Genomic DNA, 72,089 nt, shown 5'->3' on the forward strand with positions numbered 1-72,089 from the left:
CAACAGGAAAGAATGTTTGTTTCCCCCAATTTGTGGGCATGGTCGAATGCATAATTTTTTAACATTTGGATTCTCCCTGACTGTCTAGCTTTTATTTTTGTAATTTTTATTTCTTAAAGATGATCTCATAAAAAAATATATATAGGTCCATTATCTTTTCTACATAATTTATATAGGGTTTTAGCCGTTGAAGTTTACACTGAAAAAGTTTGCCAAGAGTTTGCAAAGCTGTCATCAAGGCAAAGGGTGGCTACTTTGAAGAATCTCAAATATAAAATATATTTTGATTTGTTTAACACTTTTTTGGTTACTACATGATTCCATATGTGTTATTTCATAGTTTTGATGTCTTCACTATTATTCTGCAATGTAGAAAATAGTTTAAAAAAAAGAAAAACCCTTGAATGAGTAGGTGTGTCCAAACTTTTGACTGGTACTGTTTGGACATTGGCGGCCCGAAAAAACACTTTTCTGCCCAAAACTTTTCTGTGCAGAAAAAACCCTGGCTCATCCAACTCAACAGTCTGAGAGAACATTCATTTAGTTCCACAACAGAAAGCATAGACTATGAAAATGCTGACCAATCATCTACTTCATATTCTTGGCATCTTACCCAAACATTCATGTGGGAGGATAGTATAATACATTGACATGACTGGAATTTGATTACTCTTATACCTCCCACTGCTAGAGAGACAGAGAGACAGAGAGAGAGAGAGAGAGGAGGGGAATACATATCCATCTGCAGTGAGTCAGTATTTACATGAAAAAAAGAGAGAACACAAGTTTCTATAATGGGGAGCGGTGTGTGTGAGTGGGATAGGTGTGATTAATTAATTTATTAAATTCAGCATTTCTGGATGATTCAAGAACACACATAGCTGATTCTGTGTCAACCATGTTTTTTCATAATATGACATCCATACTTCAGTCCAGTGAATTCAAATGTAAAAATGTATCAGCATTTGAGTTTCTCATATGAGATAGGGCTGCTCTTTACAAATGCTGAGATAAATGTATCTTTGTTTTATCTATAAATTCCACAGCAGTTCATGGCTCATGGTCGATATGCACAACAACACCATATGAAATGTGAATCAGTGAAATGTGAAACAAGAATGCATAGAAAATGTCCACTACCTGAGATGAATGTAAATCTTATGATTTTGCAGTCTTCACGTGCCAATTACAGATACAAGATAATGAAAAAGCTGTGAATAATTCAAAGGTAAGGATAGGCATTGTGGGCAACACAATGCTATGGAGAGCACAGTGAATGTATTAATATTCAGACTATCAATGACTTCTGTAAGTGTAGACTGGGGTCACTTTAACAGACCTGCTACACTGGATGCATAATTTTTGCTGGGCATGAGCCACAAGTGATACTACACTTCCATTGCAGTCAATGAAACCTGCTACACTGGCCGTGTGAGTGAAGCAGAGCTGCGAGCTGTGAGTATAAAATCATGCTCTGGTTCTATTTTCAAGAAAACAATGTGTTCAGCTCATGTCCGAGACCACTGGATAAAGTGGGTTGCACCTCACACTTCCTCTGGGATTTATACGCTTCCAATGTAGCATGTAAAAACCCAGAATGCTTTCCCTCTACACCAAGTGTAGCAGTTCTGTAAGTCTGTACACTGGGCATTTAGAAGAGAATTTCCACATTGTTCAGCCAAAAGAATTAGCATAATGGTTGCTTTAACCAGAATGCAGTGAATACTGACATTATTAGGCTAAATCCCCACTGTAAAGGTGCTTTGATGAACCACAGAGTCATGAAGACCCCCAGGCGAGGGTTGAGCCGACGACCCTTATTCCACTACATCTCATTTTGTGCCACAGTAATAAGGCTTGAGTACATAATTGGCTTCATTAAGATTTACTAACATCCCTTAGAGACCTACTTGAGCAGCACCGCCCCCTCAAGATTCTGAGCCTGCCTGGCAGGGTTGGTCCTACAAAGCCAGAGCCCCCTGATGGGAGAGCATAATATACAAGGAAATTCTCAAAGCTGCTAATGAGAACCTTGACGACCTTTTACCTAGCCGGTGGGGATTCCGGTGGGGTACGCCCACCCAGGTAGTGGCAGTGCTGGCAACACTGGCACTAACCCATGGGGAGGGGGTCACACTTGGACAATCAGAGAGGGGGTTTATCATTGTGGCCCAGGTGGCACAAAATAATCAGGGGGGTATGGGATGGACCATGGGAATTATTTGCTAGGATAATAATTGCTTGTCAATGAATTAAATGTAATACAATGGCAATCCGGGTTATATGTTAGAATCCTACGCGTGAACTGCCAACATTATTACGCATATTAATTGATAATGATGGAAAATAGGATATGCATAATTTGTTTTAAATAGTTATATAGATATATATATAGAGAGGTGAAAGCATTGGAAATGCTTTTGGCGGTTAATCTGCTTCTGTTTTGTGGGTGGCACTGTGTGCTGTTTTCGATGGATGGTTCCTGGCCTCTCGGGGCCTTAGGGATCCGGAGGGACGTGGGTGGGATGCTGATCACTGGGATGACGGCTCAACTTGGGATGGGGAGGGGCTTTAGCGGGGGAATTAGTGGAGAACAATTGAAGGGTTACTCCGTAGCAATGCAAATATCACGGTACAGCTATATGGACACTCAATCATTACGGTATTTTTTATTGGTAAATTTACAAACATATATAATGATAAATAGACTTGAAACTTGTATCTCATTATGGTGTATGGTGAAATAAGTATAGCCAGTTATAATTGTAATGGCTTAGCTGATAATAACAAAAGAAGAACAATATTTACATGGCTCAAAGAGAAGGAATATAATATCTATTGTATACAGGAAACTCATTCAACAATTCGAGATGAAGTAGCGTGGAAAAAAGAATGGGGGGGGGGATATACTTCTCCCATGGGCAAAGAAATTCAAAAGGGGTGATGATATTAATTAATAGTAATTTCGATCCGAATGTGCAAATTGTCCAAATAGATACGCAAGGTAGATGGATTATTTTAAATATGTTATTGGACCATAAACAGATATGGCTCATTAACCTTTACGGACCAAATAATGATGATCCACAATTCTTTGACAATATATATAATAAATTATCAACCCTGCAAGCAATTCAAGACAATATTATTATGGTGGGGGATTATAATACTGTTTTAAATAGCTCAATGGACCGTAAAGGAAATCACACAACAAACAATCACCCACATGCTCTTAAGGAAATTGTGAATGTCATGGATACATTAGAACTAGTAGATATATGGAGGCTTAAATATACTGATCTAGTGAGATATACATGGCGGAGACTGAATCAAGCTAGTCGTCTTGACTTCTTTCTTATCTCATTCTCGTTGGCACCAAAAGTAAAAAAAAGTGTTTATAGGGGACAGAATGCGGTCGGACCATCATATAATAGGCATATACATTACTCTTACTGAATTTCCACGTGGGCGAGGATATTGGAAATTTAATCAAAGCCTATTGGATGATAATTTATTTATAATTAGAACAAAGGAATTTATAACTGACTTTTTCCAACATAACATAGGTACAGCGAATTCCCTTATTGTATGGGACACCTTTAAATGTGCCTTTAGAGGCCATGCAATTCAGTACTCATCTCGAAAACAAAAGCAATTTAGGTCAAAAGAGTTTATACTAAGAAAGAAAATAGAAAGTCTAACAGAACAGATAGATGGCAATAAAAACTGTATCATAGAGGCTCAGAATAAATTAGAGGAAAAACAAAAAGAAATGGAGAAACTTATTCAAGAAAGATCAAGTGTAATATATTATAAAAATAAAGCAAACTGGATGGAATATGGGGAAAAATGCACAAAATTCTTTTTTAATCTTCAACATAGGAATGCTACCAAAAAGAACTTAATGAAACTGGTTACAATTGACGGAGTCACCCATAATTCACCAAATGATATTTTGAAGGAAGAAACAAAGTACTTTAAGCATATGTTTTCTTTTCAGTCGCCTCCATCTCCTCTAACTGAAGCTAATTGTAGAGATTTTTTTTCTATTGATAATGTCAAATTAACAGCCACACAGAAAGACTAATGTGAAGGTGAAATTACAGAGGAGGAACTTCTGGATGCAATTAAAGACTTTAAGTCTGGGAAAACTCCAGGGTTGGATGGCATACCAGTCGAGGTATACCAAACCTTTTTTGATATACTAAGAGGACCGTTATTAGCATGTTTTAACCACTCCTATGTAAATGGTAGATTATCTGACACTCAAGAAGAAGATCTCATTATTACTGAAACAGGATACAAGTGGAAAATATAAAGATCCAGTCCATTTACAAAATTGGAGGCCCCTTACACTTCAGTGTTGTGATGCAAAAATCCTAGCAAAATGTATAGCGCATAGAATAAAAAAGGTATTGTCGGATATTATTCATTCTAATCAGACAGGTTTTTTACATGGAAGATACATTGGAGATAATATAAGGCAAGTATTGGAAACAATAGAACACTATGGAAAATAAGGGAAACCAGGCCTGCTATTCATAGCATACTTCGAAAAGGCATTTGATAAAGTTCGACTGGGGTTTATATATAAATGCCCGGAGCATTTCAATTTTGGAGAATCTCTTATAAAATGGGTCATAATCATGTATAGTAACCCTAGGTGTAAAATAGTAAATAATGGCTATTTCTCAGAAAGTTTTAAACTGTCAAGAGGAGTGAAAGAAGGTTGTCCACTATCGGCATATCTATTTATTGTGGCCATCGAGATGTTAGCTATTAAAATCAGATCTAATAATAATATCAGAGGATTAGAAATCCAGGGCTTAAAAACAAAGGTGTCATTGTACGCTGATGATTCATGTTTTCTTTTAAATCTACAACTAGAATCCCTCCACAGCCTCATAAAGGATCTAGATACATTTTCTAACCTCTCTGGATTACAACCAAATTATGACAAATGTACTATATTACGTATTGGATCACTAAAAAATAAAAATTTTACATTACCATGTAGTTTACCAATAAAATGGTCTGATGGTGATGTGGATATACTCGGAATACATATCCCAAAGGAAATAAATGATCTCACTTCAATAAATCTTTATAGAAAGTTAGCAAAAATAGATAAGATCTTACTACCATGGAAAGGAAAATACCTTTCAATTTGTGGAAAAATCACCCTGATTAACTCTTTAGTATTATCCCAGTTTACCTATTTGCTTATGGTCTTGCCTACGCCTAGCGAACTGTTTTTTAAGTTATATGACAAAAAAAAATTCAATTTTATTTGGAATGGCAAGCCAGACAAAATTAAAAGGGCATATTTATATAATGAATATGAATTCGGAGGACAGAAATTATTAAATATTAAAGCATTAGACCTATCACTAAAAGCTTCAGTCATACAAAAGTTATACTTAAATCCGAACTGGTTCTCAAGCAAATTAGTAAGATTGTCTCACCCAATGTTCAAGAAAGGCCTTTTTCCCTTTATTCAGATTACAACAACTCATTTGCAGTTATTTGAAAAGGAAATCATCTCCCAAATATCACTATTTCTAAAACAAGCCATAGAAAGTTGGTTGCAATTTCAATTTAATCCTCCAGAAACGACAGAACAAATAATGCAACAAATATTGTGGTTAAATTCAAATATACTAATTGACAAAAAACATTTATTTTTTGACAGAATGTTTAAAAAAGGTATAATCTTCGTAAATGATATCATCGGTAGGACTGGTGGAGTTATGTCGCACATGCAGCTAACAAAAACATATGGAAATGTCTGCTCTACCCAAAATTACAACCAAATAATTGCAGCCTTACCGCAAAAGTGGAAGAGGAAAGTGGAAGGGGGAGAAAGTAAGGAACTTGCCTGTCAGCCTTGCATTAAAGAACATAATTGGTTAAGGAAAACTGTGATAAATAAAAAAGTATATCAGTTTCACTTAAGGACCAAAGGATTGACAGCCGTCCCATATAGATTGCAAAATAGTTGGGAAGAGATTTTTGACGTACCGATCCCATGGCATAGTGTTTATGAACTGACACGCAAAACGACACCGGATTCAAAAATTAGAATCTTTCAATTTAAATTATTATATAAAATTCTTGCTACCAATAGAATGTTATATATATGGGGGATACAATCTTCCCAGCTCTGCAGATTTTGCTGTGAAGAGACAGAATCATTAGATCATTTGTTTTGGTTCTGTCCATTTGTAGCTTGTTTTTGGACACAGGTCCAGGAATGGCTAAAGGATTGCAATATTTACCTGGAGCTAACCTTGCAGATAGCATTACTGGGTGATCTGAAAAGTCATAGTCAATCGATAAATAATATAATAATACTTTTAGCAAAAATCTTTATTTTTTATTCACAATCTGTAGAAGCAATGAGAATAGAAAGGTTCAGAACTTTTGTAAAACATCACAGTACGGTTGAAATATATATGGCAAATATAAATCCTATATGGATGGTGTTAAGAGATAGATGGGAGGTATTGAATAGAGTTGAAGGATGGTACTAATAACAAATAACAACAAATAATAACAAAGATAGCTAATAATGTAAGCATACTGTGTCCATAATAAGTATATAGGTTGTATGTTGGGAGCTTTTGGGAAAGAGCACAGTTAGAAAGATATGGCATATAAAAGCAAACCGGATGGACATCATGAAAATGATCGGAGAGGTTGAGAGTAGAAGAAGTTCAGGAGCAAAAAATATATATATATATATATAATAGAATTATTGTAAAATTAACTATGTCCATAAGGTGTAGATAGTAAGTATAGACCGGAAGTAGAGGCCTGGGCATTGTTGTTCACTAATTAACTCCAAGTAGGGAAAGGATGGGTTGAAAAGTAATAAAGGGGAGTATATATATGAAAAACATGGGGGATTGGAAGTGATGTAGACAATTACATTGATAGAAGATACAATCTATCTGCAATATTAAGCTGATCCATCCCCCCCCCAAAAAATAAATAAAAATAAAATAAACATCCCTTTCCTTTCAAGCCCTATGCCTAACACATTCATGTTACTCTTGTGGTAAATAATGGTCAGGTACTGTGTGACTGATTTTGGTTGACCTTCTCAGCCGTACTCAAGCCCTGTAGGGGATACAGTAGCGTTGCGCTGCCATGCATCACTGGTGCTATTAGCCTAGCGTAATAGTTATCGATCTCCCATTGTGTTCTCTGTCTGTGGCGGTAATGGCCGCTGCCACTTAGGATGACTCATGCGGCGCCAGCACAGTGAGCTAGCACGGGGATCTCTGTAGCCGGTAACAGGCCAAACACTTATGTAACCGGTGATTGGTGGCACTCATAGAATGAGGGCCAGAACAGTGCTGATGCAACAGATTGTTTTACACAGGCTACCGTGGGTTGCGGGGTAGGGGAAAAAGTAGTAGTGTTTTAGCCTCCAGCATTAAGATGAATGGAGTTAGCCTGGAAGGGGAACAACCTAATTTCTCTTCACGTGACAATGTTTTCAGGCCCTGAATATGACCAGCTATAGCCACAGTTGTGATGCATCTAACAGCTAAAGGTGTTCTCTAGCTCTCAGGTCATGTAAGACGTTACTCAGAGAATAACATGCTCTGAGGCTGATATGTGAGGACAGAAGAAATGTGAAGAAATCATTCAGAAGTGTAACAGGAGGAATGAGGTTTGACACTTAAATACTCTGCCCCACTCTGCCTCCGGCACCCTGTCCTCCCCACACTCTGTTCTCACACTTATAGGCATCTGATGACAACTTATTCTGAGTGATTCATACAGCATAGTGTTGACACGGAGCCCAGCCGATCCTACACGACTGGTCTGCCGACGAAATCGTCTGATGAGGTAGATTTTACAACAGGCTTCCCGTTACGACGTCGACCACGAAGATTCCATCTGCTAGCCCCGGCCTGCTAGCACACGCTAGCCGTGCCCTCTTGCTCGCTAGTAATTTAGCAGCCCCCGAACTACCTCCGAACTATCCTATTGCTGTTCACCGGACCTTATGATAACTCAGCTATACAGCTGATGTCTTCTGGACTGTTCCTTTTTACGGTACTGCATCCTGTTTATGTTTAGCCTCAGCCCAAACTGTGTCGTCATTACCAGCTGTTGTCTTAGCTCTCTCAAATTACACCTGTGATTGCTTTATGCCTCTCTCCCTTGTCAATATGGTTAGCTTATTGTTGTTTCGGTTATTTCTAATTGTACTATTTCACTGTAGATCCCCCAGCCCAGCTAAACCTGCCTTAAATAGCTCCTTTGTCCCACCCCCCATACACGCGGAGACCGACTCAATTGGTACCTCCAGTGATGCTATCTTTCATTGTTACCCAACGCTTAGGTTTACCTCCACTTTACTCATATCCTTCCATATCCTTGTCTGTACATAATGCCCTGAATCTTTTCTACAACGCCCGGAAATCTGCCCCCTTTATTCTATGTACCCAACGCACTAGAAGACCAGTTCTTAAAGCCTTTAGCCGTATCCGTATTCTAGTCCTCCTCTGTTCCTCTGGTGATGTAGAGGCTAACCCAGGCCCTGCAGCCCTCAGTATCACTCCTACTCCCCAGGCGCTATCATTTGCTGACTTCTGTAATCGCAAAAGTCTTGGTTTCTTGCACGTAAATATCAGAAGTCTACTTCCTAAGTTTGAGTTATTCACTGCGTTAGCACACTTCGCCAACCCTGATGTTCTAGCAGTGTCTGAATCCTGGCTTAGGAAGGCCACCAAAAATTCTGAAATTTCCATCCCCAACTATAACATTTTCCGTCTAGATAGAACTGCCAAAGGGGGTGGAGTTGCAATCTACTGTAGAGATAGCCTGCAGAGCTCTATCATACTATCCAGGTCTGTGCCCAAACAGTTTGAGCTTCTACTTCTAAAAATCCACCTTTCCAGAAATAAGTCTCTCACTGTTGCCGCTTGCTACAGACCCCCCTCAGCCCCCAGCTGTGCCCTGGATACCATATGTGAATTGATTGCCCCCCATTTATCCTCAGAGTTCGTACTGCTTGGTGACCTAAATTGGGATATGCTTAACACCCCGGCCATCCTACAATCCAAACTAGATGCCCTCAATCTCACACAAATTATCAACGAACCTACCAGGTACAACCCTAAATCCGTAAACATGGGTACCCTCATAGATATCATCCTGACTAACTTACCCTCTAAATACACCTCCGCTGTCTTCAACCAGGATCTCAGCGATCACTGCCTTATTGCCTGCGTCCGTAACGGGTCCGCGGTCAAACGACCACCCCTCATCACTGTCAAACGCTCCCTAAAACACTTTAGCGAGCAGGCCTTCCTAATTGACCTGGCCCAGGTATCCTGGATGGATATAGATCTCATTCCGTCAGTAGAGGGTGCCTGGTTGTTCTTTAAAAGTAATTTCCTCTCAATCTTAAATAAACATGCCCCATTCAAAAAATACAGAACTAAGAACAGATATAGCCCCTGGTTCTCCTCAGAATTGACTGCCCTTGATCAGCACAAAAACATCCTGTGGCGTACTGCATTAGCATCAAATAGCCCCCGCGATATGCAACTTTTCAGGGAAGTTAGGAACCAATATACACAAGCAGTCAGGAAAGCAAAGGCTAACTTTTTCAAACAGAAATTTGCATCCTGTAGCACTAACTCCAAAAAGTTTTGGGACACTGTAAAGTCCATGGAGAATAAGAGCACTTCCTCCCAGCTGCCCACTGCACTGAGGCTAGGAAACACTATCACCACCGATAAATCTATAATAATAGAGAATTTCAACAAGCATTTTGCTACGGCTGGCCATGCTTTCCACCTGGCTACCACTACCCCGGCCACCAACTCTGCACCCTCCGCTGCAACTTGCCCATGCCCCCCCCCCGCTTCTCCTTCACACAAATTCAGACAGCTGATGTTCTGAAAGAGCTGCAAAATCTGGACCCCTACAAATCAACTGGGCTAGACAATCTGGACCCTTTCTTTCTAAAACTAGCCGCCGAAATTGTCGCAACCCCTATTACTAGCCTGTTCAACCTCTCTTTTGTAACGTCTGAGATCCCCAGAGATTGGAAAGCTGCCGCGGTCATCCCCCTCTTCAAAGGGGGTGACACTCTGGATCCAAACTGTTACAGACCTATATCCATCCTGCCCTGCCTTTCGAAAGTATTTGAAAGCCAAGTTAACAAACAGATCACAAACCATTTCGAATCCCACCGTACCTTCTCCGCTATGCAATCTGGTTTCCGAGCTGGTCATGGGTGCACTTCAGCCACGCTCAAGGTAATAAACAATATTATAACCGCGATCGATAATAGACAGTACTGTGCAGCCGTCTTCATCGACCTGGCCAAGGCTTTCGACACTGTCAACCACCGCATTATTATTGGCAGACTAAATAGCCTTGGTTTCTCAAATGACTGCCTCGCCTGGTTCACCAACTACTTCTCAGATAGAGTTCAATGTGTGAAATCGGAGGGCCTGTTGTCTGGACCTATGGCAGTCTCTATGGGGGTGCCACAGGGTTCAATTCTTGGGCCGACTCTTTTCTCCGTGTATATCAATGATGTCGCTCTTGCTGCTGGTGACTCTCAGATCCACCTCTACGCAGACGACACCATTTTGTATACATCTGGCCCTTCATTGGACACTGTGTTAACAAACCTCCAAATGAGCTTCAATGCCATACAACACTCCTTCAGTAGCCTCCAACTGCTCTTAAACACTAGTAAAACTAAATGCATGCTCTTCAATCGAACGCTGCTGGCACCCGCCCACCCGACTAGAATCACCACTCTCAACGGGTCTGACCTAGAGTATGTGGACAACTACAAATACCTAGGTGTCTGGTTAGACTGTAAACTCTCCTTCCAGACTCACATTAAGAATCTCCAATCCAAAGTTAAATCTAGAATCGGCTTCCTATTTCGCAACAAAGCCTCCTTCACTCATGCTGCCAAACATGCCCTCGTAAAACGGACTATCCTACCGATCCTTGACTTCGGCGATGTCATTTACAAAATAGCCTCCAACACTCTACTCAGCAAATTGGATGTAGTCTATCACAGTGCCATCCGTTTTGTCTCCAAAGCCCCATACACTACCCACCACTGTGACCTGTACGCTCTTGTTGGCTGGTCCTCACTACATGTTCGTCGTCAAACCCACTGGCTCCAGGCCATCTATAAATCACTGCTAGGCAAATCCCCGCCTTATCTTAGCTCATTGGTCACCATAGCAGCACCCACCCGTAGTCTGCGCTCCAGCAGGTATATCTCACTGGTCATTCCCAAAGCCAACACCTCCTTTGGCCGCCATTCCTTCCAGTTCTCTGCTGTCAATGACTTGAACGAATTGCAAAAATCTCTGAAGCTGGAGACTCTTATCTCCCTCACTAACTTTAAGCATCAGTTGTCAGAGCACCTTACCGATCACTGCACATGTACACAGCCCATCTGAAATTAGCCCACCCAACTACCTCATCCCTATATTGTTATTTATTTTGCTCTTTTGCACCCCAGTATCTCTATTTGCACATAATCTCTTGCACATCTAGCATTCCAGTGTTAATACTAATTGTAATTATTTTGCACTATAGCCTATTTATTGCCTTACCTCCATAACTTGCTACATTTGCACACACTGTATATATATTTTCTGTTGTATTTTATGACCTTATGTTTTTTTTACCCCATATGTAACTCTGTGTTGTTGTTTTTATCGCACTGCTTTGCTTTATCTTGGCCAGGTCGCAGTTGTAAATGAGAACTTGTTCTCAACTGGCTTACCTGGTTAAATAAAGGTGAAATAAAAAAAAAAAAAAAAAAAAAAAATATCACTCATTGGATAACTGTATAGGATAATTGTATATGTGTGATACTAAGGTGTATTCAAACGCCATGTAAAGAACAGACTAATTTTAATGTTGTGTATCTTGAGCAATACAACAAAGTACAGTAAGTTGGGGCACTGTACAGCGTTTTGTATTTAAATAAAGTATTTGTGTCATGGCCAACTATACAGTGCCTTCGGAAAATATTCAGACCCCGTTACTTTTTCCACATTTTGTTACGTTACAGCCTTATTCTAAAATTGATTAAATAAATAAAAACTAATCAATCTACACACAATAACCCATAACGACAAAGCGAAAACAGGTTTTTTAGAAATTTTTGAAAATGTATTAAAAATATAAAACAGAAATACCTTATTTCATAAGTATTCAGACCTTTTGCTATGAGACTCGAAACTGAGCTCAGGTGCATCATGTTTCCATTGATCATCCTTGAGATGTTTCTACAACTTGATTGGAGTCCACCTGTGGTCAATTCAATTGATTGGACATGATTTGGAAAGGCACACATATGTCTATATAAGGTCCCACAGTTGACAGTGTATGTCAGAGCAAAAACCAAGCCATGAGTTTGAAGGAATTGTCCGTAGAGCTCCGAGACAAGATTGTGTCGAGGCACAGATCTGGGGAAGGGTACTAAAACATTTCTGCAGCATTGAAGGTCCCCAAGAACACAGTGGCCTCCATCATTCTTAAATGGAAGAAGTTTGGAACCACCAAGACTCTTCCTAGAGCTGGCCGCCCGGCCAAACTGAGCAATCGGGGGAGAAGCGTCTTGGTCAGGGAGGTGACCAAGAACCCGATGGTCACTCTGACTGAGCTCTAGAGTTCCTCTGTGGAGATGGGAGAACCTTCCAGAAGGTAAACCATCTCTGTAGCACTCCACCAATCAGGTCTTTATGGTAGAGTGGCCAGACGGAAGCCACTCCTCAGTAAAAGGCACATGACTGCCCGCTTGGAGTTTGCCAAAAGGCACCTAAAGACTCTCAGACCATGAGAAACAAGATTCTCTGGTCTGATGAAACCAAAATTTAACTCTTCGGCCTGAATGCCAAGCATCACATCTGGAGGAAACCTGGCACCATCCCTACGGTGAAGCATGGTGGTGGCAGCATCATGCTGTGGGAATGTTTTTCAGCGGCAGGGACTGGGAGACTAGTCAGGATCGAGGCAAAGATGAACGGAACAAAGTACTGAGAGATCCTTGATGAAAACCTTCTCCAGAGCACTCAGGACCTCAGACTGGGGTGAAAGTTCACCTTCCAACAGGACAACGACCCTAAGCACACAGCCAAGGAAATGCAGGAGTGGCTTTGGGACAAGTCTCTGAATGTCCTTGAGTGGCCCAGCCAGAGCCCGGACTTGAACCCGATCGAACATCTCTGGAGAGACCTGAAAATAGCTGTGCAGCAACGCTCCCCATCCAACCTGACAGAGCTTGAGAGGATCTGCAGAGAAGAATGGGAGAAACTCCCCAAATACAGGTGTGCCAAGCTTGTAGCGTCATACCCAAGAAGACTCGAGGCTGTAATCGCTGCCAAAGGTGATTCAACAAAGTACTGAGTAAAAGGTCTGAATACTTATGTAAATTTTATTTTTCCGTTTTTATTTGTTATAGATTAGCAAACATTTCTAAAAACCTGTTTTTGCTTTGTCATTATAGGGTATTGAGTGTAGATTGATGAGGGGAAAAAAACAATTTAATCAATTTTAAAATAAGGCTGTAACGTAACAAAATGTGGAAAAAGTCAAGGGGTCTGAATACTTTCTGAAGGCATTGTATGTATGGTCACTTCTATCCAAGTTTCCTAACAGTCTTCCAAAATGCCTCTACCCGTATTTGAAGATTTTTCACACACACACACGCGCACGAACACACACACACACACACACACACACACACACAGTTTTGTTACTTTGAATTCATGATTAAACATATTTTAAACAAAATGCACCGATATATCTGGATGATACTAGTACATTGTGTCCAAACTCAAATGGCAAAGTGTTTACATTGATACGTTATCATACTAGCTATACATACTCACACTTTCATACTCACATTCACACATGAACCCCACCTTCAACAGGTCTGATCGCATACAAGGTCCCTGGTTTGGCCTCATCTCCCTCACGCTGGAGAGGCAATTGAGTAGTCTACTTCCTTACATTAAACTAGGCATAGTTCCGGTGCTGATGTGCTCTCCAATTCTTGCCCTCCCACTGTTTATTCTCTTCCTTTGTCTCTCTTGCACCTTATCTCTCTCTATTTTATCTGTTTCTATGTAGCCTATTTTCCTTGGTCATGCATGTCTGTGATAGAGACAGAGATAAGGCTGCACACAATCCAGGCTCTGTCGCAGCCGGCCGCGACCGGGAGACTCATGGGCGGCGCACAATTGGCCCAGCGTCGTCCAGGGTAGGGGAGGGAATGGTCGGCAGGGATGTAGCTCAGTTGATAGAGCATGGCGTTTGCAACGCCAGGGTTGTGGGTTTGATTCCCACGGGGGGCCAGTATAAAAAAATAAATATGTATTCACTAACTGTAAGTCGCTCTGGATAAGAGCGTCTGCTAAATGACTAAAATGTAAATGTAATAAGATTTTATGGGAGAGAACCCTGTTCTTAGACTGAAACCAGTACTGTAGAACATAACGTGTATATAATATGTATATTATTAATGGCAGTGTAGCCTAGGTTGCCTCTGGCTATGTCAGAGGGAATGTTTCTGTACTTGTATCAGTACATTTTAGGCTACTAACATAGACCTAACTACTATTGTAAATGTGTGTGTTTACCTTTTGTTATAATAACCTATTTTCAATACAAATGATAGGACTGACTGAAAAACTGACTTCATCCTTTATAGGCTCGGTTGTAATTAATTACATTTGAAAGCCCACAACAGCATTGCTGTTAGATAGCTCCATGTATTTAGTTAGCTGTACGAAATTAATAATACCCTAAAACTTTTATTAGCTGTATTGCTAGCTTTATTCAAAATAGCACAACATACCTGCCAGGCTACAAGTCCGCTCTCCCGCGCTGCCTCTCTTTACGCGAAAATCGTCATGCAGACTTCATGGAGATTCCGCGCACTGGATAATTAATACTGAGGTATTAATTTGTGATACCTTACTAGGCTAAAAACTGTGTTTACTCGTTCATTCGTGTCCGTCAACCACTGAAAGCATAAATGTGCCAAACTTTGTCTGCCTCTTCTTATCCATTTGGTGGAATTTCAACCAGGCTCTGTCTTCTCTGCTTCCCACCTCTCCTCATGCACTTCTCAAATCTCACTCCCTCTCAGTCTCACAACAAGAGGATCATGGTGGTGTCTCGTTTCCCGTAGCAACCAGTTGCTATAGTAATATTCCTAGGTAATTCAAAGTGTTATAGTATGTTGATGATGACAATGAAGAGTCCAGATGAACGACCAAAATAGTTAGATTAGACTGGTTATTAAATCAAACACATTCATTTTACAATTATAGACCCCTAACCTCAGAATAAACGTCTCTTATAAACATCTGTGTGCAGTTGCAGGTGGTAGCCTACTCAAAAAAAGAGAGAAAATTCAGGAAATTAAATCCACTTTTTGCACAGTGCAAGGAGGTTCCTCATCATCTTAGCTGCTGCAAGTCTCGTATTTCCCAACATCTTTGCAGAAACTAGTCGTTTCTATGAGAAGTGTCTGTGGCCACTTGTAGAAGTAGCCTAAATGACATCACACAGTGTGACCAAAACAAAGATCTACACAAATGCAAGAGGCATTTCTCACTCAATACAAAAAGTGGATTTAATATTGTTAGGCTATACTGGCTTTGATTCAGTTAGTCTCCTGGAAGGAGAAGAGGCACTGTGTAGTTCGCTGTGTTCAATGAAATAGGCTACCAGAGAGAGGACTTGAGGATCTTTTAGTTAAATTATGTCCACTAGGCCTAATTACCCTGAATGTGTCTTTCCCCAGTATGGTCTTCCATACTGGGGAAAGGTATTGCAGTGGAGGTATTGCAGTGGAGGCTCTGGTGGTTGAAAATCAACACTATCCCTCCACCCCCTCCTGCGGCAGAATCAGCACCCTTGCTTGTGGAGATTATACTAGCAATGGAATGCTTTGATAAAGGATGACGGTATAGTAAGTAGCCTATTGTAAACTGTAACACATCTGACAAATTAGAGTAACATGCCATTTTATCAATAGGGGCATCCAACTTTGTGCAATAGAGTACAGACTGTTTGGTTTAACAACGTTTCCAAAACTCCATACATAGGCTTTTTGTTTTGTTTTGAAATGTGTATGCCAGTAATAGCCTATGTTAATTTTATCACCAGCACTTTTGGAACCATACCACCAATGTAGCTATATAATCCAACCACCTTTATTCCTCAACCTACCTTGATTCCTTTTGGTCAGAGTGATAACTGTCTTGATTCCTTTTAGTCAGAGTGACGACTGTCAATGCCTGCTGGAAGTTTCTAATTTTCGCAGACTGACCATCCTTTTTAGATTGTTGGTCATGAAGATGTCCCTTTCTTAAAATGTTGTGGCTAACGGAGGGTCGGGGAAGCGAACCCAGGTCACTGGCGTGAAAGACAAGCAGCCTACGCATTGCGCCAACAGGGTAAACCAACTTAATGAGAATTGTCTTGTGGCTCACTGGCCCTTATTAGCGAGGATCACTATACTGCCGCCCCCGAACGGGAAGGCACGTCCCCATGCTTCGACCCCTTTGACCACCAATATGTATCCTACAGTTTTTTAGAGAGATAATATCTTTGTGGGAGTCCTTCCTAATTAAAACCCTAACCAGCCGTAACATACGCATTAGATTTCTATTGTCTGCCATTTTCTGTCTTTTAGCCTCTAATTCGTTTTCTCTCCTGGAGAGGATTTGTGTTGGTTTACTGGTTTTCCTCAACATCCACCCTCTTTGGATTTCTTACTGTTGCCGGCTATACAACCAGAGCTTGTGTGCTCGCCTATGGTTTCTATTTTAGTCTATTTTAGGATTAGGGTTATGTTATTAAACGTGGGATACTAGGTCTACATTATAAATATGAATTATCCAAATTATCAATCAACTGTAAAAACGTTCAGATACTGTTTAACCAGCAGGGCAGAAGTGCCAAGAGATGAGAAGAGTAGGCTATCTCAGCTGATAAAAAATAAAAACAACTATTTGAATTGTGTTTGAGTTCCATGCATGTTTGTTGAACGCTTTGACACTTTGAAAGTGAAAGTGAGAGTGGTTCAGTGAGTGGGCTCGGCCTAGAACATCAGGGAGCTGATGAACGCAGGAACGAACGTTCCTTTTCAGAACCATGGAGAGCGCACTGTGCATAGTGGCGCAGTCCCTTCTTCTACTCCTACTTAGAGCCATATGTATATTCTAAATTATTCTACTCCTACTGCTCTCTAAACCATGGTTCATAGTTCACCATTTTATAAACTCCCAAATCATCTCCAAAATTCAACTGAATTGATATCACTGTTGAGTGATTTTTAATCACTTTGGTAAACATTTTCATCCCATTGTGACATTGCCAACCATGATGTATGGAAGCATTTGACTTATTAACCCTCCCGTTGTCCTAGGGTCAAAATGACCCGCCACTGTGTTGAACCAACTTTATTTACATTTTTATATTTTGGGGATCATTTGTGAGAAGGAGGCAGTCAGACTTTAATGGTTCCCTATAAAACCCTGTAATTCTAAGAACGTGTCAGATGGTTTTGTACTCGGTCAAAATCACTGCAGTATGAAGGGCGATAATGAGTAGGCCTACATTCAGTACTTTGTTGACAGCGACGACGCTGAGATTCCTCCGGGAGCGGCCGCTTCTGTGTGCAGCTGGCCTGGTGCTTGCGACCGGTTCGGCTGTCTACTTTTATAGAAAATATTACGGCGTCGGTGAGGATGAACCGGCCACCGTGGAGAGCGTGTACCGTGTTGTCACGGTTGAGGAGGGTACATTTACAGATTGTACAATGTCTAAATAGCAATACATACTGTTTATAGTACGGACTGAAACTATATTTAGCCATCATCATGTCATCATTTGAGTCCCAAATGGCACCCTATACCCTATTCCCTATTTTTTACCAGGGCCAATAGTTATATGGTCAAAAGGCTCTGGTCAATAGTAGTTCACTAAATATGGAATATGGTGCCATTTAGGACTCAAATAATGACATGATGATGGCTAGCAAAGCCCAGAGGAGATTTGATATTTTTTACAGTGTAGCCCTAGATGCTATGGAATTCCACTATTAACAACAACAAACGAACATGCTCCTCTGAAACCAACCCTTTGCTTTAGGTTTAATTGAACATATTGGTACATTATGCAGACACATAAATACAATGTGATATCACACAATATAAAATACAAATAAAATATAAGATCAGCCTAACTACATGGACAGATGTCTGGTGTCTTGCAGTATTTCTTAAACTTAGAGAAAATAATCCTTTATTGTTTATTCATAAAGATCATGAGCCCACCCTGGACCAGGAGGACCCAGTCCTTGTTCAGGTAATAATGTAGGCCTATCAATAGTCTGAGTACCGGTCTGTTTCTACTCTCTTGCCAATTCCATCGTGGCAATATGATATTTGCATAACAATCCAATAAGGTTGTGGGCAGAAAGCTGAAACAGACTGGCACCCAGGCTATGACAATACTGCTTCTGTAGCAGGATTGGTTCAATAACAATCTGACATTCAAACTGTAATTTTACTCACTCGAAAATGTATCCTTAGTTTGTAGATGAGGAGGTTGGCAGCGGCCCTGTCTGGCTTTAATCCCTTGGTCTGGACCTCTGTGGGTTCCCAGCTCTGTAAATCCAACGATACTGATAATCTCTAGTTTTAAGACTAGTTTATGTAACTTAAACATAAACAATACGTTTTCTGAAGAACAATATGGAAATACATTTCTGTAAACATATTCCCTATTTTTTATAACTGCAGCCAACTTATTACCTTACCCATGCTGGGAGGATGCTGGTGAGAGAGCTGGCAGTGTTAAACACACAGGTAAGCATGCAGATTATTGGATAAAGCTAATCTGATCTAATAGGAATAATTACCTTCAGTATCCACTATGGTAGTGGAATATTTTGTTGTCTTTAAAGCTGTTCCCTCATTTTTCACAGATTTTCTCGATTGAGCAGCCTATTTTAATCTGTTTCTCTCGTGCTGGAAGGATGATATGGGATGAACTGTCCTCTCATTCTGAAGAGGTAGCCATTCACATGCAGGTTCTTCAGACATGCTCTTAACATTTATAATTCAGACCTGTGTGTTTCAACTATTATCATTGCAGTGGCCTCCTCTTGCGATCCTCCCTATACCAGTCTTTCACTCCTATACCAGTGTATCATTCAAACTGACTCTTAAATTGATCCTGTCTTGTTCCTTAGTATGTGGATGAGGAGGTTCGGCAGCAGCCCTGTCTGGCTTTAATCCCTTGGTCTGGACCTCTGTGGGTTTCAAGCGCTGTAAGTCCATCCATTCTGATACTCTCTGGTCTTTAGACTGGTTTATGTAACTTAAATATAAACATGACGTTTTCTAAAGAACAATATAGAAATACATGTCTGTAAACATATTTCCTATTTTTCTAATAGTCTGTAACACTGCAGCCAACTTATTACCTTACCCATGCTGGGAGGATGCTGGTGAGAGAGCTGGCAGTGTTAAACACACAGGTAACCATGCAGATTATTGGACAAAGCTAATCTGATATAATAGGCAGGATTACCTTCAGTATCCACTATGGTAGTGGGATACTTTGATGTCCTTAAACCTATTCCCTAATTTTCTTACAGATTTTCATGAATGAGCAACACATTTTCATCTCTCATGCTGGCACGATGGTATGGGATGAACTGTTTTCTCAGCCTGAAGAGGTAGCCATTCACATGCATGTACTTTAGACATATTCTTAACATTTATAACTCAGACCTGTGTGTTTCAGCTATTATCATTGCAGTGGCCTCCTCTTGCATTCCTCCCTATACCCGGCTTTCACTCCTATACCAGTGTATCATTCAAACTGACTCTTAAATTGATCCTGTCTTGTTCCTTAGTATGTGGATGAGGAGGTTCGGCAGCAGCCCTGTCTGGCTTTAATCCCTTGGTCTGGACCTCTGTGGGTTTCAAGCGCTGTACATCCATCCATTCTGATACTCTCTGGTCTTTAGAGGATATTAAACATTAACATCAAGTCACTAGGTTTCTATAAAACAATATAATGAACATGTCTGTAAACATATTCCGTCTTCTTCATCTCCAAGCCCAAACCAGTCTACTATCTCACCCGTGCTGGGAGAATTCTGGTGAGAGAGCTGGCAGTGTTAAACACACAGGTAACCATTCACATTATTAACCAAAGCTCATCTGATCTTATAGGGAGAATTTCCTTAATTTGATGGCTTTACCCTATTCCCTCTTCTTTTCACAGACTTCCAAATTGGTTACTGAGGAGCCTACCTTTCACCTCACTGAAGCGGGGAGGCTAGTGCTTGACGAACTGTCAGCACCTGCAGATAGCCATTCACAGGTAGCCATTCACATTATTAGACAGTCATAGAGTATTAGTAATAGTACACATTAACATGTCCTCTATCTCCACAATTGTGTTTTTTATTAATCACAGAGAAACCTCTGAAATTAGCGGATGTCTTTGTTTTTCAGCCAAATAGTGAAGACTCTGGTTTTCCCTATGAGAAGTTGCAGCTGGTTGGGAACTGGGGTTCGTTTCATTTCCATTACTGGAAGATCCATTATGGACGAGTGCAGGTACTTCAGACATATTCTTAACACTAATGAACACACCTGTATATTTTAACTCCCATTTGTCTCTGGGGTTTCTTTTGTATGTCTGGCCCTAATTGAAACGTAGGGGAAAGTTGTTATATCACTGCCAGTAATGATAGTCAAAACTGAAATCGCCTGCCAAATGATATAGAAATCTAGAGTTAAAATATAGAGAAAGGTCTGCAGACTGAAGGCGTTTTTTCTTTTAGCAAAATGAAGAGGACTTGCATCACCTGTGCATTGTGAGGGGAGTGGAGAAACAGCTGTGGTGGAGCAGAGTCATTCAGGAAAAAATCCTGGACCCATGGGTGAGAGATTCTCAACTGATCTTTCATCTCAAATGCACCTGATTTGTGTCAAATGATGCACACAATATAGGGCTACTTATATTTCCTGGATGAAATGTAATATTTCCCTGTGTCTCTTTTAAAGGGTCTTGTCCAGGTGGTCCTCACCAACAAGGAGCTGACTGGTATTAAGGTACAGTCAAACACTTTTTCACCCCCCAAAAATGGGAAGTGGCAAATGTCCATTTACCTGTTTAAATAAATGTTGACAGAAAATGAAATGAGACATTTGAATTTCTATCCTCATTTTTAGTTCCTTGGTAGAATGATCTATGGACTCAGGTCCTGCCTTGTCAAGAGGAGGTCTGAGTTCACCTATTATGAGGATGCCCAGGTATAACTCGTTGTTTCTCTGTGCTAGGATTTATTTCAGTGTTTGGTTGAGGGGTTTTTAATATTGTGGTTTTCAATGTTGGGCTTACAGTGTCACATGTTGTGTGTTAAACAGCAGGTGGATATCTCCACCACAGTGGAGGGGTTCCAGGAGAGGGGGGATGAGATGACGTCGTATCAGTTCTCCACCTCTGACATCATCACCACCCCTCATGAACCGTTCTCTGGCTCCTCTCACCAGTTCCCCCAGGATTCTCCCCCTCCCCCTCCCCCTTTCCCTTCCGATTCCCCTCCCAGTCCCCCTCCACCTTACCACTCCACCCAGGACCAGGACCAGACCCCCGACAGCACTCCTCATGTAAAACTCTTTCTACAGTCAATAGCACTTTTTTCTTTGTTTTACTGACATTTGTACTTGTGTGTACAGGTGTGTGTCTAAGTGTCATTGTGTTCAAAACACAATGTTTTGGTATCGACAGGTTTGTATTGTCTGTCAAGGGTCAAGTTTTTAGGTCAAGATGAAAGTATTGTTATGATGTCACTGAATGTTTTGTCTGCTTTAGTTGATGTTGCAGGTGAAATGCAGTTTAGTAGAGTTGATGTTAATGTGATGTCTGCTTTAGGAGTTTGTGGAGGAGCAAAATAATGTTGCAGATGTGCCCCAGCTGTGGTGAGTTTGCTTTAATGTGTTCATCTATAGTAAAAACATTTGCTTTGAAATAATCTGCCCAATATTGTACTTATACAGAAGTAGGACCTTAATTACCTTTTACTGCAGTGGGCTAGATCAGGGTCACACAGTGTGTTTCTTAATAGTCTTAAACAAATCTACTTTGAAGCAAAAGTATACATTTCACACATATGGATATGGTCTTAAAAAAAGAAGACACCTTTACCATGTCAGATATAGAGTTGAAACACTTTCTATACAGTACCAGTCAAAAGTTTGGACACATCTACTCATTCCAGGTAAAAAAATAAATAAAAATCTATATTGTAGAACAGGGTTCTTCAATTCCGGTCCTGGAGGGCCGAAACACTTCTGTTTTTTATTTCTACCTGGTAGTTAATTGCACTCACCTGGTGTCCTAGGTCTGAATTAGCCCCTGATTAGAAGGAGAGGATGAAAAACAGAGGTGTTTCGGCCCTCCAGGACCGGAATTGAAGAACCCTGTTGTAGAATAATAGTGAATACATCAAAACTATGAAATAACACATATGGAATCATGTAGTAACCAATAAAGTGTTAAACAAATCAAAAAATTTCATATTTGAGATTTTTTTAAGTAGCCACCCTTTGCCTTGAGGACAGCTTTCCACACTCATGGCATTCTCTCAACCAGCTTCATGAGGTAGTCACCTGGAATGCATTTCAATTAACAGGTGTGCCTACTTATAAGTTAATTTGTTGAATTTCTTTCCTTCTTAATGCGTTTGAGCCAATCAGTTGTGTTGTGACAAGGTAGGAATGGTATACAGAAGATAGCCCTATTTGGTAAAAGACCAAGTCCATATTATGGCAAGAACAGCTCAAATAAGTAAAGAGAAACGACAGTCCATCATTACTTTAAGACATGAAGGTCAGTCAATCCGGAACATTTCAAGAACTTTTAAAGTTTCTTCAAGTGCAGTCGCAAAAACCATCAAGCACTATGATGAAACTGGCTCTCATGAGGACCGTCACAGAAAAGGAAGACCCAGAGTTACTTCTGCTGCAGAGGATAAGTTCATTAGAGTTAACTGCACCTCAGATTGCAGCCCAAATAAATGCTTCACGAAGTTCAAGTAACAGACACATCTCAACATCAACTGTTCAGAGGAGACTGCGTGAATCAGGCCTTCATGGTCGAATTGCTGCAAAGAAACCACTACTAAAGGACACAAATAAGAAGAAGAGACTTGCTTGGGCCAAGAAATACGAGCAATGGACATTAGACCGGTAGAAATCTGTCCTTTGGTCTGATTAGTCCAAATTTGAGATTTTTTGGTTCCAACCGCCGTGTCTTTGTGAGACGCATAGTAGGTGAACGGATGATCTCCGCATGTATGGTTCCCACTGTGAAGCATGGAGGAGGAGGTGTGATGGTGTGGGGGTGCTTTGCTGGTGACATTGTCTTTGATTTATTTAGAATTCAAGGCACACTTAACCAGCATGGCTACCACAGCATTCTGCAGCGATACGCCATCCCATATGGTTTGCGCTTAGTGGGATTATCATTTGTTTTTCAACAGGACAATGACCCAACACACCTCCAGGCTCTGTAAGGGCTATTTGACCAAGATGGAGGGTGATGGAGTGCTGCATCAGATGACCTGGCCTCCACAATCACCCGACCTCAACCCAATTGAGATGGTTTGGGATGAGTTGGAGCGCAGAGTGAAGGAAAAGCAGCCAATAAGTGCACAGCATATGTGGGAACTCCTTCAAGACTATTGGAAAAGCATTCCATGTGAAGCTGGTTGAGAGCATGCCAAGAGTGTGCAAAGCTGTCATCAAGGCAAAGGGTGGCTACTTTGAAGAATCTAAAATCTAAAATATATTTTGATTTGTTTAACACTTTTTTGGTTAGTACATGATTCCATATGTGTTATTTCATAGTTTTGATGTATTCACTGTTATTCTACAATGTAGAAAATAGTAAAAATAAAGAAAAACCCTTGAATGAGTAGGTGTGTCCAAACGTTGACTGGTACTGTAAATCACAGAAGACTGAAATATAACAAAACCGTTTGACATAGAAAAACCAGATTTTCTGCATTTTTAAAAATCATTTTGATTAACTATGAAATTATGAAAAAGATTAATATCATTACACCCATGAGGCCACTAGAGGGCGCGTTGGTCACTTGACTGCAGGAAAGGGTCTACTTTAAACCAGTGTGCTATAGCAGTGAAATAATCCTGCAGGAACAGCAAATATGAATTATTATGTGGATTATCATTTTCATTTTTGTAGGGGTTGATACATTTTTTGGGCAAATCAGTCTGACAATTCAAAGTGAAAATTACAAACTTTAAAAGCCTTTTTAAAACACTATAAGTTTAATTTCCTGCCGTGCAGGAAAATTCTCAGCAACAAAAGAGTGATCAAATGAAGGTCCTACATTGGTATGGTCTGTCTGAATCCTGCAGTTGTAACATAGGATAACATAAGAGGATATCTTCATCTCATGGCATTGATGTATGCTTTATCTCCTTATGTTGCACATGTGTTACTAAACATTTATATTTAAAGGAGTTACTTTGGAAACCAAGGGACAACCAAATTCTCTCTGAGGCTGGCCGGTATCCGACATGCTATGGGGGTGAGAAATTGTGAATTTAGCACCTTTTGTATTTCATTTGATGAACATTTCTGGACTATTTGTAAATGTATTGTCTTGTTCTCACAGGCTCTGACATCCTCAGACAGTACCTCCCTTAATTACCTCACCCACGCTGGGAGGATGGTGTTGAGCGGATTGTCCGAGCTCAACCAGCAGGTAACCATTCACATAATTGTACAGAGTTCATCAGACCAGATATACAGTATAGTTCCCACATAGATGTCATTTCAACGTCTAGTTTTGAGTTACATTTGGTTGAGTTGTCAACTAATGTGAATTCAATGTGAATTCAACAAAAACATTGACCATGTCATTGGATTTAGGTTAAAAGTTAGGTGAAAAAAAGACTACATTCCCTTACGTTGATGACTTTTTTCAAATCCAATCAGTTTTCCACGTTGCTTTAACATCATCACATTACATTTTTTTGTTAAAATGACATAGAAACTACGTTGATACAACAAGTCTTTGCCCAGTGGGTTACCTTTAGGCAACAGTGATTCATAGGTTTTAGTTGAAAAGTTCCAATGTCTTACAAGCAAAACAATCAGAGACCCTCTGAATTACAGACCTGAATCTTTGATTTTATGATCTAAGTTTAAGGAATTGTATGATTGTTTTGTTTTGAGGATGTGAGGCAGTTTCAGCAGGCCTACGACCTCCTGGTGAACTTCATTAATGAGCCAGCAAACAGGGAGCGACTAGAGCAAGAGATGGCTCTTGTAGGAGTAGGTTTACATGCAAGTTTGAGCGTTACCTGCAGGCACAGTCTGCTCATCCAACATCTACTCAATGAGACTTTCTAAAGTGCTTGTTAATGAAGATTATGTAATTATCGTATTTGTTTGACTTCAGATCGACCGCATCAACTTCGTGGATGTATTTTATGAATTCGTTCTACTAAGCCTTCTAGAAGGAAAAACATATCTTCCTACATCTGTAAGTGGCCCTAAGAATGTAAACATCCTGTTGTTTATCTATCCTATCCACACTGTTGTATCAAGCCTGTAGACACTCACTCATGTCCCCTGTTCCTTCTCCAGAGGCCTGGTAGCTTCTTTTATCTGCTCATGGAAGTGATAATGAGGATTCACCCTCCTGGAGGAGCCTGGACAGAGGCTGCTCGGAACTTCTACCTCCTCATTAAGGTAAATTTCTCTCTCTCTCTCTCTCTCTCTCTCTCTCTCTCTCTCTCTCTCTCTCTCTCTCTCTCTCTCTCTCTCTCTCTCTCTCTCTCTCTCTCTCTCTCTCTCTCTCTCTCTCTCTCTCTCTCTCTCTCTCTATCCTGAGCTGTGTGTGATGGTTTGTTCATCATCATCTTTGTAGTTGGTCATTAAATAATAGTTGATGATGTGTCTGTTGTCGTCAGGGCCAGATGAAGGCGTGGCTGGACTCCATCTTCAACCTCGATGAGTCCATCTATGAAATCCCACAGATGCTCTCGGGGCAGGTGATGGGGAATCTAGAAATGCAGGTTGAGTTCCTCCTGTCCAGCCTGGATTAAGGGTCCCAAACTGAGCTGAGGATCACTAACACAAAATAAAGTTTTTTGCATTTAAACATTATCTGTCAATCGTAAACTAACTTTACATAATGTGTGGGGGAGAGTGGGGTAAGTTGAGCCATTTTTTACATTCAGTATCACTCCGTCAAGGGAAATATAGTATTCTTTCTAACAAAGATATCTACATATATTTCAACTTGCCATTGGCTCAACCATTGGCTCAACTTACCCCAAGGCAAACATTTTGACTTTATTAGCCCACACAGCTATAATGATGCACTTTCATGCCAGGTTTAGCACCTCATATTAAAGCTTATAGAGACCCCAACTGATGTATAGAACAATCTTTAAATTATCTACTTTGGTTTAGGTACAAGCATAATGAAACCTCTAACACAATAAATTAATTTGACTTGGTGAAAATCTGTTTTTTGGACCTTACTTGCTTACTACTTTTTCTATGTGTTTTCTTTCTTCATAATAATAATATGCCATTTAGCAGACGCTTTTATCCAAAGCGACTTACAGTCATGTGTGCATACATTTTTACGTATGGGTGGTCCCGGGGATCAAACCCACTACCCTGGCGTTACAAGCGCCATGCTCTACCAATTGAGCTACAGAGGACCCATGAAATGAAATGATGACCACACAAGAAGTAGATTATTTTAGGACTTTTATTGTAACCTTCTATAATATTAATACATTTGCCTATGTAATAGTACTGATTGTATATTCATCAGATTTGAAAGAAGCAACATTAATTATGGTAAACTAGAAGTGGCACTAAGTAACCCTCCTCCAGGTGCAATATTCGCTGTAGCCCACTAGAGGACAGCAATGATTCATTTTTCACAGTCATGGCTACGAATAGGATAACCTGTTGCATTAATGGCATGCACTGTAACCAGTGGTGGGAAAAGTACCCACTTGGCATACCTTAATAGAAAATGACACAAGTAAAAGTGAAAGTCACCCAGTAAAATCTTACTTGAGTAAAAGTCTAAAAGTATTTGGTTTTAAATATTCTTAAGTATCAATAGTAAATGTAATTGTTAAAATATACTTAATATCAAATGTACAAGTAAAAGTAGAAATCATATCAAATGTCTTATGTTAAGCAAACCAGACGGCACCATTTTCTTGTTTTTTAAATTTATGGATAGCCAGGAGCATGCTCCAACACTCACACTGTTTAGTGAGTCCACCAGAACAGAGGCAGTAGGGATGACCAGGGATGTACTTTTGGGTGTCATGGAAAATGTAAAAAGTACACTATTTTCTTTAGGAATGTAGTGAAGTAAAAGTAAAAGTTGTCAAAAATATAAATAGTAAAGTACAGATACCCCATAAAACTACTAAGTAGTACTTTCAAGTATTTTTACTTAAGTACGTTATACCACTGACTGTAACTGGAATGACAAGTTCATCAATGTCAAGAACAATGTCTGCATATCTAGTCTCAAAATGCAAGTAGGTGATGCATGCTTGCCTCATTTCCTGAGGCCATTTTCTGGTGAAAGCCTGAGGGTGCTGTCTTTCTGACGCTTCCTGTTCCTTTGCATAAAACGTTAAGGTCTGAAGTTGAACAAAACAGATGACTCATAATAAGCCATCAAGCCTGATATATGTACACTATATTTTGGCCCATAAGTCCTTTAATTGCAGATATTCCCTTTCAAATGGTGTACATCTAAGACAGTTATAGAAAACAGATAGCTTGCAAAGGGGTAGGGTGCACTATTAGAGTTTACTTGCTGTGTAGTTCTCCTGTGGAAAGTATCATGTGGTTCATGGCCAATTATTGCCTCATTCTTCTCCCATTGCACAACATCCACTAAGTGCTACTGCTGAAATACTACAACCTTGTTTATAAGATGTTGTTTACACATACTCTTCCACTGATATCCCCCCAACCACATCGTGTGATCTTAACACACATAAAATAGCACATTTCTGGTTCTGACCTTATCTCCTAAAATGGTCCATCTGCAGCATTTCCAGAAAGCTCAGAGGAATATTCATGTTGTGGAATTATCACTGATTGATTGCAAACTTGAAGCAATATATAAAGTGCATCCAATCGTCGCATGCATTGCAAAGGACTGTACAGCAGGACTTTAATTCAGACATATATTAGAAATTAAATGCCATTAGCTGGCCTTACTCTTTGTAACAAGCAGTGTAAAGTACTTAGGTAAAAATACTTTAAAGTACTACTTAAGTAGTTTTTTTGGGTATCTGTACTTTACTTTACTATTTATATTTTTGACAACTTTTACTTCACTACATTCCTAAAGAAACTATTGTACTTTTTACTCCATACATTTTCCCTGACAACCAACAGTACTCGTTACATTTTGAATGCTTAGCAGGACAGCAAAATTGTCAAATTCAAGCACTTATCAAGAGAACACGTGGTCATCCCTACTGCCTCTGGCCAGGCGGACTCACTAAGCACAAATGCATCTTTTGTAAATAATGTATGAGTGTTGGAGTGTGCCCCTGGCTATCTGTATATTTTAAAAACAAGAAAATGGTGCTTTGTTTAATATAAGGAATTTGAAATGATTTATACTTTTACTTTTACTTTTGATAATTAAGTATATTTTAGCAATTACATTCACTTTTGATACTTAAGTATATTTAAAACCAAATACTTTTAGACTTTTACTCAAGGAATATTTTACTGGCTGACTTTCACTTTTACTTGAGTAACTTTCTATCAAGGTATCTATACTTTTACTCAAGTTTGACAATTGGGTACTTTTTCCACCACTGTTTACAAGTGGAACAAACAGTCAGTGATCAGATAGATACTAAGGCTGCATGCATAGATGTGCCCCAGACACTAATTGAGGTTGTTGTCTGTTGGTCCTAGATAGACACTTTTAATTTGAATGGTACTTAAATGAGGTTAGCAACTGCTGTGACTGGGCAGGCAGAATGTTGTCCTATTAAAGGCCATTAGTTTCCCCAGAAACAGAATATCTTAAAAGAGGAGGACTAATCTATTGAAAGTAGACCACAGATGCATTCTTATCGTGCCGGAAGCAGGGAGTCCTGACAAAGAAGCAGGTTTATTATATATTTCATAGGTGATCTTTGTAAAATGTAAGCTTTTTTTCTTTCATATATCATATTTGAATGGACTTTACTTAGCTCCAACAGCATTTGACTGAAATGCATTTAGGCAGAGGTAGAGGTAATATTGTGAGATACTGAAATGTGACTATGCATGTCGTGCACATTCAATATATCGCCCAGTCCTAATGCAGATGGCTTATGTTGTAAAGCAAGGACGATGATTCCATGTCCTCATAAAGATCCCAACATAAATCAATATCTACATCAACTGACACTGAATCAGTGTCCCCATTAAGCTACCAAAATGATATATCCTGGTATTTTCATTGGGCAAACTGAATTCAGAATTCTTTAATAGGCTTGCAAAAGTTTCTCATTTTTCCAGCACTGTTTGGAATTCCCACTCATAGCTTTCCTTCCTCAACCAGTTTGTTCAGGCCATTGCAGATCTTGGTGAGATTAGGCCAGAGAGGGCCACCGGGGGTGTAGAGGTTGGTCAGTAGGTTTTGGTCAGAGTAGTGGTTGAAGACATGCCGAATGCGCCCGAGGGATTTGGGTGTCAGGTGTTTCTCCACGAGCTTCAGCAGGATGTCCCTACAATCTGTCAGAAGCTCCGTCATGACAGCCCTATCAAATGTGAACTCCACCTGGGCCAAATGGAGAATTAGATATTAGTGACAGCACAGCAGTAATTACAACACAGTTATTATAACAGCTGTAATTACCATTTAAGGTGCTAGTTTATGGTATTGGCTTCAGGATAGAGACTATTGTAAGTGGGGCATTGTTGTTTCCTATTAAAGTCCCCTTAAGATTCTGTCCAACTAGTTTTACATTTTAATAAGAATAATCAATGATGGTAGGGTGATGTCAGTAGGTTATTTCATGCAGGCTTTAGGTTGGGGCATCATGCAGAGTTCAAATAAGGCTCTGAAGAGTTCTACATGTTTTCTGATGTAAAGTTACCTCCTGGAAGCTGATTGCCGTCATGGCCCCCTGGTGCAGCTTCTTCTTGAAGTCCTGAGCCAGGCTGAGCTCCTCTTTACTGAAGCGATCGTGCCGAAAGAGAACGCCCACCTTTACCACCACCTTGACCAGGTCTTTGACCACCTTCTGGGCCTCTGTGCGGTTCCCAGAGTATTCCTTGGAGACACGGTAGAACTCGTCCAGGATTTCGCTGCTGGTGTCATCAATGAACATCTGCACCATGGATTTGCTGGCCATATGGCTGAGGATTTTCTTCTGGGCCTTCATGGCCATGTCTTTAGAGCTGAAGGACTCCATTTTGATTCTTGGAAGGAAGTGGAGAGTTGATGAGGCAGAATAATGGGGTTAAGTACGGTACAGTATCTGATTGTCTGGTCTCAGCTATGGCTTTAGAAACAGAGCACTAAAAACAGTTATTCTGGTAAGGTTGGTTCACTGACGTACACTGGTTTTCTCTGTGAAATGACCTTTAAGATAACTAAAGGGTCCTCTGTTTTAGTCAAGGACTTAAAGGTCCAATGCAACCGTTTTTATCTCTGGGTAACAATTAAGTATAGTACTTACTGTGATTGTTTTCAATTAAAATTGTCAAAAATAAACCAAAATAGCTTCTTAGCAAAGAGCAATTTCTCAAGTAGGAATTTTGCTAGAACTGTCTGGAAGTGGTCTGAGTGGGGAGGGGAAAACTGAAAATGATCTGTTATTGGCAGAGAGGTTTGGAACTCTCTTTCTTATTGGTCTATTACTAATTGACCTCCCGATGATGTCACCAGGCAGGCCAAAACTCCATCCCACCAAAACAGGCTGAAATTTCAGGCGGACTTTTCAAACAGCTCTTACACTAAAAAGGCATTATCATAATTTTCACAATTTCAGAGTATTATTCCAACCTCATAGTGTGGAAATATACATAAAACACAGGAAATGCATGTTTTTGACTGCACTGGGCCTTCATAGGGGCACTTGGCACAGTTAACCTTTACTATTCACATTGAGGAAGAGGAACTCACACTGCGGTAGTATTGTTCGAAGTTGAGTTATGACCTTGGACGACCAAGATTATTGCTCTCCTGAGCTCTAGTGTGGGGGTCAAGAGGAAAAACCTAAACAAATAAAGGCATAAATCTGCCCCTATGCTGGCAAGTCTGTGTCAGTAGAGGCTGTTGTTGGTCGTTGGAGCAGGTTGGGGTTTCCTTTAGACACATTTAGTGTCGGAGGTCAATATCAAGTATGTGCTGCTCTAGGAGACAAGTTTAGGCTATCATCTTCATACACCTCCTTTTGCACCACTCTCTTTACCTTGCCCTGACATCCACTCTTTGTAGAAGAGATTCTCTCCTACTTCCAAAGTAGATAATACAACAACAATGCAGGAATGTAGCCCTTTTTGGAAAAATAAGAAAAAATGACTTTGCGTATTATCTCAACTTAAATTAAGTCCAAATGTCCATAATTTTGGCCTGTGACCTTATTCCCGATTACATATTTTCTCTAGAATCTTCTGAATAGCTCATCATGTAGCATTGCACAGTACATAAAGTACTGTAATTGTAGGGGTTAACATCACTTCACTCAAATGGATAAAAGTGCAGACAATGATCTAATTGGTCCTGTAATCTGTTTGATCTTCTATTCCTCAAGGGATGTTTTCAATGGAACACTCTGTGACTCAGAGTGACAATCTGCATGGTTGCTCAGATACCAACAGGAAGTATGATAAACATGTCACATCACCCAGCCTTTGGAGTTAGATGGTTCTGATAGCCTGAAGATAAAAAATCTTTGTACAGTAGAGGAAGTCTAAGACACACTGCAGCTGCCAGTTTACCTTAAATGCACTGACTCTGTCATAGGTGTGTTTGACATAGTCTATGGTAAAAGGGTAATTTACCAATTGCATGGATTATGAAGAACCACTCTGCAACCAGTCATCTCCTTGTTAATTCAATAATATGAGTGAGTATGAGAGGGGATTCAGAATCTGCGTATTTTCACCTACCACAACTAGGACTTTCATGTTGACCACATGAGTTAGAAACCTTGATCAACCAGACACTTGAGTTAATGAAGTAGGTCAGATACTGTATGTGGGAAATCACACTGTAAACTCGCTTGCATATCCCTTCAAGTTTGTATGTCTAATGGTTACGCTTCTGGGTTTGCACATAATGTCCATTTTCCGCACCTAACAGCATCCGCCTGTTTTGCATGGTAAAGATTACAGATACCGCATCAACTTATTTGCTCCTCTTCTGATTTGAATAGACCCTGATAAAATAAGTAATGTGGATCTCAGGTGTGATGTTTTGTCTAATTCAGACACATCACACAGTATAAAAGCAGCTCTGTAAGACTAGTCTTTCACCTTATGATTAACATTTTGATCACTTACTTGCCAATTGTAACACTGTGGTTAAAATGTTGAAGTGCATTTGCACAGCTCTCTCATGTGTGATTCCATGAAACACATGAAACCTGACCTACATCACAAGTCTGGCTGTTTTGTTTCAAAATGTGAGACACCTTTTTACGAAAGAGTCTTACATCCTGTGTGTAACAGTCATAAGAAGGAGACATTGATATGAAATAGAAGAAGTTGGCTACCAGTGCCCTGTATGATGTAACTGTCTTTCCACGGCTCAAAATGGCATGGCCTCAAACACATTCAGATGACACACTCCTTCAAACAGTGAAGGTCACATTTCCTGGTGGGTCAATGTAAGCTAAAGCTAACAGAGCTAATAGTTAGCTGTCTGAGAAGCTCAAACACGAAGACTGACAATTTCAATTTGCGTCACGACCTTCTGTTTGGCATCCTCCTGGAGAAACTTGTTTCCAAGTGTGTGAAGTAGAAATCAAATCTTGCACAAAATATCTTGGACACCCACTTGCATTGTCAATGTTTGGATAACCCTCAAATGTGTTAACTCGGCTTTTACACAATGACTCAGCCTCTAAATTTATTTTTTTGCACCTCATTTTTTCATGGACAGTTCCACAAAGTCCATATTTTCAACTCATCCCCTTTGAACTATCTGTTGTTCATATTCAGACCTACAAAGGCTGATTAACACAATCCCCCACCCCTCTACGCAGGATGTTTTGATACAGATTTAGGAACTTAATTTGATCACTCTGTTGCAGGACAGCTTTCCTGCAATGCAGCATATTTAAAACTTGTTGTATATTTGAAGTTTAAAAAGGCTTCTGAAGTTTGTAATTTCCACTTTGAAATGTCAGACTTGATTTTCCATTACGAAAAATTTATCAACACCTACAAAAACTTAATAATTCACATTTCCTGTTGCTGCAGGATTATTTTCATGCTTTAGCAAACTGGCTCAAATTAAGATCCTACATCTGTAAGAGACCTAAGGAGCTTGATGAGATTGTTGAATACTATAATGATCTGTTTCCTTTCAAGATATTGGGTAACTTTAATGTGGAGCAATCATAGGTGATATAATAGAACTTGATGCATGAATAAGGGAGACAGACCAGCATAGCAAAGCACACACACAAACTCACAAACTTACACAACACACACTCACATAGTTGCCCACAGAGTTGTTTTTCAGCTGCTAGAAAGCTATTATCACTACAAGGTTTTGTCTTTAAATGCCTTTGATATGCACAGAAGTGGTCATTGTTGCTAAACTGATGGTCTAAAATAGCCTTGCCAAAAATATGACCTACTCATATTTTCCACTTCTAGCAATGTAGCCAAGCGCCCACTCTTTAAAAAAAGCTTTGACATTATGATTAATGTCTTACATACAACTGAGGCTATGGAGTTTAAATAATGCTGTTTCGGGGCATAAATGTCTGAGCTCATTTGAAGGCACCTGTCTGCATTGTACACAGACAAACATTTACTTGTACACAAACACGCAACAGCACATACACTCACACACACTGAAACACTTAACACTTAATAACAGACGTAAAAATATGCTCTCCAATTTACAAAGACACACACATACACACACACACACACACACACACACACACACACACACACACACACACACACACAGCGTTATAAAGATACGCTCTCCATACACACACATAGACACTCAGATGTTGGACACACAAACCACACACCATCATCTTCCACTGAGTCTGAAATTACGGTGCTATGAAATGCTTACCTGCGTGCCTATGGACCCTTGGCTCCAGATGGACTCAGTGCTCCTAGAGGAGGCTTCACATAAAGGGGTTGGGTGATCACAGTGCCCTCTCGCTATACCCTTTATCCTGTCTCTGTGACTCTGTCTACCTCAGATGCATTTCCTTAAAGAGCTAATTTTTGTGGGCACGCCCCAGAGCGATGTATTTCTCTCTCTCTCTCTCTCTCTCTCTCTCTCTCTCTCTCTCTCTCTCTCTCTCTCTCTCTCTCTCTCTCTCTCTCTCTCTCTCTCTCTCTCTCTCTCTCTCTCTCTCTCTCTCTCTCACTATGTCTCTGCCTCTAAGCCTGGCAGCATTCACAATCACTTGCTCAGCATCTATAAATCTTGCACCACGTTTCTGTTTTCATCTCTCCATTCCTTCTGTCCTCTTGTTCTCTCTCTATTATCCTCTGTATGTTTCCATCCCTCATATTTGGCTGTTGAAAGGGAAAATGCAGGGCCATTTTTGTGACACCCTTTAGTGGAATGCAGCTGTGGTCATCTGTTGATTTTTGTCTCTCCTCTTGTGACTGCTGTCTGCGATAACTCTCTGACAGTAATGTAGCTGACCCATATAAGGACATACAGGGTGTGTGTGTGTATGTGTGTGGCATTTCGAGATCCTGTATGGAGCAACAAAAGCACCAGAACAGTTATTCCAAGAAAATATTAATACACTGATTAGAATAAATTAACTTTGCAGTAACACAGTGATTTGTACTGTGAATGAAATGGACCCCGCTCTCTGGAAGCAATATTTCAAAACCTTTTGGTCTCAAAAGGGAAGCTGTGTCTGGACTGTTTCCAACGTTGTGCAACACCCCAGGCTTGCCCCTCACTATTGTTTCATGGGAGTGTAAAGGAACGTGGCAACCACAGTGATTTCAGTTACACACACTAAAGACAATTGTCTTCTCAACTATTCCAAACTGAAACTAGATTAATTTAAGAGAATTTGCATTTTAATTGTTAAGAGGTATAATATTTCAAGGCTACAAAGCTATTATTTGGCAAAATGAACAGGCTATAATGAAACTGCAGATCAAAACTGATACAGATCGTGATGAGGTAATGTCATAAAGTTGTGTCAGGTAACCCCTGAGTCAAGCAGCTGTAGTTGGTCTAGTTCTATCTCTATTAGAGTAATATTTCAGGTGACATATGTGAGGGTGGCAGGTAGTCTACCGGTTAGAGCATTGGGCCAGCAACCAAACGGCTGCTGGTTCAAATACCTGAGGTGACAAGGTGAAAACCCTGTTGATGTGCCCTTGAGCAAGGCACTTAACCCTAACATGCTCCAGGAGTGCTGTACTACGATCGCTGACCCTGTAAAACAACACATTACGCTGCTCAAATGATATATATATTTTGTGTTGCACTGCCTTTAACCAAGGCCCAGGCTTTTGGGATACAGGTCGTTAGGCACCATGGATCGAGACTGCTTCAACAGTTGCATTCCTTACAAACCTTTTTCAATAAGCTGCTTAATAAAACAATTATGAGACAGGTTAAAATGAAAACACATTAGGAGCCTAAATGTGGTAGGAAAAGGAAGTCTAAACCCATGTATGCACTTCTTCTGCCTCTGCCATTTAGAGGACAAGAAAAAACATGGCCAGACACCTAAACACACAGGAGATGTAAAAGCAATTGCAATGGATAACTGTTAGGAAGTTGCTTTCACTTCTGCAACACTTTCATATCAGTGCAGATGAATGAAACGAGATGAGGAGAGGAAGCCATTTAACGCTATTGAGACACACCTCTTCTGCACATTAGGCAACTTTTCTTTTTCTGAAATGATGCCTTTTTTACAGGCTACTGACACCTGATGGAGTGTGTTCCTAAACTTTACACCAGGGGGCAGTCATGTCTAGGAAAGAGATAGTCTCAGCTAAAATATCCGCACGTAATTACTTCAACAAAGGCCCTAAACCACTAGTTTGAATTGAACATAACCAGTGATGCCCCATTATCATGTGTTTTGGTTGGCAAGCATGATGTTGGTAAACATTCAAATATTCCATCAAAAATAAGTAAGCATTTTGGCTAAATGTAGTACATTTGCAGAAAGGTTGATTATATGCATTATCTCTGTCAAATACATCTAAAAAAGTAAAGTGTGTAAAGTCTGTTCCATATGCATGCAATGACACCGGGTGCCTTGGCAACAGACAGGAAGTGCAGTGTAAGCAGTTTCCTCTTGCTTTTCCACTATCAGTTAATTACATCAAACTCAAGTAGAAATACAGTTTTAGTGACTCCTGTGTTGCCAAAAGTATCCTGGGGCTATTGCCAGGCTTTCCCCCAACATTTTGTGATTGCTCAGCTCATTGGTGCATTAATTTAATGTTGTATTGAGTTCATGTTTGTCACATTAATGGTAGACTCAGGAATATGACATCAACATACACTGTTTGGCAACTTCCTGCTTTCAGCTATAAACAACAACAGAATTTAACAGAATTCAAATCCGCCAAGACTACCACTATTGTCCCTTCATAATTTGGGGAGTACCAATAGTGGCAGTAATGGCAGATTTGAATTGTATTGTTGATTTCTGTACACAGGATGTCTCCCCACTGTGTATGAAGATGTCCTATTGCTGAGTCTACATTTCATTTCACTCACCCTTGTACAGTTGTACATCGTTATTATAGTATGCTTCTACCAGTAGATGGCAGTAGTCATCTAGGTCTGAGCACACTTTCACTTCTCCCTGAAATTTCTTTCCGGTATTTAGGATGATTGAATTGAGCCTATCCAATGTGCTGTGTCATCAGTAGACAACCAGTGGTTTCAGAATGTGTTAGGTATCGATTTACATATTATTAAGTTGATTTCACTTTTGAAGCACATAGTGCTTCAATGTCTATACGGTCTATAGAAAGTCCACTAGGGGCCACTGTAGCTCTTTAGAATCCACCATTGACTTTGATCAGACTGAAGGCAGGGGTGTAGTGCGCCTCTACTGCTGATGCTAGATCTGTTTGTCACACCAATATTGTAATATTTAGCAAAGGGTTCAAAGCCTCAAAAACTGATCCGGAATCAGAGTTCTGGGCACTTGTTCAATTTGCAAGAATACCCAGGTTGATACTTTTTTGTGAATAACTGTTAAAGGAGATGCTAGCCCAGTTTGGTATAGGCACTGGTAAAGGTGTAGAGCAGAGATTAGGGAACAGGACTTGAGCCAGGATGTGAGCCTGTTCTGAGGGGGTAGCTGGCTCCAAGATAAATAACTATTAGGCTGCACTTCTTGAGTCTGTAGTCATTCCTCCCTAGTCTTGCTACAGTATAAATAAAGGCATTATATGAATATGTTGGCATCTGCTAAGCAGCAATGTAACCAAGGCAAAGAAGTGATGAAACTATGCACAATTCAATGAAACTTCATGGCTCCATTTTGCACATTTCTTTTCCATTGTTTGAACTCCTCCACACCCACAGGAGCATTGACCTCACACATCCTTGTAGCTTCATTATTCATACACTGTTTTCATGTCGGATTTGCCTTTTTTTGCCAGCAAGAGACACCCCCTCAAATCTGTTTGAAGTGACTATGAAGTGAAGTGACTCAAATATAACTTAAGCAAAAACAATGGACATGGCTTTGATGTGAATAAAAAAACTATGCTATACATTATTGAATCACATATGATTCCATTCCCAGTTTTCAAGAGTTAACAACATCTTTATATCAAATTTTCCTGTTCTGCACTTGAACCAGTGGGATTTCCTTGTTCACAGGTCTATGTGATGACAGATCTCATTGACAGATGATCTGGAGTGGATCCAGTATCAGGGTGGTATAGTCTCCTCTTAGCAACACTGTCTCTTTGGCCAGCTGTGCCAAGCAAGCCACAGAGGAGGACATGTGAGCTAATCTGTTAGCTTTGGGCAGGTTACTTTTTCCATTAAATTTTGTCAGCGCCTTTGCACTGTCAGCTGCCTGTGTTCATCCTCTGGGTTAGAATGTACTGTAGCGTCTGTCACCACCCCCCACTCTCTAGCTCAACTGTCAGGGAATCTGAAAGAGGATAGAGTGTCAAGATAATGGTCAAGATGGATTGTAGAGCTTGATACAGAGACATGGAAACCCTAACCCCCCTCTCTACCAGACACATAGTGAGTGACAGCTGGTCTACATGTGTGTGTAGGGGAGTAGATGTGGTCACCGCAGACCTGCCACGTACAGCACTTCTGTTTCAGGAATCAGGACCAGCCGCTAACCTGAGAGGCTGCCAGGGCAGAGGGGAGATGAGAAGGAGGAAGAGGAGGAGAGCTTTTTTGCAGGGAGAACTACAGCTGATACCCAGATGTGCAATTCCTTGGCATAAGGGCACAGTACTGAACCCAGCCAACAACAGGGCTGTTGAGAATTGTGTGTGTACGAGGAGCAGGGGAATGATGGAGAAGATATGATTGTGTGTGTGTGTGTGCGTGCAGGTTTGTGTGCGTGTTTGTGTGCACACAGATATTTTAGAAAAGGCATATTTGTGTGCAAGTGCGTTAATCTCCATATGGCAGATTAATTCCCCTATGATCAATAATGTATGCACGTTACGCTCCCCAAAGAATCTCAGTTATACTGACACTCCTCTCAGCACCTCATTCTTTGTGCAAACTCTCTAAACAACACATCCTGCCAGCCTCAACAGTCCTGAGTGACTGGAGGAACATTATGATGCAGTAGTTCTATTTTAATTAGGTCTGCTCTGTCAAACTACTGCTGTTGGGCTGAGTCAATAAATACAGAATCTGAACCAGTCTAGCCCCACTGGGCACAGACGTCAATTCAATGTTTATTCCAAATTGGTTCAATGTAATTTCATTGAAATGACGTGGAAACAATGTTGATTCAACCAGTGTGTGCCCAGTGGGGCCCCACATTACTGAATGTTTCCTTAACATTCTCAAATTGTTTTGACCTAAAAAATGTTTCAGCAACATATTAAAAACAACTTAACTACAGCTTCGTCACTTTGGTAATGATTCATTTAGGACACAATAGAGGAAACGTTCCTTTTAAAATTCCTGTTAGTTGTGATGTACTATCCTATGCACTTGTCAGTTTGGATCAAAATATGTTTGTAAATGTCGCAGCAATGTTCTTTATAAGACTGATCAAAGAGTGGCAAGGAAGCTACAGTAGACTCAACCATGTGATGACATCATTTTGCAGCCCTTTGCAAACATTCTGGTAATGTTCGAAGACCTACATCTTCATCCCCCTAGAGGAATATGGCGCAAATAAAATCCCCATTAATCGTAGGCATGGTTCTCCATGAGGCAGCTCTGACAGGCGAGGCGTTACTGACATGCTCCTCTGAACAAATATTTTTTATTTTCTATAAAGTGTGGAGAAGCTCAAACTAGCCTGTGTGTAAATGTCATCCCCATCCTGGTAAATGCCATTTCACACCACAAAGGCTACAGCCTGAGCGTGAGGAAAATGGGGAGACAGACGGGGTGTGTGTGTGTGCACTGGTAGCTCTTCGCTGAAAACAGCTGTTAAGGCTAAACAGCCTATTTCCCACCCCTCCTTCCCAATTCGATATGGCATGCCGGTCCATCCAGGCCCACAGACAGCAAAGTCCTTATCATTTTAGAAAGGCTCCCGGCAAGCCTACTTTAACTTCAGCAACCAGTGCTGCATCTCCATGTGAAATAACACTTACTATGACTCATGCAAACACACCTGCAGGTGACTGGAAAGAGGCCAGCACTCCTCCTGTGAGCGTAGAGAATACGATTTAACTAAACAAACAATGCAAGAATACGAAAGCCTTTATGGAAGAGCTTAAACGTTAAGTCTGCGTGTTTACCCATGCCTAACAATATTGTTAGGGGATGTGAGTGACAAATAAAGAGTAGTACTGTATCTCTGAGCTCTTTAGCCCGACATTTCTCCTAATTGCCACATCTTTATCTAAAAAACAACAACAAAGGAATTATTAATGGTCGTAATTAATTGGGAATAAGATGGAGGAGTGGGGTGGGTGCTGTCCTTCTCACAAGCTAACCCATTAGTTTGGGAGAGAACATGGCATTCGACATTAAGCCTCATGGATTTATGGTTTATGACTGAGTCATACTGAAGCAGACCCATTTGTAAGCCTGAGGGCTACAAGTCATTCATGCAATGAATCACTAATCACTGATCCAGGCAATGACTCGATTGAGTAAGTTAATTCCTAAATAATGTCAACAAATAGCCAAGGCAAGTGATAGCATTGTGCATTGCCTATAAACTGTTTGGACAAGCTGTCAGAGACAGAATTAATCAGATATTAAATGTGTGAGTTGAATCAGATGATAACATTTGAAGCTTGCAGTTTGTTTGTCATCTGGGCTGCATACTAAATTGGTATGGAGTAGATTGACACAACTAAACATTCAAGGTTCCAGCTCCACATAACCAGTGTGACTCTGCAGTGAGGCACTGACGGTTTCAGGTGTTTGCTTCACATCTTCAAGTGTCCTTTCTTTTCTCCCTCACACTTCCTCTCTTTGTGACACACATTAGGTTTCTCAGGGCCATGGAAACGACTCGTCAGCCACCGCCTCACCAGAGGAGCTTGGGTTCGTGCGAGACGAGAGGGAGTTGGCTCCACCACCACCACAGCAGCTCTCGCCTCCTTCTCCTCCTTCCCCGTCATTCCTATTTTTCCTATCCCTTCAAACATGACAGCGGTGCCAGTCACAGACTCATTTTGGGCTTTGAACACCCTGTACTCCACTCCTCCTTTCCCTCCTTCCCAGATGATGCGTTCCATCTGAATTGATCACTGGGATGTTTGTTTGGGAACCGAAAAGGGAGTGTGTAGGGGGAGCTAAAAAGAAGGCTTTGATTTCACTTCCATGCAGCGTGTCATGAATCTGACACCAGATTACTCACAGCATGTCGTCTGTTTGATTAGGAGCGTAATCATTCCGCCTCAAGATCCCCACCAACAAAGCGAGAACAGGTGTCAACAGGAAGGAGTCGGGAGGGAGGTTCAGTTAGGCAGAGGGACGCGAAGATGCTATTTACACTCCCTCAGTGTTTACATATGAAAGGAAGCTTTAAAAGACTTTGCTGGCAAACTTTGCTGCATCGTGGAAGATGATAGCGATGATAGGTCCCTGGAGAGAGAGAGTGAGGCAGGAGATGTGTTCATTAAGATAAATCACTAAGCTTTTGAGTGACAGTGACTTTAAATGCTCAATGGAAAATCGAAAGCACTAAAGAACTTGAGGAAAGAACTTGAGGCATAGAGGACACAGTTGAGGAACTTCAGCTATGACTAGGAAAAAATGCACCCAAGGCCACAGATCTTGATATTTGACAAAATCCTTGGTCTATTCCTTAAATTTTCAGATTATTTTGAGAAAGTTCCTTCTGGAGACAGTAACTACTTCCTTGAGTGATTAGAACAATTACATGTAGAATGTTATTTTTTTCGTATTTACGGACATCATGATTCCAGGGAACATTCTCTTAGCATTTTGTCTCTGAACCTTGATCTGAACCTTACATATCTGATAGCCAACATGAAAACATAGGGTTCAGTTATATGGGTAATTCTCCATTACAACAAACATCTACAAATCGACATTTCTTCTCCCCTCTCTCTTATTCGCCTGCTTCCTCCCTTCTTGTTTTGAGTGTCTTGGCATGCCCCCAATCTCCGTATGTTTTCTTTTGATGATGAGTTTCTTTTTTTGCCCTTCGGCGTGCCCCAGTAGGAGGCCGCCGTCAAACTTTCATGTCGCTTCCTCCCATTCTTTACCCAGCATCCTCTGTCCTGTTTAGTTTCCTGCTCTGTGTTTCCTCAAGCCTGGCCTCATCACCAGATGTGTGAACTTCTGGACATTTGCAAAACAGCCCCTTTGCCACCATCCAACCCCCTGCAAGGCGTGATCATTCTTTCAGAGGCATGCCATGGCACTACAGAAAACTCCAAGTTCCTTCCTCCATAAATGAGGCCAGGATGCCAGGGTTCATGGGCAATCATTTGTCAGAATGTTTCTGTGACAGCATCAGAGTTCTCTGAGGGTAACTGTTCAATCTTGGCCATCTTAGAATGTGCTTACCATGACACCGCAAAACAGCGTAGGATATACCATAATAGTAATTGGGAAGCCTCATTGCAACATTTGATTTGAAATAGAAAGTCATAGCTGTTCCAACAATTTTAATGATGGAATCACAGAGATTGTATCTGCACTGTATTATGTTCCGCAGCAGTGAAGCAGCAAACTCCTGCTGCTGCCGACAAGGAAAGCACTCTCCTCCAGACAAGGAAGGAAGGAAATATCCCACAAAAACAATCCCGGTCATGGGTAGATGAAAAAAGGGCATTGTTCCCACAGCGATGGCTGACATGGTCAGTAATGCCTGGTGCGCGGATAAGGATAGGGGAGAAAACAGGCTGCCTGCTGTGTTTGCTGGCCGCATGCAGCACCATATTCTCTGTCATCATCACTCATCCCATGTCTCCTGTGTCCGTGGTGGAGCTGAATCAGTCACAGACCAGTGCTCCAGGGCTCATCGCCATCGCAGAGAAAAGACACCTGATCACCAACACTGATACATACAGTAAGGGAAGCATGACGGTGCTGTGAGCACAGTGCTATGACACAAACGGAGAGCGAGAACACATTTGAAATGTGTTTGAGGATAGGGTGTAACAACCAATTCCTGTCCATGTCCCCTCACATTGTTGTATTGCTGTACCTTGCCAGTTGAGCCTTGTGACACCTGAAAGTGAAAAAAAATAGAATGATGAAAGACCATTTGCCACAACCTTTCATCTTTTTTATCTCATGTTTTTCTTCATTTTGAAGCACTGTTCTGTTTTCCACCACCCACCTTTCATATTATGTCCCTCTTCTGGCCCACCAAATCAAATCACATTTTATTTCTCACATGAGCTGAATTCAAACGTAATAACGAAGCACCTACAGTTGAAGTCGGAATTTTACATACAGCTTAGCCAAATGCATTTAAACTCAGTTTTTCACAATTCCTGACATTTAATCCTAGTAACAATTCCCTGTCTTAGGTCAGTTAGGATCACAACTTTATTTTAAGAATGTGAAATGTCAGAATAATAGTAGAGAGAAGGATTTATTTCAGCTTTTATTTCTTTCATCACATTCCCAGTGGGTCAGAAGTTTACATACACTCAATTAGTATTTGGTAGCATTGCCTTTAAATTGTTTAACTTGGGTCAAACGTTTCGGGTAGCCTTCCACAAGCTTCCCACAATAAGTTGGGTGAATTTTGTCCCATTCCTGCTGACAGAGCTGGTGTAACTGAGTCAGGTTTGTAGGCCTCCTTGCTCGCACACGCTTTTTCAGTTCTGCCCACAACTTTTCTATAGGATTGAGGTCAGGGCTTTGTGATGGCCACTCCAATACCTTGACTTTGTTGTCCTTAAGCCATTTTGCCACAACTTTGGAAGTATGCTTGGGGTCATTGTCCATTTGGAAGACCCATTTGCGACCAAGCTTTAACTTCCTGACTGATGTCTTGAGATGTTGCTTCAATATATCCACATAATTTTCCTTCCACATGATGCCATCTATTTTGTGAAGTGCACCAGTCCCTCCAGCAGCAAAGCACCCCCACAGCATGATGCTGCCACCCCCGTGCTTCACGGTTGGGAACAACCCCCTTGTCACGGATTCTGCCGAGGCTGCTCCTCCTCCTGGTTCGGGCAGGCTTCGGCGTTCGTCGTCCCCGGAGTACTAGCTGCCACCGTTGAATGTTTCTATGTTTGATTGCTTTTGTCTGTCATTTACACCTGTGTCCGTTTGTGTCTGATTACGTGTCCTATAAGTTGCCTGTTTTGTATTGGTTAGGTTGTGTGTTGTTTTTCGCCTGTCCGTAGTGCTGCGTGTTTTTGTATCTGTTTCGTTGTTTAGTGTAATACGCATAGTTTGCGTATTGCTCGCCTCTGTTTTGTTTTGAGGCCGTTTACTGTATCTTTGCCTAGTGGTTTCACAGTAAACTTTGTTGGACTAAGCTTCGGTGTCCTGCGCCTGACTCCCACACCACATACACCTCAGCCTTGACAGAACAACACACCAGTATGGAGTCAGCAGGAGCAGTGGCAGCACCCAAGTCGCTGGAGGATCGGATCAGCGACCAAGACATCATGATCCGGCAACTTGGGGCCGCCATGAACGAGGTGTCCAACACTCTGCGCCGGTTGGTTACGGGAGAGGTACCCACGCCTTCTCACACCATCCCATCACCAACGGCTAGTCCTCCTCTCTCAGCACCGGAACCCAGTGGCATTCGGCTCTCGCTCCCGAGGGCATATGATGGTTCTGCAGCCGGGTGTCAGGGGTTCCTCCTGCAGATGGAACTCTACCTGGCCACCATACACCCAGCGCCCTCGGGATACGAGAGCGTCTCCGCCCTCATCTCCTGTCTATCCAGCAAGGCGTTGGAGTGGGCCAACGCCGAATGGAGGGGAATAGGCGCCGCTACAATCACCTACGCGGAGTTCTCACGCCGCTTCAGGGCTGTCTTCGATCATCCACCTGAGGGGAAGGCGGCGGGGGAGCGTCTGTTCCACCTCCGACAGGGGAAGAGGAGCGCACAGGAGTTCGCCCTGGAGTTCCGGACTCTAGCGGCGGATGCGGGGTGGAATGAGAGGGCCCTCATCGACCATTACCGGTGTAGCCTACGAGAGGACGTTCGTCGTGAGCTGGCCTGCAGGGACACCAACCTATCCTTCGACCAGTTGGTGGACATCTCCATCCGTCTCGACACCCTGCTGGCTACCCGCGGACGTCCCGAGTGGGGGTCGTCCATTCCACCCTCCAGCACCTCCGAGCCGATTCCCATGGAGCTCGGAGGTGCTGGCGCTAGAGAGAGGAGGAGAGAGAACCCGAGGGGGGCCATCCCCTGCACCAACTGTGGCCGTGGAGGACACACCGCGGCCAGGTGCTGGGGAGGGTCTCCTGGGAAGGGGACAACAGGTCACGCACTGGGGAGTCATTTCAGGTGAGTAGGCGCCCCACTTACCCAGAGCTCTCTGTTGGTCACATGTGTATACCTGTGAGATTTCCACAGGTGGCACCTCATTCCCAGCATAAGGCGCTAGTAGATTCAGGCGCAGCTGGGAATTTTGTTGATCGTGCATTTTGTTATAGGTTAGGAATTCCCCTTCGGCCGGTAGAAGCCCCCTTTCCTGTTCATGCCCTAGACAGCCGGCCGTTGGGGTCGGGGTTGATCAGAGAAGTCACAGCACCACTTAAGATGACGACGCAGGGGGGTCATGAGGAGATCATTCAGTTTTATCTGATTGACTCTCCTGCGTATCCCGTGGTGCTGGGGCTTCCCTGGTTAAGCGCCCATGATCCTACCATTGCGTGGCAACAGAGGGCTCTTATGGAGTGGTCTGCCCAGTGTGTAGGGAGATGTCTAGGGGTTTCCTTAGGGGCGACCTCAGTAGAGAGTCCGAACCAAGTGCCCGCAATGCGCATTCCCCCTGAATATGAGGATTTAGCACTGGTGTTCAGCAAAACGAGGGCAACACGGCTACCACCTCATAGACAGGGGGATTGTGCGATAGATCTCCAAACAGGAGCGGCACTTCCGCGGAGCCGTGTGTATCCCCTGTCTCAAGAGGAGACAGCGGCTATGGAGACTTACATAGCCGAGTCCTTGGCACAGGGATACATACGGTCCTCCACTTCCCCGGTTTCCTCGAGTTTCTTCTTTGTGAAGAAGAAGGACGGGGGTTTGCGCCCGTGTATTGATTACCGTAGTCTCAATCAGATCACGGTTAAGTACAGTTACCCTCTTCCACTGATTGCGACTATGACAGAATCATTACGCGGAGCGCGGTTCTTCACAAAGTTGGATCTCAGGAGCTCGTACAATCTGGTGCGCATTAGGGAGGGGGATGAATGGAAAACAGCATTTAGCACCACCTCGGGTCATTACGAGTATCTCGTCATGCCATACGGGTTAATGAATGCTCCTTCAGTCTTCCAATCCTTTGTTGACGAGATTTTCCGGGACATGCATGTGCAGGGTGTGGTAGTATACATCGACGACATCCTAGTGTACTTTTCTACACGAGCCGAGCATGTAGCCCTGGTGCGCCGAGTGTTGAGGAGACTGTTGGAGCATGACTTGTATGTCAAGGCAGAAAAATGCTTGTTCTTCCAGGAGTCAGTCTCCTTTTTGGGTTATCGGTTGTCCGCGTCTGGTGTGAAGATAGAGGTTGACCGTGTGTCGGCCGTGCGTAATTGGCAAACTCCAACCACTGTAAAAGAGGTGCAGCAGTTTTTGGGTTTTGCTAATTACTACCGGAGGTTTATCCGGGGCTTTGGACAGGTTGCAGCTCCCATTACGTCCCTGCTAAAGGGGGGTCCGGTTCGTTTGCAGTGGTCAGCTGAGGCGGACAGGGCATTTGTCAAACTGAAGAACCTGTTCACCTCGGCTCCGGTGCTGGCGCATCCGGATCCCTTTTTACCATTCCAAGTAGAGGTTGACGCGTCCGAGGCCGGTATTGGGGCAGTCCTGTCACAACGGTCCGGCACGCCACCTAAGCTCCGCCCCTGTGCGTTCTATTCCAAGAAGCTCAGCTCGGCGGAGCGTAATTATGACGTAGGGGACAGGGAGCTGTTAGCTGTAGTCCAGGCCCTAAAGGTGTGGAGGCATTGGCTTGAGGGGGCTCAACACCCTTTCCTCATTCTGACTGATCACCGTAACCTGGAGTACATCCGGGCAGCTAGGAGATTGAACCCTCGTCAGGCTAGGTGGAACATGTTCCTGACCCGGTTTGTTTTTAAGATCACATACATCCCAGGGTCCCAGAATGGTAAGGCAGACGCCCTGTCCCGGCGGTATGACACAGAGGAGAGGTCCATTGAGCCTACTCCCATACTGCCGGAGTCTTGTCTGGTGGCTCCGGTGGTGTGGGAGGTCGATGCGGAGATCGAGCGGGCACTGCGTACCGACCCTACTCCCCCCGAGTGTCCTGTGGGGCGGACGTACGTTCCGCTCGAGGTTCGTGATCACCTTATTTATTGGGCTCATACATCACCCTCCTCTGGACATCCAGGTATTGGCCGGACAGTGCACTGCCTTAGCGTGAAATACTGGTGGCCAACGTTAGCTAAGGATGTGAGGGTTTATGTCTCCTCCTGCTCGGTGTGCGCCCAGTGTAAGGCGCCTAGACATTTGCCCAGGGGAAAGTTACATCCCCTGCCCGTTCCACAACGACCATGGTCCCACCTCTCGGTGGATTTTGTGACTGACCTACCCCCCTCCCAGGGGAATACCACCATTTTGGTCGTTGTGGATCGGTTTTCCAAGGCCTGTCGTCTCCTCCCAATGCCGGGTCTCCCTACTGCCCTACAGACCGCTGAGGCCCTATTTACCCACGTGTTCCGGCACTATGGGGTCCCCGAGGATATTGTGTCTGACCGAGGTCCCCAGTTCACCTCCAGAGTCTGGGGGGCGTTCATGGAACGCTTGGGGGTCTCGGTGAGCCTTACCTCGGGGTACCACCCAGAGAGCAATGGGCAGGTTGAACGAGTCAACCAGGATGTGGGTAGGTTTCTGAGGTCCTATTGCCAGGGCCGGCCGGAGGAGTGGTCTAGGTATATCCCCTGAGCAGAGATGGCCCAGAACTCTCTCCGCCACTCCTCCACCAATTTAACACCTTTCCAGTGTGTTTTAGGGTATCAGCCGGTCCTGGCACCATGGCACGAGAGCCAGATCGAGGCCCCTGCGGTGGATGAGTGGATTCGGCGCTCGGAGGAGACGTGGGATGCTGCCCATGTCCATCTGCAGCGGGCCATCCGTCAACAAAAGGCGAGCGCCGATCGCCACCGCAGTGAGGGACCGGTATATGCACCGGGAGATCGAGTCTGGCTCTCAACTCGAAACCTGCCCCTCCGCCTGCCCTGCCGGAAGCTGGGTCGGCGGTTTGTGGGGCCCTTTAAAGTCCTGAGAAGATTGAACGAGGTGTGTTACAGGTTACAACTGCCTATTGAGTACAAGAATATTAACCCCTCGTTCCATGTGTCTCTTCTCAGGCCGGTGGTAGCTGGCCCACTCCAAGAAGATGAGATAAGAGAGACCCCTCCGCCCCCTTTGGACATCGAGATGGCCCCGGCATACAGGGTCCGGACCATCTTGGACTCGAGGCGCCGGATGAGTGGTCTCCAGTATCTCGTGGAGTGGGAGGGGTACGGTCCGGAGGAACGGTGCTGGGTGCCTAGGAGGGACATCCTAGATCCATCCCTCCTGACTGAGTTCCACCGTGGGCATCCCACGCGCCCGGGTCCGCGTCCTCCTGGCCGTCCCCGAGGCCGGGGTCGGCGCACGGCTGGGGCCGCGCGTCAAGGGGGGGGGGGTACTGTCACGGATTCTGCCGAGGCTGCTCCTCCTCCTGGTTCGGGCAGGCTTCGGCGTTCGTCGTCCCCGGAGTACTAGCTGCCACCGTTGAATGTTTCTATGTTTGATTGCTTTTGTCTGTCTTTTACACCTGTGTCCGTTTGTGTCTGATTACGTGTCCTATAAGTTGCCTGTTTTGTATTGGTTAGGTTGTGTGTTGTTTTTCGCCTGTCCGTAGTGCTGCGTGTTTTTGTATCTGTTTCGTTGTTTAGTGTAATACGCATAGTTTGCGTATTGCTCGCCTCTGTTTTGTTTTGAGGCCGTTTACTGTATCTTTGCCTAGTGGTTTCACAGTAAACTTTGTTGGACTAAGCTTCGGTGTCCTGCGCCTGACTCCCACACCACATACACCTCAGCCTTGACACCCCTTGTTCCTCCAAACATAACGATGGTCATTATGGCCAAACAGTTCTATTTTTGTTTCATTAGACCAGAGGACATTTCTCCAAAAAGTACGATCTTTGTCCCCATGTGCAGTTGCAAACCGTAGTCTGGCTTTTTTATGGCGGTTTTGGAGTAGTCGCTTCTTCCTTGCTGAGCGGCCTTTCAGGTTATGTCGATATAGGACTCGTTTCACTGTGGATATAGATACTTTTATACCGGTTTCCTCCAGCATCTTCACAAGGTCCTTTGCTGTTGTTCTGGGATTGATTTTCAATTTTCGCACCAAAGTACGTTCATCTCTAGGAGACAGAACGCGTCTCCTTCCTGAGCGGTATGATGGCTGTGTGGTCCCATGGTGTTTATACTTGCGTACTATTGTTTGTACAGATGAACGTGGTACCTTCAGGTGTTTGGAAATTGCTCCCAAGGATGAACCAGACATTTGGAGGTCTACATATTTTTTTCTGAGGTCTTGGCTGATTTCTTTTGATTTTCCCATTATGTCAAGCAAAGAGGCACTGAGTTTGAAGGTAGTCCTTGAAATATATCCACAGGTCCACCTCCAATTGACTCAAATTATGTCAATTAGCCTATCAGAAGCTTCTAAAGCCATGACATCATTTTCTGAAATTTTACAAGCTGTTTAAAGGCACAGTCAATTTAGTGTATGTAAACTTCTGACCCACTGGAATTGTGATACAGTGAATTATAAGTGAAATAATCTGTCTGTAAACAATTGTTGGAAAAATTACTTGTGTCATGCATAAAGTAGATGTCCTAACCGACTTGCCAAAACTATAGTTTGTTAACAAGAAATTGGAGTGGTTGAAAAACAGGTTTTAATGACTCCAACCTAAGTGTATGTACATTTCCGACTTCAACTGTATGTCAGCGATTACAGCCTCGAGTCTTCTTGGGTATGACGCTACAAGCTTGGCACACCTGTATTTGGGGATTTTCGCCCATTCTTCTCTGCAGATCCTCTCAAGCACTGTCAGGTTGGATAGGGAGCGTCGCTGCACAGCTATTTTCAGGTCTCTCCAGAAATGTTAGATCGGCTTAATGTCCGGGCTCTGGCTGGACCACTGGGTAAGTAACAACACATCTGCCACACTGATCCTCAACACGGGGGCCCCTCAGGGGTGCGTGCTCAGTCCCCTCCTGTACTCCCTGTTCACCCATGACTGCATGGCCAGGCACGACTCCAACACCATCATTAAGTTTGCCGTCGACACAACAGTGGTAGGCCTGATCACCGACAACGATAAGACAGCCTATAGGGAAGAGGTCAGAGACCTGGCCATGTGGTGCCAGGATAACAACCTCTCCCTCAACGTGACCAAGACAAAGGAGATGATTGTGGACTACAGGAAAAAAAAGAGGACTGAGCACGCCCCCATTCTCATCGACGGGGCTGTAGTGGAACAGGTTGAGAGCTTCAAGTTCCATGGTGTCCACATCACCAATGAACTATCATGGTCCAAACACACCAAGACAGTCGTGAAGAGGGCACGTCATAGCCTATTCCCCCTCAGGAGACTGAAAAGATTTGGCTTGGGTCCTCAGATCCTCAAAAAATTCTACAGCTGCACCATCGAGAGCATCCTGACTGGTTGCTTCACCGTCTGGTATGGCAACTGCTTGGCCTCCGACCGCAAGGCACTACAGAGGGTAGTGCGTACGGCCCAGTACATCACTGGGGCCAAGCTTCCTGCCATCCAGGACCTCTATACCAGGCGGTGTCAGAGGAAGGCCGTCAAAATTGTCAAAGACTCCAGCCACCCTAGTCATAGACTGTTCTCTCTGCTACCGCATGGCAAGCGGTACCGGAGTGCCAAGTCTAGGTCCAAAATACTTCTGAACAGCTTCTACCCCCAAGCCATAAGACTCCTGAACAACTAATCATGGCTACCCGGACTATTTGCACTGCCCCCCAACCCCACCCCTCACCCCATCTTTTTATGCTGCTGCTACTCTGTTAATTATTTATGCATAGTCACTTTAACTCTACCCACATGTACAGTGGGGAAAAAAAGTATTTAGTCAGCCACCAATTGAGCAAGTTCTCCCACTTAAAAAGATGAGAGAGGCCTGTAATTTTCATCATAGGTACACGTCAGCTATGACAGACAAAATGACGAAAAAAAATCCAGAAAATCACATTGTAGGATTTTTTATGAATTTATATGCAAATTATGGTGGAAAATAAGTATTTGGTCAATAACAAAAGTTTCTCAATACTTTGTTATATACCCTTTGTTGGCAATGACACAGGTCAAACATTCTCTGTAAGTCTTCACAAGGTTTTCACACACTGTTGCTGGTATTTTGGCCCATTCCTCCATGCAGATCTCCTCTAGAGCAGTGATGTTTTGGGGCTGTCGCTGGGCAACACAGACTTTCAACTCCCTCCAAAGATTTTCTATGGGGTTGAGATCTGGAGACTGGCTAGGCCACTCCAGGACCTTGAAATGCTTCTTACGAAGCCACTCCATCGTTGCCCGGGCGGTGTGTTTGGGATCATTGTCATGCTGAAAGACCCAGCCACGTTTCATCTTCAATGCCCTTGCTGATGGAAGGAGGTTTTAACTCAAAATCTCACGATACATGGCCCCATTCATTCTTTCCTTTACACGGATTAGTCGTCCTGGTCCCTTTGCAGAAAAACAGCCCCAAAGCATGATGTTTCCACCCCCATGCTTCACAGTAGGTATGGTGTTCTTTGGATGCAACTCAGCATTCTTTGTCCTCCAAACACGACGAGTTGAGTTTTTACCAAAAAGTTCTATTTTGGTTTCATCTGACCATATGACATTCTCCCAATCCTCTTCTGGATCATCCAAATGCACTCTAGCAAACTTCAGACGGGCCTGGACATGTACTGGCTTAAGCAGGGGGACACGTCTGGCACTGCAGGATTTGAGTCCCTGGCGGCGTAGTGTGTTACTGATGGTAGGCTTTGTTACTTTGGTCCCAGCTCTCTGCAGGTCATTCACTAGGTCCCCCCGTGTGGTTCTGGGATTTTTGCTCACCGTCCTTGTGATCATTTTGACCCCACGGGGTGAGATCTTGCGTGGAGCCCCAGATCGAGGGAGATTATCAGTGGTCTTATATGTCTTCCATTTCCTAATAATTGCTCCCACAGTTGATTTCTTCAAACCAAGCTGCTTACCTGTTGCAGATTCAGTCTTCCCAGCCTGGTGCAGGTCTACAATTTTGTTTCTGGTGTCCTTTGACAGCTCTTTGGTCTTGGCCATAGTGGAGTTTGGAGTGTGACTGTTTGAGGTTGTGGACAGGTGTCTTTTATGTGTATTTTATGCTGATAACAAGTTCAAACAGGTGCCATTAATACAGGTAACGAGTGGAGGACAGAGGAGCCTCTTAAAGAAGAAGTTACAGGTCTGTGAGAGCCAGAAATCTTGCTTGTTTGTAGGTGACCAAATACTTATTTTCCACCATAATTTGCAAATAAATTCATTAAAAATCCTACAATGTGATTTTCTGGAATTTCTTTTCACAATTTGTCTGTAATAGTTGACGTGTACCTATGATGAAAATTACAGGCCTCTCTCATCTTTTTAAGTGGGAGAACTTGCACAATTGGTGGCTGACTAAATACTTTTTTTCCCCACTGTACATATCACTTCAACTACCTCAACTAGCCGGTGCCCCCGCACATTGACTCTGCACCGGTACCCCCCTATATATATATAGTCTCCCTACTGTTATTTTATTTTACTTCTGCTCTTTTTTTCTCAACACTTTTTTGTTGTTGTTTTATTTTACTTTTTTATTAAAAATAAATGCACTGTTGGTTAAGGGCTGTAAGTAAGCATTTCACTGTAATGTCTGCACCTGTTGTATTCGGTGCATGTGGCCAATAATATTTGATTTGATAAAATTTTATTTGAAGGACATTCAGAAGCCACTCCTGTGTTGTGTTGTCTGTGTGCTTAGGGTCGTTGTCCTGTTGGAAAGTGAACTTTCGCCCAAGTTTGAGATCCTGAGCGCTCTGGAGCAAGTTTTCATCAATGATCTCTCTGTACTTTGCTCCGCTCATCTTTCCGTCAATCCTGACTAGTCTCCCAGTCCCTGCCGCTGAAAAACATCCCCACAGCATGATGCTGCCACCACCATACTTCACCGTAGGGATGGTGCCATGTTTCCTCCAGACGTGACGCTTGGCATTCAGGCCAAAGAGTTAAATCTTGGTTTCTTCAGACTAGAAAATCTTGTTGCTCATGGTCTGAGAGTCTGAGGTGCCTTTTGGCAAACTCCATGCGGGCTGTCATGTGCCTTTTACTGAGGAGTGGCTTCTGTCTGGCCATTCTACCATAAAGGCCTGATTGGTGGAGTGCTGCAGAGATGGTTGTCCTTCTGGAAGTTTCTCCCATCTCTACAGAGGAACTCTGGAGCTCTGTCAGAGTGACCATCGGGTTCTTGGTCACCTCCCTGACCAAGGCCCTTCTCTCCCGATTGCTCAGTTTGGCCGTGCGGCCAGCTCTAAGAAGTCTTGGTGGTTCCAAACGTCTTCCATTGAAGAATGATGGAGGCCACTGTGTTCTTGGGGACCTTCTATGCTGCAGAGCTTATTTGGTACCCTTCCCTAGATCTTTGCCTCGGCACAATCCTGTCTCGGAGCTCTACGGTCAATTCCTTCGACCTCATGGCTTGGTTTTTGCTCTAACATGCACTGTCAACTGTGGTACCTTATATAGAGGGTGTGTTCCTTTCCAAATCATGTCCAATCAATTTAATTTACCACAGGTGGACTCCAATCAAGTTGTAGAAACATCACAAGGATGATGAATGGAAATAGGATGCACCTGAGCACAATTTGGAGGCTCATAGCAAAGGGTCTGAACACTTACATAAATTAGGCATTTCTGTTTTTATTTGTAATACATTTTTTTATAAAAACCTGTTTTTGCTTAGTCATTACGGGGTATTGTGTGTAGATTAATGAGGAAAATGTTTTATTTAATCAATTTTAGAATAAGGCTGTAATGTAACAAAATGTGGAAAATTCAAGGCGTCTGAATATTTTCAGAATGCACTGTATTTTCTCATGGCAGAAGTGGTCAGAAAGGGACTTTTTGGACCTGAATGCCAAAACATTCAGGAGATAGAGGTGCTGAAACTTGACCCATTTTGCATACTTCACCGTACCATGAGACATGTAGGTCTGTTGGGGCGGTATGAGAGGCATCATTGGGCCGATCAGGGCTTCCTTTGTAATCCGTAATGCAAAATAACAATAGCAAGGCTATATACAGGGGTACCGGTATTGAGTCAATGTGCGGGGGCACCTGTTAGTCGAGGTAATTGAGGTAATATGTACATGTAGGTAGAGTTATTAAAGTGACTTGGACAGGAGGGACATGTCCCCCCCCCACATTCTGAAATTACATTTTTGTCCCCCCCCAGTTTTATCATTGAAATGTGATACAAAACGAGGTAACTGTGTGCTTTAGGACCATGCGGATGCATCCGAGCGGTCGGGTAGGCTGTTTGGAGTGTTTATCCGACTGGATTAAAAAATATATACTGTATATATATTCTAAAACCAAAGTTGTGCACCTGCCGTAATGTACTGTAGCTGCTGCCACGTGCATTGTCTGGTGTCAGAGCCGGTATAATAGGATTCCACCTTTATCCAATATTGTCCTTTTGCCTGTTTCATGGCTCTGCGGAGGTCCAGTGTCTTCATCGCTGGAAAAGATTAATGGTGGAGTTTATATAATTTAAAAGCTGAGTGTTTTGGCATTCAGGTCCAAAAATGCACTTTCTTACAGTCTGACCACTTTTACCATGGGCAAATATGTATGGTAAGTTTTGTCCAAATCAAAAGGGGTGCGGTCAAAAAGTGATTGAAATCAAATGGAACGAACCTATAGTAACATGCAGCATGTTATCTATACAAGTTAGTCTCAGAAACCCAGCATTGGTACATTGTGGGAGGCCACCTGTCTGTCTACTCTAGAGAGACTATGGGTGCATTTCTAAATTCACACTGGTAATCTACTCCAAGAACAGAGCACTCTGGTTTGACAGTGCCCTAAACTTGGTTGTTATGATGTGTCAGTAAACATAACGAGCTCTGCTAGGGCAAGTAAACGGTCAGAGTCAGGTATTCTCTCATTTGTGTTTGGAAGTAGGCTACCTAGCAAGCTAGCCAACTTCAGCCGGTTAGCTACAGTGAGGGAAAAAAGTATTTGAACCCATTTACATTTACATTTTAGTCATTTAGCAGACGCTCTTATCCAGAGCGACTTACAGTTAGTGAGTGCATACATTATAAACATTTTTCATACTGGCCCCACGTGGGAATCAAACCCACAACCCTGGCGTTGCAAACGCCATGCTCTACCAACTGAGCTACATCCCTGCCGGCCATTCCCTCCCCTCCCCTGGACGACGCTGGGCCAATTGTACGCCGCCCCATGGGTCTCCCGGTCGCGGCCGGCTACGACAGAGCCTGGATACGAACCAGGATCTCTAGTGGCACAGCTAGCACTGCGATGCAGTGCCTTAGACCACTGCACCACTCGGGAGGTACCGGTATCGGGAGGAACCCCGGGAGGTACCGGTATCGGGAGGAATCCCTGCTGATTTTGTACGTTTGCCCACTGACAAAGAAATGATCAGTCTATAATTTTAATGGTATGTTTATTTGAACAGTGAGAGACAGAATAACAACAAAAAAATCCCGAAAAACGCATGTCAAAAATGTTATCAATTGATTTGCATTTTAATGAGGGAAATAAGTATGCTCTTGCTCAAGCAAGTCTCTTCTTCTTATTGGTGTCCTTTAGTAGTGGTTTCTTTGCAGCAATTCGACCATGAAGGCCTGATTCACACAGTCTCCTCTGAACAGTTGATGTTGAGATGTGTCTGTTACTTGAACTCTGTGAAGCATATATTTGGGCTGCAATTTCTGAGGCTGGTAACTCTAATGAACTTATTCTCTGCAGCAGCGGTAACTCTGGGTCTTCCATTCCTGTGGCGGTCCTCATGAGAGCCAGTTTCATCATAGCGCTTGATGGTTTTTGCAACTGCACTTAAAGAAACTATCAAAGTTCTTGAAATGTTCTGGATTGACTGACCTTCATGTTTTAAAGTAATGATGGACTGTTGTTTCTCTTTGCTTATTTGAGCTGTTCTTTTTTTTCTTTTTCTTTTTCTTTTTTAGGGGGTAGATCAGCTTTAATATTGCAGATAGATTGTAACTTCCATCAATGTAATTGTCTGCATCACTTCCAATCCCCCATATGTTTGTTTTTTCTTGCATTTATATATATATATATATATATATATATATATATATATATATATATACACACATACATACATATACGCATATACATACACATATATATATATACACACATACATACATATACGCATATACATACACATATATATACATACATATCCTTTAAAAATATATATTTCCCTTTATTACCTTCCAATCCCACCATCCCTCCCCTAATTGGAGTAAACTAGTGAACAACAATGCTTAGGCCTCTACTTCATGCTTATACATACTATATCAATTTTAAAGACACAGTCAATAATTATATTTTGTTTTTTTTTACTCCTGAACTTCCTCCGATCATTTTCAGGATGTCCATCTGGTATGCTTCTATATGCCATATCTTTCTAAATGTGCTCTTTCACAAAAGCTCACAATATACTGTATAACCTATATACTTATTATGGACACAGCATGTCTTACACTAGTTATCTTGTTGTTATTAGTTGTTGTTATTAGTCCCATCCTTCAGCTCCATTCAACACCTCCCATCTATCTCCTAACACCATCCATATTGGATTTCTATTTGCCATATATTTTTCAACTGTACTGTGATGTTTTACAAAAGTTCTGAACCTTTCTATTCTCATTGTTTCTACAGTTTGTGAATTGAAAATAAACATTTTTGCGTATCAGTTCATAAACACTATGCCATGGAATCGGTACGTCAAAAATCTCTTCCCAACTATTTTGCAATCTATATGGGACGGCTGTCAATCTTTTGGTCCTTAAATTAAACTGGTAAACTTTTTTATTTATCACAATTGTCTTTAACCAATTATGTTCTTTAATGCAAGGCCGACAGACAAGTTCCTTACTTTTTCCTCCTTCCACTTTCATCTTCCATTTTTGCGGTAATGCTGCAATTATTTGGTTGTAATTTTGGGTAGAGCAGACATTTCCATATGTTTTTGTTAGCTGCATGTGCGACATAACTCCACCATTCCTACCGATAATATCAGTTACGAAGATTATACCTTTTTTAAACATTTTCTCAAAAAATTATGTTTTTTAATCAATTAGTATATTTGAGTTTAACCACAATATTTGTTGCAATATTTGTTCTGTCATTTCTGGAGGATTAAATTGAAATTGCAACCAACTTTCTATGGCTTGTTTTAGAAATAGTGATATTTGGGAGATTATTTCCTTTTCAAATACCTGAAAGTGAGGGGTTGTAATCTGAATAAAGGGAAAAAGTCCCTTCTTGAACATTGGGTGAGACAATCTTACTAGTTTGCTAGAGAACCGGTTCAGATTTAAGTATAATTTTTGTATGACTGAAGCTTTTAGTGATAGGTCTAAGGCTTTAATATTTAATAATTTCTGTCCTCCTAATTCATATTCATTATATAAATAGGCCCGTTTAATTTAGTCTGGCTTGCCGTTGCAAATAGAATGGAATATTTTTTTCTCATATAATTTTAAAAACCGTTCGCTAGGCGTAGGCAAGACCATAAGCAAATAGGTAAACTGGGATAATACTAAAGAGTTAATCAGGGTGATTTTTCCACAAATTGACAGGTATTTACCTTTCCATGGTAGCAAGATCTTATCTATTTTTGCTAACTTTCTATTAATTTTTTGGGGAGTGAGATCATTTATTTCATTTGGGATATGTATTCCGAGTATATCCACATCACCATCAGACCATTTTATTGGTAACCTACATGGTAATGTAAAAATTGTATTTTTTAGTGATCCAATACGTAATATAGTACATTTATCATAATTTGGTTGTAATCCAGAGAGGTTAGAAAATGTATCTAGATCCTCTATGAGGCTGTGGAGGGATTCAAGTTGTGGATTTAAAATAAAACATGAATCATCAGCGTACAATGACACCTTTGTTTTTAAGCCCTGGATTTCTAATCCCTTGATATTATTGTTGGATCTGATTTTAATAGCTAACATCTCGACGGTAATAATAAATAGATATGCCAATAGTGGACAACCTTGTTTCACTCCTCTTGACAGTTTAAAACTTTGTGAGAAATAGCCATTATTTACTATTTTACACCTAGGTTTACTATACATGATTTTAACCCAATTTATAAGAGATTGTCCAAAATTGAAATGCTCCAGGCATTTATATATAAACCCCAGTCATACTTTATCAAATGCTTTTTCGAAGTCCCGCAAAACACCAGTCTCAACGTTAACAGTGAAGAAGCGACTCCGGGATGTTGACCTTCTAGGTAGAGTTGCAAAGAAAAAGCCATATCTCAGACTGGCCAATAAAAAGAAAAGATTAAGATTGAGATATGGCTTTTTCTTTGCAACTCTGCCTAGAAGGTCAGCATCCCGGAGTCGCCTCTTCACTGTTGACGTTGAGACTGGTGTTTTGGGGGTACTATTTAATGAAGCTGCCAGTTGAGGACTTGTGAGGCGCCTGTTTCTCGAACTAGACACTCTAATGTATTTGTCCTCTTGCTCAGTTGTGCACAGGGGCCTCCCACTCCTCTTTCTATTCTGGTTAGAGCCTGTTTTAATGCTTCTTTAATCAGCACAACAGTTTTCAGCTGTGCTAACATAATTGCAAAAGGGTTTTCTAATGATCAATTAGCCTTTTAAAATGATAAACGTGGATTAGCAAACACAATGTGCCATTGGAACACAGGACTGATGGTTGCTGATAATGGGCCTCTGTACGCCTATGTAGATATTCCATTAAAAATCAGCCATTTCCAGCTACAATAGCCATTTACAACATTAACAATGTCTACACTGTATTTCTGATCAATTTGATGTTATTTTAATGGACAGAAAAATTGCTTTTCTTTCGAAAACAAGGAAATTTCGAAGTGACCCCAAACTTTTGAACATTAGTGTACCTAGCTAGCTACCTTCGAATTTTTTAATTACTATAATTTTTTGAATTACCCTCTGGCCTTTGTAGCAAATTAGCTAACCTCAGGTCCCTCCGTCGATCAGAAGCAAGGATGGTTCTGTGTTATGTACCGGATTGTAACCACTTCTCCATTAAGCACACATGCATTTTATTGTTTTCCGACCTCTGTAATCGAGAGGCATCACTGGAGCCATGTGATAAGGTAAGCCCTGTTTGCTAGCTGCTAACAAGCTATTTTGGTTAGGTCAAAGATCTGTGGTTAGCTAGGTGCTTACGAAAATTAGATAATCACTGACTGTAGTTACGTGTACAAGGCATGTTACCTTCCTTACAAGTAAAAACAAAACCAGCGTAGGCTAGCATAATGACTGTTGTGACCTTTTCATTGACAAGTCTTTAGTGCGCTAGCCAGCTAGTTAACGTTAGCTCACGGTTTGTGTAGTCATACTCTTTCACATGGTGACATGCTCTCTAGCGTTAGCCCACCAGGGAAGGGATATTTAGCTAACGTTAGCTAGTTAATGTTAACTCACCATTCGTGTAGTCAGACTTGCTAGCTAACGTTAGGCCAGCACCATGGCAAGGCTGGTTGGTTAGCTAGCATGTCACCACTAGGAAAAGTCTGACTACACAAACGTGAGCTAATGTTAACTAGGTAGCTAGCTAGATATCGCCTGGTGGGCTAGCTAGTTAGGCACCTTGGTTGGCTATTTAGCTACATTAGCTAAAGTTGGCTAGCTAGCTCACAAAGGACTTGTGGGCTCTATGTTTTCCCTATACAAAACGCAGAAACGGTTTTGTTCCACGAGTGCATCTGTTGTACATGACTAATAAAATGACCTGTGAAGTCAGTGAGAAATGTCAGCAGGGATGTAAATTAAGCTAGCCCGAGGCAAATACTTTTCAGACTGGGCTAGTAGACAATGTGCCAAACTAGCCTGACACAGCAGTGAAATTTTGCCTTTACAAACATTGCATGACACAGATTTAGGGCCTGAATGTTACCTGGGCTAGTAGAAATTGTTGTCTGCTGGCCAGTGCCCAAAATCCTTGCATATCAGTCCCTTTCAGATGATCCCCCCTACCACTGTTGGTCCTCCTCAGTGACCTCACCGCTGAGGATTTTAACTTTCCTCTTGAGAATTAGAGTCATAAGTACAGCGCCGTATAGCTCATCGCAATACTTCACCTCTTTGGGCAAATGGTACCCTAGATTGTCCTGATTATCTAGTTGAGCATTCCAGATAATTCTTCCATTCCAGCAAAAATGTCCCATCCACATAGTAGGATTTTAGATGTGCAGATAGACCAAAGCCCAGTAGTCTATTTGACCGTTACTATAGTCAAGTCTGTGGGTTATGGCATTTAAATATTGATGTTACCATTTTAGTAATCAACCTAGCTAGCTAGTATAATTTACTTTTTTTTGTCTTTCAGATGGGCTGACAGGAAACTCAGTGACAACACTCGGGTCTGCAGCTGCCATTTTCCATTGGGAAAGAGAAATGGCCCTGTATTTACCAGAAAAGGTAGCTCATCCACCATGGCAGAAGAGGAAGCTCCATACTGTTGATTGGGAAACAAGAACAAACAATGAGGGATGAGGATTGGGTGTTGAGGGACCACTTGTCACATTGTCCAAGGTGGGTTTGTGTTATGATAAACAATGCATTTTCTGTCCAGATAAAGATGGTGATACAGCATTGAAAAATACCTACCATTGACCAAAAGTCTCTTTGTTTTCCAGTACAACAGGCGTGCATCCCTGTGCCAGTGTGATCCGAGCGTGAGCGGTCCAGTTGTGGAGACTACAGCACATTGAGCCTGTGGACAGACAGGTCAGTAACTCATCAAATATTATACAATATTGTGTAAGACATTGAATTTGTAGATGCATCAACATTTTGACTTTATGTCCCTTTTCCCCCCCCATGTTTTAGACATGAGGCGTGACATGCAGAACATCAGGCTCACCCCACGAGAAGCAGTGCATGATCAACGCCACCCTCAGCAAGGAGATCTGCTGGAAGTGATATACTCTCTCACTCTGTGGGTAAGACATATGTTTAAACATCACAGACATAAATTCCCACTGTGCATATGACAAAATGCCATATGAATTATTGTTGTACTACTGAATAAAACTGAGGAGATGCTCTCAGACCAGCCTTTGTGATTGAACTTATGTTAACTACATTACTTTAGTTGGCTGCTTTGAGCAAAACTTGAATGTAATATAACCTATTCTAGGAGCCTACATTTGTATTTTAAGACCTTTAAACAGTTCAACATCCACAAGGTCACAGGACCAGATGGATTACCAGGACGCGTACTCAGAGCATGTGCTGACCAACTGACAAGTGTCTTCACGGACATTTTCAACCTCTCCCTGACCGAGTCTGTAATACCTACATGTTTCAAGCAGACCATCATAGTCCCTGTGCCCAAGAATGTCAAGGTAACCTGCCTAAATGAATACCGCCCTGTAGCATTCACGTCTGTAGCCATGAATTGCTTTGAAAGGCTGGTCATGGTTCACATCAACACTATCATCTCAGAAACCCTAGCCCCACTACAATTCGCATACAGTCCCAACAGATCCACAGATGACGCAACCTCGATTGCACTCCACACTGCACTTTCCCATCTGGACAAAAGGAACACCTATGTGAGAATGCTGTTCGTTGACTACAACTCAGCGTTCAACACCATAGTGCTCTCAATGCTCATCACTAAGCTAATGACCATGGTACTAAACACCTCCCCCTGCAACTGGGTCCTGACGGGCAGCCCCCAGGTGGTACGGGTAGGCAACAACACATCTGCCATGCTGATCCTCAACACGGGGGCCCCACAGGGGTGCGTGCTGAGCCCCCTCCTGTACTCCCTGTTCACCCACGACTGCGTGGCCACACATGACTCCAACACCATCATTAAGTTTGCCGACTACACAACGGTGGTAGGCCTGATCACCGACAACGATTAGACAGCATATAGGGAGGAGGTCAGACCTGGCAGTTTGGTGCCAGGACAACAACCTCTCTCTTAACGTGAGCAAGACAAAGGAGCTGATTGTGGACTACAGGAAAAGGAAGGCCGAGCACGCCCCCATTCACATCGACGAGGCTGAAGTGGAGCGGGTCGAGATCTTCAAGTTCCTTGGTGTCCACATCACTAACAAACTATCATGGTCCAAACACACCAAGACAGTCGTGAAGAGTGCACAACAACACCTGTTCCAACTCAGGAGACTGAAAAGATTTGGCATGGGTCCTCAGTTCCTCAAAACGTTCTACAGCTGCACCATCGAGAGCATCCTGACTGGTTGCATCACTGCTTGGTATGGCAACTGCTCGGCATCCGACCGCAAGACACTACAGAGGGTAGTGCGTACAGCCCAGTACATCACTGGGGCCAAGCTTCCAGCCATCCAGGACCTCTATATCAGGCAGTGTCAGAGGAAATAGTCAAAGATTCCAGCCACCCAAGTCATAGACTGTTCTCTCTGCTACAGCACAGCAAGCAGTAACAAAGTGCCAAGTCTAGGTCCAAAAGGCTCCTTAACAGCTTTTAGCCCCAAGCCATAAGACTGCTAAACAGTTAATCAAAGGGCAACCTGGACTATTTACATTGACCCCTTTTTTTACGCTGCTGCTACTCGCTGTTTATTATCTATGCATAGTCACTTTACCCTTACCTACAATGCCTTGCAAAAGTTTTCATCCCCCTTGGCGTTTTTCCTATTTTGTTGCATTACAACCTGTAATTTAAATTGATTTTTATTTGGATTTCATAGTAATAATCATAATTCAAAGTCCACCTGTGTGCAATCTAAGTGTTACATGATCTCAGTATATATACACCTGTTCTGAAAGGCCCCAGAGTCTACAACACCAAGCAAGCGGCACCATGAAGACCAAGCAGCTCTCCAAACAGGTCAGGGACAAAGTTGTGGAGAAGTACAGATCAGGGTTGGGTTATAAAAAATATCAGAAACTTTGAACATCCCACGGAGCATCATTAAATTAAAAAGAATATGGCACCACAACAAACCTGCCAAGAGAGGGCTGCCCACCAAAACTCATGGACCAGGCAAGGAGGGCATGAATCAGAGAGGCAACAAAGAGACCAAAGATAACCCTGAAGGAGCTGCAAAGCTCCACAGTGGAGATTGGAGTATCTGTCCATAGGACCACTTTAAGCCGTACACTCCACAGAGCTGGGCTTTACGGAAGAGTGGCCAGAAAAAAGCCATTGCTTAACCCTCCCGTTGTCCTAGGGTCAAAATGACCCGCCACTGTGTTGAACCAACTTTATTTAATTTGTATATTTTTTGGATCATTTGTGAGAAGGAGGCAGTGATACTTTCTTTAAAGTCTCACTGCCTCCTTCTCACAAATGATCCCAAAAATATAAAAATTAAATAAAGTTGGTTCAACACAGTGGCGGGTCATTTTGACCCTAGGACAACGGGAGGGTTAAAGAAAAAAATAAGAAAAAACGTTTGGTGTTCACCAAAAGGCTTGTGGGAGACTCCCCAAACATATGGAAGAAGGTACTCTGGTCAGATGAGACAAAAATTGAGCTTTTTGGCCATCAAGGAATCGCTATGTCTGGCGCAAACCCAACACCTCTCATCACCCCGAGAACACCATCCCCACAGTGAAGCATGGTGGTGGCAGCATCATGCTGTGGGGATGTTTTTCATCGGGAAACTGGTTAGAATTAAAGGAATGATGGATGGCGCTAAATACAGGGAAATTCTTGAGGGAAACCTGTTTCAGTCTTCCAGAGATTTGAGACTGGGACGGAGGTTCCCCTTCCAGCAGGACAATTACCCTAAGCATACTGCTAAAGCAACACTTGAGTGGTTTAAGGGGAAACATTTAAATGTCTTGGAATGGCCTAGTCCAATTGAGAATCTGTGGTATGACTTAAAAATTGCTGTACACCAGCGGAACCCATCCAACTTGAAGGAGCTGGGAGCAGTTTTGCCTTGAAGAATGGGCAAAAATCCCAGTGGCTAGATGTGCCAAGCTTATAGAGATGTACCCCAAGAGACTTACAGCTATAAATGCTGCAAAAAGTGGCTCTACAAAGTATTGCCTTTGGTGGGGTGAATAGTTATGCATGCTCAAGTTCTGTTTTTTGTCTTATTTGTTTCGGCCAAAAATATTTTTTGCATCTTCAAAGTGGTAGGCATGTTGTGTAAATCAAATGATACAAACCCCCCCAAAATCCATTTTAATTCCAGGTTGTAAGGCAACAAAATAGGAAAAATGCCAAGGGGGGTGAATACTTTCGCAAGCCATTGTATGTGGATTATTTTTGGACCATTGGCTTCCCTGAAAACAGGTACTGACATGAGGAACAATATGAGTCTGTCAGAGGTCGTCACGCTGGATGGGGATGGTGATGGAGGCTTTGGTGGTTCACACAACGAAGAAGCAGATGTCCCTTCCAGTGATGTGGAGCTGACCTTGGACCTGGTGCCAGTAAGGATGGTCTTCACGGAGGCTGTAAGACCCTCCATCATTGATATATAAATCCTTCGACTTCACTGCCTCTTCAATGGTAAGGTCCCTTGCACTATAGGGAAACTTGACCTCCACCACTGCTGTGGTGTACACCAGACTATCCGGTGAGGCACCCAGGATCCCAGACCCCGTGAACCAAAGCCCTGACTCTTGCACATCCATCCCTGTAGCCATTTTGAATGCCTTGATGCCCTCCTCTTCGTTATCTGTGTCCCACTTTACAGACAACACCCCATCCAACGACTGTGATCTGACGACCCGTTTAAGCAGTGACGGAGTAACGCGCTTGGCCCTAACCACTGCTCCACAATTGCTGGCCGTCAACCTCCCTCTCTTCATGGTGTACCAGTTGGGGTTTGTGCTCTATTGAACTGTTGCCTGCCGTATAGCCTCCTGCTGCTCTACTGACAGAGCCATGCCAGCCAGGATGCCTGCATGCCCCAGGTGTCCTTGTTTTTTTAACACGGTCCGTTACAGACAGGGAGGGTAGCAGTTGTTCAAATCAAATCAAATTGTATTTGTCACATGCGCCGAATACAACAGTGAAATGCTTACTTACAAGCCCTTAACAACAATGCAATTTTAAGAAAAAATACCAAAATAATAATAAAAAAAACATTAAATAAAGAAATAGTAAGAAATAAGTTACAAATAATTAAAGAGCAGCAGTAAAATAACAATAGCGAGGCTATATACAGGGGGTACCGGTACCGAGTCAATGTGCAGGGGCACTGGTTAGTCAAGGTAATTGAGGTAATATGTACATGTAGGTAGGGTTATTAAAGTGACTATGCATAGATAATAAACAGAGAGTAGCATTTGATTAGATGTTCAGGAGTCTTATGGCTTGCGGGTAGAATCTATTTAGAATCCTCTTGGACCTAGACTTGGCGCTCCGGTACCGCTTGCCGTGCGCTAGCAGAGAGAACAGTCTATGACTAGGGTGGTTGGAGTCTTTGACAATTTTTAGGGCCTTCCTCTGACACCGCCTGGTATAGAGTTCCTGGATGGCAGGAAGCTTGGCCCCAGTGATGTACTGGGCCGTACGCACTACCCTCTGTTGTGCCTTGCGGTCGGAGGCTGAGCAGTTGCCATTCCAGGCAGTGATGCAACCAGTCAGGATGCTCTCGATGGTGCAGCTGTAGACCCTTTTGAGGATCTGAGGACCCATGCCAAATCTTTTCAGTCTCTTTAGGGGGAATAGGTTTTGTCGTGCCCTCTTAACAACTGTCTTAGTGTGATTGGACCATGTTAGTTTGTTGGTGATGTGGACACCAAGGAACTTGAAGCTCTCAACCTGCTCCACTACAGCCCTGTCGATGAGAATGGGGGCGTGCTTGGTCCTCTTCTTTTTCCTGTAGTCCACGATCAGCTCCTTTGTCTTGCTCACATTGAGGGAGAGGTTGTTATCCTGGCACCACACGGCCAGGTGTCTGACCTCCTCCCTATAGGCTGTCTCGTCGTTGTCGGTGATCAGGCCTACCACTGTTGTGTCATTGGCAAACTTAATGATGGTGTTGGAGTCGTGCCTGACCATGCAGTCATGAGTGAACAGGGAGTACAGGAGGGGACTGAGCACGCAACCCTGAGGGGCCCCCGTGTTGAGGATCAGCGAGGCGGATGTGTTGTTACCTACCCTTACCACCTGGGGGCGGCCCGTCAGGAAGTGCAGGATCCAGTTGCAGAGGGAGTAGTTTAGTCCCAGGGTCCTTAGCTTAGTGATGAGCTTTGAGGGCACTATGGTGTTGAACGCTGAGCTGTAGTCAATGAATAGCATTCTCACAAAGGTGTTCCTTTTGTCCAGGTGTGAAAGGGCAGTGTGGATCGCAATCGAGATTGCATCATCTGTGGATCTGTTGGGGCGTTATGCAAATTGGAGTAGGTCTAGGGTTTCTGGGATAATGGTGTTGATGTGAGCCATGACCAGTCTTTCAAAGCACTTCATGGCTACAGATCTGAGTGCTACGGGTCGGTAGTCATTTAGGCAGTTTACCTTAGTGTTCTTGGGCACAGGAACTATGGTGGTCTGCTTGAAACATGTTGGTATTACATACTCAGACAGGGAGAGGTTGAAAATGTCAGTAAAGACACTTGCCAGTTGGTCAGCGCATGCTCTGAGTACACGTCCTGTACCGCATGTGGTAAGGGTATATTAGAAACATGTACAGTAAGCCATTCATGTGCAGCAGAAATTCACCCCAAACCCAATATTTCCCCATATTATGTAATCATCAGTTGTCAAATCTTAACGTGAGGTTATAAAAAAACATGTGTTGATTGTTCTGGGCCGATGGATGGTCTCAAAGCAACACCCTGCTGACACCACCTGAGATCAGTTAGTAACCACCCCATGTTGCTGTTTCCTTTCATCATCACAGAGATGGCAAACGAGACCCCAGCTAGTGTTTCAGTTTGGCCGATAACGCTGGAAGAAGCCTCGACAGATAGAACCACGGAAAACATAGTGGCACGTAAATTGAAACCCAGTACTGGATGTACCTGAGTGTAGTAAGATCTCTTTTATTGCTGTCCATCGTCAGGTAGACTCTCTCTGGTCTTATAGCTTGGGAAGGTGCCTATATTCTATCTGTTAGAAGCATGACAGCCTAAATTCTATGCTCGCCCTCATTTTCCTTGCCCCCCTACAACTTTACCTTGACTCAACCTTTTTCTAAGTATTTTAGGGAGGGGTCTTGCACTTCAAGAGACTGAGGATCTTTATTACACAGTCAGTTCCGCCAGTTCCCCCGTCAAAATATTGAGAGAAATGTCTTAAGACGGTTCACCACAAAAGGCATCATTAATATTTAAACTGAAAATGGCTGGAAGAGGGGAGGGGGGTTAAAAAAAGAACAGGGGGACGTCATTTTAATTCTATCTGGCCTTTAAAAGATAAGAGGATGTGGAGGCCTCTGTACTCGGTCCCTTTTCATGTTTCAGCCCCACTCTTACAAATACTTTTTAAAGGGGTAGAGGGGGACTCTGCTTCAGCCAATGAGACAAGTCATTTTGAGGGGAGTAATTTTAAGCAAGCATTTTCAAAGGCTTTGTTGTCAATACTTTGATGTTCTTAGGATAATTTCGGATGGCCCATATGTTAGGCCTACTGCTGCTAGGTAGCTCTCTCTCTCTGCTCTCCCCCTCCCCTCTGTCTGTTCTTAATTGCAGGAGTGAAGTCTGGTGTGCGGGAGTCAGGGTTCCAGCTGCAGCTCATTCACCATAATCACCTCAGCCTTAAAGACCCGGTCAAACTTGCCACTCGTTGTCAGATCATAGTCAAGACGACCATGTTAGTCTCGCTGCTGACTCAACCTGCTTGTTTTCGCTCTTTGTGTTTTTGGCCTGTTCTATTTATATTTCTCCAGTGCCACAGATTATTGGAACCTGACTCCTGCCTCCGCTTCACTCCTGCCACCACCATCCTGCTTTCCACTACTGGACCTCACATTTGGACTCACCACGGACACTAGGACGTTACGGTACCACTCCTGCTCAGAACCCTGGATCTGTTACCCTCCCTGTAGACCTGGACTTGCTCTTCCCCTATTTTTGGAAACCTGGACAATTTAACTTTGAAATAAACCTGTTAAACCTTCTCTGGCTCTGTGTAGTTGTCTGCATTTGGGTTCATATTCAGTTTAAATCGTGACACCATATTTTAATATACATTTTTGAAAACACCCTCGTGTCTTGTATTTGATCATCAGTAGCCTATATTTATATCCTCTTATTACTCTTAAACTCATCACCCTATAGCCAAGCCATTAAACTGAAATGACGTTTTTCTTAGCCTGAAAGCCAGGTTAAAGAAGCCAGGTTGAAGTGGATGCCCAAAAGTCAAAACTGAAAGTGCTCCTTTGTAGCATGGATGTCTGCATCAACAACTTTACTCTCTGCTATGTTTTAAGTCACTGGAGGAAGGAAAGGGTAATTTGATTGACCTGAGATTCCAACACCCAGAGGTCAGTGACATCACTAGGTGCACAAACAGTAAGCCAATGAAAGTTGTAGAGAACGCATTGGTTGTTTGCTTGTTTTACGAGCATATAATTCACCATCTGTACCACTTTGCTTTACTATAAGTCAGTACCTTATTGTCGGGCGGATTAAATCATCACTGTTGTTTATTTTGCAAAGACACATTTGGCAATAACAATCATGTTTTATTATTCATGCTGTGAAGAATGCTTCACTTCTCTCCAGACGGGACCTCTGCCAGAGAGGTAGGAGGAGGGGTGCTCCTGTATAACAAAATGCTACCAGACACTTTACTCAATATTTAACATTGCTTTGGATTGGATTCCTTTGTATCAAAAGACAATCCAAGGTATTACCTTGGTGATTTGTGTGGAATAGTATTTATGTTTTACTGTACCACTTCGCTTAAAATCTGAGATACAGGCTTTTTCTGAAGCTGACTCTTTTGAGTAGACATACACTACATGGCCAAAAGTATGTGGACACCTGCTTGTCGAACATCTCATTCCAAAATTATGGGCATTAATATGGAGTTGGTCCCCCCTTTGCTGCTAAAACAGCCTCCACTCTTCTGGGAAGGCTTTCCACTAGATGTTGGAACATTGCTGCAGGGACTTGCTTCCATTGAGCCACAAGAGCATTAGTGAGGTCGGGCCTTGATGTTGGGCGATTAGGCCTGGCTCGCAGTCGGTGTTCCAATTCATCCCAAAGGTTTTCGATGGGGTTGAGGCCAGCGCTCTGTGCAGGCCAGTCAAGTTCTTCCACACCAATCTTGACAAACCATTTCTGTATGGACCTCGCTTTGTTCATGGGGGTATTGTCATGCTGAACCAGGAAAGGGCCTTCGCCAAACATTTGCCACAAAGTTGGAAGCACAGAATCGTCTAGAATATCATTGTATGCTGTAGCGTTAAGATTTTCCATCACTGGAACTAAGGTGACGCATGATTCATCTCTCCAGAGAATGCGTTTCCACTGCTCCAGAGTCCAGTGGCGGCAAGCTTTACACCACTCCAGCCGACGCGTGGCATTGCGCATGGTGACCTTAGGCTTGTGTGTGGCTGCTCGGCCATGGAAACCCATTTCATGAAGCTCCCAACGAACAGTTATTGTGCTGACGTTGCTTCCAGAGGCAGTTTGGAACTTGGTAGTTAGTGTTGCAAACGAGGACAGACAATTTTTACGCGCTACGCGCTTCAGCACTCGGCGGTCCCGTTCAGTGAACTTGTGTGGCCTACCACTTCGTGGCTGAGCCGTTGTTGCTCCTAGACATTTCCACTTCACAATAACAGCACTTACAGTTGACCGGAGCAGCTCTAGCAGGGCAGAAATTTGACGAACTGACTTGTTGGAAAGGTGGCATCCTATGATGGTGCCACGTTGAATGTCACTGAGTTCTTCAGTAAGGCCATTCTACTGCCAATGTTTGTCTATGGAGATTGCATGGCTGTGTGCTCGATTTTATACACTTGACAGCAATGGGTGAGGCTGAAATAGCCAAATCCACTAATTTGAAGGGGTGTCCACATACTTTTATATTTATAGTCTATCTATTCCATTATGGTGTATGCAGATATTTTGGAACAAGTTAATCTGAGTGGTTTGATTAGTGATGCTTTATAGATGTAAAACTAAAATGGTAACTTGAGCTGATATTGGTATTTTTTTAAATCAGTTTACAGTACAACACAAGACCTATGAACTGAGTTTGACATGTCGGAGTGTTTCAGTCTTTTGTGTGATTTTGCCCAGAATATCAAGTCTCAAGTCTAGAATAGAATCCCTTTGTATCACGCTGTCTTCCGAATGAAGACTAAGGCACAGCACTTTATGAATACACTGGTGACAGCTAGAAGGAACAGAGGCAACGGCAGTCACTTCTTTCATGCTTTCAGTGTGCGGGAACAGATGTAGAACTATGAAATATTCACTCAAAGCCAGTTGTACTCCATGAAACTTTTATCAGAAGTGTCTCCGCCTCCATCTTTCATGAAGTGCAAATTCTTTCAAAACTCTCTTCCCTTTCTCTTTCTCTCTCTCCCCTATTCACGGTATACCTCCCTGTCTCCTTAAATTTTTGCAGATCCTCATTTTCTTCTCCTACCACTCAGTTTTCCATCAGTTCGAGCCCTAGGCCCTGTTCGAATACTGTTAAAGGTGGAGATCTTATAATAACTCTATGCCTTATCGGGTGATATCCATCAATGCCCTGGACCTCAGTTTATCACGAACACCATCAAACAGCCTATGCACCCATGCACCTGCTGCGAACATTGGGTTAAGAGCAAAGCTCTGGTATGTTTGGAATGCGCGCAGTGGATTCATCTAAAATGCAGCGATCCTAGCTTTGGGCAAGGGGTCAATTAAACTTACCTTTGCTGTCGATGTGCTGTACCAGCGGGGTGTGTGAGCATTGAAGGTGGAGTGGGACCAGAGGACTTACCTAGGACGGAGAGCGCACCAGAGGAGGGGGGGTCCGTAGCGGCACGGAGGTCACCTGAGGCGAGAGACACGATGGATGACGGAGCAGCAACTGGCGGCAGAGAGGCCACCGGAGGCGGTGCAGCGGGAGGCGAGTTATAAGTGGATTGGGAATTCAGCGAGGCCTTTGGGAAGAAAGGTTTACATTTAGTGCACTTAAACGTCCGAAGCCTCCTACCGAAGAGTGATGAGATACGCCTATTGGTTCGCAAATCAGAGGTGAGTGTCTTATGTTTTACAGCGAGATGGTTGGATTCATTTGTTTGTGACTCAGAAATTGAGATAGGCATTTAGTCTGTTGTCAGGAAGGATCGGAATCGGAACAGTGGGGGGATATGTGCCTTTGTAAGATCAGACATTGCTTATAACGTCAGATTGAATTTAAGCGATGATCTGGAGATTGTCTGGCTGGATATCTGTCTTCTCAAAACCAAGCTGATTTTGTTGGGGGTGTGTTACAGGCCGCCCAATCAGAATGCATTCCATGAAGGTCTCGAAATTGTGTTGTCAAACTGTAATGATTCCCTTGTGTCACGCCCTGGCTCTGGGGACTCTTATATGTTGAGCCAGGGTGTGTAGGGTCTATGTTTTGTGTTCTATGTTCAGTTTCTAGTTCATGTGTTTTCTAGGTTGGCCGGGGTGGTTCTCAATCAGAGGCAACGAAAATCAGCTGTTGCTTGTTGTCTCTG

The 72,089-nt window shown here is 42.6% G+C and overlaps 1 protein-coding gene across 1 annotated transcript; it reads right to left on the reverse strand.

Moving 5' to 3' along the window:
* Positions 1-29,237: 29,237 nt before the first annotated feature.
* On the reverse strand, positions 29,238-34,536 carry LOC311106462 (tumor necrosis factor alpha-induced protein 8-like protein 2). Its single transcript, XM_084148798.1, has 3 exons — positions 34,421-34,536; positions 30,249-30,573; positions 29,238-29,929 (listed from the first exon to the last, which is right to left on the reverse strand). The coding sequence occupies exons 2-3, from the start codon at positions 30,564-30,566 to the stop codon at positions 29,687-29,689; spliced, it is 561 nt and encodes a 186-aa protein (XP_084004924.1). The 5' UTR covers positions 30,567-30,573; positions 34,421-34,536; the 3' UTR covers positions 29,238-29,686.
* Positions 34,537-72,089: the final 37,553 nt, after the last annotated feature.

This window comes from Coregonus lavaretus, assembly GCF_964263955.1.
Source record: "Coregonus lavaretus genome assembly, chromosome: 3".
In the NCBI taxonomy this organism is placed as follows: Eukaryota; Metazoa; Chordata; class Actinopteri; order Salmoniformes; family Salmonidae; genus Coregonus; species Coregonus lavaretus.

Bases quoted from the DNA above. Each gene is read 5' to 3' on its own strand.
- LOC311106462 (XM_084148798.1), bottom strand. From the start codon at position 30,566: ATGGAGTCCTTCAGCTCTAAAGACATGGCCATGAAGGCCCAGAAGAAA. The intron at 29,930-30,248 runs GTAACTTTACAT...CATTTGGCCCAG, and splicing joins CGGCAATCAGCTTCCAGGAG to GTGGAGTTCACATTTGATAG.